A 72,089-nucleotide genomic window follows, 5' to 3' on the forward strand; every position below is an offset into this window, starting at 1 on the left:
GATCCTAGTGCTCTGCATTACTATTAGAAAGATGTTACTGTTAGAAAGTTTTGCTAATATCTGACTTAAATGTCCATTGCTTTCATTTAAGCCTGTGTGTATAAAGTATACATACCTATATATATAAAATGAACATTTTTTTCATATATATGGTGTGTGTGTGCATACACACATGCATATGTGTATATACATATATATGTATTCCTAAATATGAAATAAGATGTAAACCTATTTCAATAGCTCCATGGTTTTTTTTATTCTGCTTTCATTTGAAACCTACATGTTTTACCCAGTTTTATGTGAAGACACATAAACAGAAAATAAACATTCACACTATTCTAGGAGTTACACTCTGCCAAAATCCCAGTGTCTCCAGACATACTTACTAGACTCCTAGTTTATGTTTTGTTTCATATTAAAACTTGTATCTTAAAGCAGTGTTTTACTCTTACAGAAAAGAATCCGTATATTTTATACAGTTAATTGTGATAGTTAAATTATAAATTCCTATTTTTCTAAAATAATTTATCCATGAATAATACTTATTTTCTTTGTTGGTCCCTTGAATCCTGAATAATATAATTGTTTTTCTAATATCAGCAGGACTATTATTATAATATGAACTTTGTATTGTGTACATATACATCTATGCTTCTTCATTGGCCTACCGACCTTTGTTTAGAAGAATATATTGTTTAAGTCTGTCCCCCATTCTTTGGACAAATTCATGTTCTTGACAAAATATGTGCATTTCCTGTTGTTTAGAAAGCTGCATCATCCAGTTATCTGATACAACTGTGTCCAATTAACATCAACCAGACTGGGACACCAGGCAGATTTATTGTGCTGTCTTGTCTGCTTGTTTTGTTTCTTAAAATGTAGTATGAAAGCTGTAAATTGACTCGTCCGCTTATATTAGCTGTTACATTTCAGTACATCAGCACCATTTAGACCGCATTTCAAAATAAGAACGTAATCCATCTTTCTGCACAGAAAGACTTTTTGTCAGGCCATTATTGTTTATGGTGAAGGAAAGACCCTTCTCTAAGGCCAGAGGCAATACTGACAGAGATGTCAACAGCCACCGTTTTAAAATAAGCAGATGAGAGGCCATGATGAACAGTCTGGTCAGTTGCAAATATCAAATGGCCTAGCCAAAAACATAGCCAGTGAAGGATGCTCCAAAGGCTGCAGTTTAAGAAGTAAATCTAGATCTAATACAATATGGACAAACCCTAACAAAAGCAGAGCTGTGTTTTTGTGCAGCCTGTGCCAACATGTGAGGAAACAGAATCATCCTTCCTCTCTCCACTGAGTTTTCATACAAGCACAAAAAAAGCACAGGCTCCCCATTTTATTCCAGTTTGCTTTTTCAATCTGTTCATGCTAATGGTACAATCGGGGATCTCCAATTTTTGTGTCATCACTGCCAGCAGCAGGCTAATGGAGCATCTCAGAGACAGACCACAGAACTGCAGTTCTAGCCACACAGGGCACTTCCCTCTTTTTATTACACTCTATAAAAGATGTCACACACGTTTTCTCTTAGCAATCTTCATGAATCAGCAAAGAGCTGCTGAAGAGTGACCATCAGGGCCCTCGGGAAAGAATCAGGTGCCAGCTGTCAAAGTATTTCTTGGTGATTTACATTCTTTTTATATATATCTGTATCTGGAAGGAGGAACAGGCCAGTGAGGAGCATTTACCCATTTCCATTTTATAGGACAGGCTGCAAAAAGGAGATATTTTCATGCAGCACACAAGGACAATTTCTTTCCTTTTAGCTGATGCAAAAAGATAGCCCAATTCCTGTAATTTCTCCCAAGATCTGCATTTGCAGGTCCAATTAAAATATGTATGTCCTGTTATGGGTGGCAGAACATCAGGGCACTGGGGAGTGCAGCTCTGAAGTACATGCACATTTGTAGCTAGGTTTCATTTTTACCCCTCTCTTCCATTTGATTTGGTGAACACGAGAGGCTCACACATGCTAAAGGAACAAGATTGATTTTGCCAGGAGCCTGTTTGAGGAAGTAAGAAATCAGCCATCTTAAACTCTAGCACTGGAATCTGGGAGTGCAGGTTGCAAAATATGTGGCCATCTCTTGGCAAGGGTACTGCCTCCTGGTTTGTAAATTGGGTTAGAAAGGCAGCCTTTCTTCAGGTATCCCCATCATCTAAGGCCCTAAAGAACTTGTTCTGAGAGAGATCACACCTGCTAAAAAATCTGCTTTGATCCTATATTTTCTTTCCACTTTTTCTGGTTGCAGAGTTAAAGCAATCACTCTGGTCTGGGGATTCTCAAGCTGTGATTCATGCTGTTCATCCCATGATGCCCCACTTTTTCGTGCCAGCCAAGAGAAAGTGGGACTGGGGAAACGAAAAATAAAATGAAGAGCAAAAGCAAGCAGTTTCACTGATTAAAGTAATTGCACTGAAACTGGCTTACAGTTTTCCATGGATGCTTAGGTAACACCCTTTTCTTTATAAGCGAATTGCTGTCCTTGTAATGTATCAGTGAAAGGGGCGATACTGGCAGGTAATCTTCCTACTCTGATATGACCCAACCTGGAAATAAGGAGGACACCTTCTGCTTCGCTTTTCTGTTGACTGTAAACTGGCAAAAGCTACAAGTTGTGAGGTTCCCTCACCAATCAGCAATGGGAGATTAACTTTATCGTTAACCTTGCCTGTGCCCTCACCAATTTAATTGGCATTGGCCCAGGTCCCAGACCTAAGGCCAAGAAAAACAAAGCAGAGCTCAGTTGGGTGGTGCAGTGAGGACTGCTGCTCTGCCCACCCATCTCGGCCTGCCTACATGTCGTTTTGACCCCTGGGCACAAAGCAGAATAGCTTTGCACATCACCAGGCATGCTGAGCCAGACTTTCAGCAGGTGTAAATGAGCATGACCCCAACAAGTTTGGTGAAAAAGGTTTTGCATCACTTAAGAATCTAGCCATAATTAAACTCCTCAGAAATCTTCTTCTTAGTTCCCTTCCCCCCCCCCCCAAAAAAAAGGCTTTGTTACCCATCTCCTCTCTGTGGGTAACCTCATTCTCTCCAGGCTCCAGCTGGAACCTGCATTACACATTGCTCAGTGCTGTGTTGCAGAAATCATTCCCCATTTGCAGCACTAAATCCCATGCACACACTCCTAAAATATCTTCTTTGATTCCTTATGCCTAAAAAAAAAAAAAAAACAGATCCTGATTCTCTGGATGCCTCCCACAGCCATCCCAGCTGCTCCTGCCACCTTGCATTTCCTGTAGGCCCTCTTTACTCAGCTGAAGTTACTCATCAGGAATCCCCTCCTCCATCACTTGTCTAATCTTTTTCTTTCATAGGACCCCTTTTTGGTTGGTTACTCTCTGCTATTGGTCACTACAAGCATCCACATAGGGATGAAAAACATCTGAACAACAAAAAATTCACATCCTCTCATGTTCCTCTGTGGCTGCCATTCAGACCAGCCCTTCAAGCAACTGCAACAACTATAACAGGAGCAGGAGGTTATTTTAACCTTCTCCAATTCTTCCTCTCACATTAGGTTTAAAACTTGCAATGGTAATAAGATTGAGCAGATGCATGGAGATGCATGTTACTGGAGGTTCAAAGCTTACCTCTTGTGCTTGCAAAGAGCGAAAGCCCTCTGACTTGGTCTCTCCTGGGCTTGGCCCACCCCATCCTTTCAGCCCCTAGGAATGAGAGCACGGCCTCATGCTAAGCCACCATACATGTTTGACCTTCTCCCTTCTTGAGAGCTCCTGAGCTTGGGTTGAGGCAACCTCTTTTCACAGGTCTGAGATTTAGGAGCGTTCATAGTGGACAGGTCTGCTCTTGGGAGCAGACTTAGATGCTGTCTTTGAGTCATGTCTTTCCCATCATCCTGTTAAACTCTGTCCCCAAAAGTAGCTGCCCAGAGGTGTTTGCTTTGAAGAGACATAATCATATTGTCCTTCTCCTCATTATCCCTCTTACCAGTATCTGCACCTCATTGTGTGGTCATCTCTTCCATCATTCTCTTCTTAATTTAGTTTGGAAACTCTCTAGAGCAATAAGACATCATTATCTATTTTGTAAAGCGCCATTCAAAGCTGTAGTGGAGTAGCACTCATACGTGATAGAAATCCTACCCATCCTTTTCCTCCAAAGGTCACATGGAGCTGGTTAATGCTCAGCAGGTTAATGCACCACAGCCCAGCAGGTGCCACTGGCAGGAACTCCAGTTACTGGCGCTTTCCCCTAAAACGAATGCGAGAGCTCAGCCATGTTTTGCTTTACTCAGAGTACCATGGGAGGCCTGCAACTGCCACACTCCTGACAACCATACTACCACAGGCCATATTTTGAAGGCAATTTTAAGAGCATCAGAGCAGTGACGGTTGGTAGCAGGGTGATTTCACTGTCTGCACAGCAAGGAATTCACAGGAGGTTTGCCCTCTGTTTTTGTAACATCTACATAACGCTCGTGGCTTTGTAACACTCTTGTTTGGCTTGGTTACAGCACACACGACTGAGCTGTGTTCTTAGCAGCATGTGTCAAACTGCCTCACATCCCACCCCTACACGTCCCCTGTGGGAAACCCCACAGAGGAGGACAGTGCAATTCCCTGGACCAAGAGGAGGCAGAATTCAGCAGGGTGAAAACCCACAACTACCTTCAGAAAGACTTCATTTCCATAGCAGTTAACTGTGCAGTCTGATGCAGGTTACAACAGGCAATAAAAGAGACACTGGTCTGGGAAGAGAGAGGAACATTCAGTAGAACTGCTGATACATTGGTTTTCCTCTCTGTCCCAGCAAACTATATATATTCTATTAATGTGCTGAGAACTGGGCTGGATGTCTGGTCCTTAAAGCCATTTTCCTGAGGTATTTGGGAGAAATGCGAATCAGCCACTGGACAGTTGCTGAAATCGTTAATAATCCCCTTCAATTTTAATAATGATAAAAATATTTCAATGGAGACAAAAAAATATCAGCACAGATGATACTGTCAGTAGCAATGACAAAGCTCTTTACTTGCTGCTAATGACATAAAGTACTACACACATCCTCATGTTTCATCCTAATGCATAATAATGCGAATCAGTCCTATACTATGATCTATCTACAGCTACAAACAAGCAACAAGGAGAGAGCACTGGACTGGGATATGAGAGACCTGAGCTCTAGTTCTTGTTCTGCTACAGAACTTCACACAAAATCGGGCCAAATCATTTCCCTGTCTGTGCTCCTGCATCTATCTCCATCTGTGTGGTTTTATTCAAATTTTACTCAAGTTTTTCTTGAACTGATACAGGACTGGTACAGGTCTGATACAGGAGTTAGTGCACTGAGGACTTGTCTCTGTGGGAAGACTCAGCTGCAAGTGAGTAGGAGCACGATCACGTTACAAATACCAGCATCAGTGGATCCAACAGGTTAGATGATGCTATGCTGGCAGTGCCTTTACCAGACTTGGGCACAAAAAGCCAGAAGAATCAGGGAAAGTGGGGACATTACTAGCCATAACTCAGCTCTGCTCAATCAAGCAGTTTGCTTGCTTGCCACATTAGAAGCAATGAAACATGGAAAGAGTTTAGCATTCAAGCTGCGTGACCTAGCTGTGAGCAAAGAGACGGGAATGATGTCAAGGAGGTTTTGTGCACGAAGCATCCACGGACAAAACATTAGCTTAGGTCAGACACTGCCGAAATGTGAAAGGGAGGATGGCCGTCTGTCTATCAATAACTGAAACAGAGAGCTGCTGCTATTTCATGCAGCAACAGGTGTAACAGTTGTCAAACAGAAACTTCCTTTTCACCGATTTGTAAAACCACTGGCCTGGGTAGTCACAGGAATGCGAATATCGAAAGCTTTGCTCCGAGAAATAAAAGCCAGAGGCGTGTGACAGCGGTGGGAGCCGGCTCGCCTGAACACGCTGCTATCTCTCACCCCTTTCCCATATCTCGCTGCAACAGCGGTTTTCAAGCCCAGGCAGCCTGCTCCCGCCGCGCAGAGGGATGCGGGCGGCGTGCGAGCAGGTAGGCAGGCAGCCGCGCGGCACCGGGGGCTCCCAGCGCGGCAGCGGCGGCGCCCGCGACCCGCAGAGCCGCGCGGGGGGCGACGCCGGGGGGCCGGGGGCGGCGGGCCGCGCCGGGGCGGCCTTTCTAGTGGGCATGTGCGGAGCCGCCCGCACATGCCCACTCGGGCGGCGGCGGGCCGCGCCGCCGGGGTCGCGCCGTCGGGTGCGGGCCGGGCTGCGCCGCGCCGCGCCCCCGCGAGACACGCCCAAAACCCCGCTCCGCGCCGCTGCGCGGGGCTGAGTCCGCCCGCCCGGCCGTCGGGGGGGGGGGGGGCGAGGCCGCCCCCGCGGCGGAGGAGGCCGGCCCGGCGCGGACTGACTAATCATTTGCGGCGCGGCGCGGCGGGGGGATGCGCCGGGCGGCGGCGGCGGGCGGAGCCGCCCCGGCAGCCGGGCGGGGCGGCCCCGGCGGGAGGCGCCGCGCTGCGCCCCGCGCTCGCCGCCGCCGCCCGGCGTGGCCAGGCCTGGCCGGCCGCGGGGGCGCCGCGCCTGCCGGGGCGTTAGTCAGCAGTCTGCGCGCAGCGCAGCTCCCGCGCAAACTCCGCGCCGGGGACCGCGGCGGCGGCGGGGCCGCCCCGCGGCGGTCCGCGCCGCCGCTCCGCGGCGGGCGGGCGGTGCGCGCTGACAGGCGAGGCGATGAGGCGCTGGGAAACTCCTCTCGGGCACGGCGGCGTCGCAGGAGGAAGAGCGCCGTAGCCGCCCCGCGCACAGGCACACACGCGCGCACACACGCACACGCGCGGAGGCAGGCGCACGCACAGCCGCCCCCCGCAGCCGCGGCCCGCGGGGCTGCCCCATGGTCTTGCGGGGGCCGTGGGGCAGGTGCGGCGGCCCCGGCGCGGCGCTGGCCCTCCTGCGCGCCCTCCGCACTAGGATGTTGCGGCAGGTCTTGCACAGGGGGCTGGGGACGTCCTTCTCCCGGCTCGGGCACTTCGTCGCCAGCCACCCGGTGTTCTTCGCCTCGGCGCCCGTGCTCATCTCCATCCTGCTGGGCGCCAGCTTCAGCCGCTACCAGGTGGAGGAGAGCGTGGAGCACCTGCTGGCCCCCGCGCACAGCCTGGCCAAGATCGAGCGGAGCCTCGTCAACAGCCTCTTCCCCGTGAACCGCTCCAAGCACCGGCTCTACTCCGACCTGCAGACCCCGGGCCGCTACGGCCGGGTCATCATCACCTCCTTCCGCAAGGCCAACATGCTCGACCAGCACCACACCGATCTCATCCTCAAGGTAACCGCGTCCCCGCCGCCGCCCCCCCCTCCGCGCCGCCCGGCGCTGCGTCCTAGCCTGCCGCCAGCTCCGTGCCTCGGGGCTCGCCGCGGCCGCGCGGATGCATATAGGCAGAAATACATATATACGTATATGTATATATATATGTGACTGTGTGCGCATATACATTGTATTCTGGCGTGTGCCTGCCCGCTGGAGACGCGGCGCGTGCGGCTACGAAGTCGCATCCCTGCAACAGTTGGGATGACTACCCTCTTTTTTTTTTTTTAAGGCACATCCGAGACCTCTCTCTCCCCCTCGCTATCTCAGATAAAGCCACAGCAAAGGGCTTTTTTTTTTGCTTTTTTTTTTTTGGGGGGGGGGGGAGGGTATGTTTTGCCTTGCTTTTTAATTTGCTTCGGGTGAATGAGAATGGCAGGCTGCTTGTTGAAACAGTTTCTCCGGTCCCTCCACACTCGTCTCGCAGTCGTGCTCCCGAGTTAAGGCGGCTCGGGCTTTGATAAACTCCAACTTCAAAAACAGTTAGGTACCAATCTGCCAAGCTGCCGGCAACGCTTTGGGGGGCTGCTGCGTGTGGACTGCACTTTTGCCTAGTGCGGGCTGGCGTGAAAGCGCCTTTCCACGGCTCTTGAAGGCAAATAACATTCAGTTGATTATTTTTAGCAGGCAGTAATTTTTCCCCTCCCAACCCACTGCAAAAAAATGCTGTTTTCATAGATTAAGAAAAATGCAGTTCAGCTGTAAATTGGAGGTGTGGTGCAGATTGTTAGGTGATGTGCTGCTGTGTCAAGTTGTATATACACCAGGCATCGTCTTTTCATGTCACTTAGATGGCGTGGGGTATGTAAGTAACAATCGCACAGGACATCTCACTGCACAATATGTCATAACATGTCGGAAGTCTGAATTTCTTGGAGCTAGTCTTGTAGTTTACACCGCAGTAGTTTTGAGCATTCCTTGAAGGAAAAACGGGGGGGGCAGATGCAAAAATTGTATGCTAAGAGGGTCAAGTCATGAAAGAAAAGAAGAGAACATTTACTCATATCCAAAGGTGTGGCTATCGGAATTTGCGCACCTTCAGCATTGAGCAGCTGGAGGGCTGCACGTTTACACTGTTCCCTTATGGAAACCCCAGAGACTCAGTGTTGCTTTTTCTTTTTTTTTTCTGAATGTCAAACTGTCAGACCATACAAAAGGCAATGTTAATATCTTTAAGCTGTAGGGAATGTCTCTTCCAAAATGAGAAGGTAGATGCAAATACCTATTCTAAGAGACTCTAGGGAAGATCTCACTCTTTTTACTAAGCAAGGAAATAGCTGTTACAAAGCATTTATTTTTATTCCCACTGTAGCCCTGTACAGAACTATAGTACAGAGCCATTCAGTATTTATGTTTTCCTTTTTTTGCTGTTGACATATTACCCAACGGTAATCAGCAAACAGATTTAATGAGCACAGACTCACTAAGTACAGTAACAGAAATGTTACTGGCGAATGAGAAAACTCCAGAGAGACGATTTTCATTCCTTCATTTTCTTGTACCATGAACTGCATTCGCATCCAGTATGTGCACATTTACTCAGTCACAGGATAATAATGATAATGGATTTTTTTCTCTGTACTGCTTTCTCTGGAGATCAGTAATTTATCAATAGCATAGTGACACACAAATAAATGTTAATCTGAATCTTTCCACAAGCAAACTTATGCAAAAGATTTATCATATCAACAAAAAAGCTATAACTTGGAAAGTTCTGTCAGGATTTAACACTGCCTCATTTTTAATAGATAGAATTTGCCAACAAAATGATTATTTTTCATTTAGGGAGATAATGAAACACCATTGCCATTTGACTGTTTACTTACTGTTAATCTGACATTGTCAGGCATAGTTGATGCATTATTTCCAACTCTTTACTTATCTAATTAATTCCAGTATGTCTTGTGCAAAGTGATTATGTCTCTGTCCTAATTATTTCTCTGTCTGTGGGCAGAGCCAGGCTCAGACAGCTGCCTAAGGAACCCTGTGGATGGCCCAGGGGGTCAAAACACAGCAAAATAGGAAGGGGAGCTCCCAGGGCCCAATATTATTATATGTGTGGTGACACAGGGTTACATCGTTCTGTGTCAACAGCACGAGAGAAGGAGAAAGGGAATGGTCTGTCCGTCTAGGTTTTCATATACATATCCAGTTGCCTGGAGGGGAGAAGGGAGCAAAGACATCTGAAAAGTATCCTGACCCAGCCCAGAGCTAGCCAATTCAAAGTGCTACACTTGTACGTAAGGATCCTGGGAGAAAGTATTCAGGACGTAATCCCAGCTACATTCCTATAAATGCTGCCATGTAGGTACAGTGAGGGCAGCCTCTATATGGCAGCATTTATGTATCTTTCCTTTTCCGAAGAAGGACGACCAAGCCAAGGAAGAGATTTTGCTTTAGAAGAGGCATCAGGTTGGACACTACCTCCTCCCATATGGTTGTTGCTGCATCTCCACCCGCTGGCAGGAGGCACCCAGAGGTTGCCCCGACAGGCACCTCTGGTGGCATCTCTTCTAGGTTTCCTTACCCGCTGTATCTACCTTGCCAGGCAAGGAGGAAAGGGGACGAGCCTTGAACCATGAGTGCTTCCCTAGTCGCATGGCAAGGGAAAGAGAAGGAGCTTTCTCCCTGGCTTCAGCAGTGCAGGAAGTGAGCTGCCATTATCGTAACCTTAGTAATGAGGTACAAAGTTGTGCGATCTGAGCGATCGGAATTGGAACGTAGCTGGTACTGTCAGAAGTTAATAACTCTAATTAATTAGTTAACTAATAAACTAATAACTTCTTTGGTGGCTTCTCTAAAATACTCTGGTTGACTTAAGGCAATTCCTAATGGTCACATTAGCGGCCAGAGAAATTATTTCTTACCGCTACTGCATGATACTTCAGTGGCTGGCTGAGAAGAGATTTAGGAAAGAGAACAGCCTCACGCCTGTCTTGGGCCCAGATTTCAAGCCAGGCTCCCAGAGCAGTATATGCTGTAGGGCTCCCCGCTGACAGCCTACACATGTTAGTGCGATGTTGGCTGCTCACATGACGGTGGTGGTTCTTGCTGAACGTACAAGCTGCTCCGCACAAGTTCTCTCCGGTTAATTAGCGGGGAGGCATGTGGCTGCCTTGTATATAATAGTTTTGACTTGAAGATGATGCTGATTACCCTTTTTTTGTGTAGCAGTCAGTCTCCATCCATAGTTCTTGTACCTCTCCCCCTAAGCACTTAAACCCTTCTGCACCTGCTGTCCGTTGCATTTCCAACTCGCCTAGTCATTTGCAGAAGAAAGGAAAGGGAAAAACCTGAGCCTGTCCTGAGTCTCTGGCCTTGAATGGGTGAGCCAACAAAAAGCTCTGCAGAGCCGCAGGTATGCAAAAGATGCATCCTGAGGCCGGGATGCTCTGGGAGGGCAATACTGGAATTTGCTGTCTGCTGTACCTGCTCCGTGGCTGAGCACAGGGCATTGGCATCCTGCGCTGTCAGTCCAGGACCTTTCTTCCTCAATATTTCACTCTTGAGAGAGAGATGAAATGAAAACACCTAGCTAAAGAGAGTGTGTTTTTTACCCCTGTATTTAAAGAAGCAGTTGGAGTAACAAGAATAATTTGGATATTTGGTGTGGACCATCATGCAAAAGTTCAGATGCTTATGTAAGTCCTGTACAGATCATTTAAGCCTAGAATCAAACCTAAAAATAGTATGAGAGCAGCCCCCTCCCATTTCACTGTGATATTTCCACTTGCAGCTAGAAACTTGAAAGGTTAAAGGCATATAGACTTGCTGGAAATACAGACCTGGACAGATTTTTTTTTTTAAGCCTCAAAAAGAAATTTATTCTGATTTAGCTGAAATTTGAGACACCCATCTTTATGATCCTGCCTGTTCATTCCTCCATAATTACAGTGAGTTAACTGTACCATACTTCAACAGACTTTTTTTTAAAATAAGTTCCTTTTTGCAGAAGAAAATCTTCCCTTCCACTTACATTATTATATTTATAACATTAACACCATATTAATATTTTTTGCCAGAAAACTCTACTTAAGGTGACGACACAAAGATGAAAAGGGAATAAAATGTAGCATGCCTTACTGAAAGGGATTGTATTTACAGTTTGCCAGTATGATAATCTATAGATGTAGGCTTTTTTTTCTTTTTTTTAAAGAAGCCTGTCCTAACTGCAGATTTTCAAAGACAGTGCTTATGCATTGCCTCTCTCATATAAACTGGCCATCACTGGATCTAGATAACTGCTTGAATATCTACTTGCACACACAAGCAAGTTATCAAATTAGATATTCATGTAAAGGACACATTTATTTAAGAACTACACAACTTCTGATTACTGCAAAACAAAATAGTTTAACTTCAGAATTTTGTGGACATCATACTTGTTCAGGTTTTATTTCTTCTCCCTGCTTTTTAATTATTATATCTGTGTTAATGCGTACACCTACATGCTCTGTCTACTGTCTTCCCAGATTTCCTCATTCATTTTCTCTGTGTGAAGAAATTCGTGAAGGAGATAACTGTATTTATGTTCCCATGTTTGTGGTATTTCTAATCGCTTTGCTATACAAGCGTGACACACACAAGCCTTTATTTGCAACATCTGTGGAACCGCTGGTTGTTTAGCACAGCTGAAAACTAGGTCTGTTGTGATTTTGGCTAATGGCGCAGGTACCCGTTATTTTAAAACTTTGGCTACTTCTAAATGCCAGGACACGGATGTAAACAGTGGATCTAGCCATGGATATAGTAGAGTTGCACCTACTCTGTGTAGCTCAAGCACTAAAAACACTTCCAGATAAGTAGTCAACTGAACAAATAGTGAATTCTGTTGAAAAATAAAGGATGAAGTCATGTCTTTAGAGCAAGGCTGTAAGATGAGGGGAAGAGTCCTAATATAAGAAAAACAAGGGTGTGAAAGCAGCAGAAGTGCAAGCCTGTTGTCATAGCAGCACAATGCTGCAGGGCTAAAATGTATCTTATGCGAAAACAGATGAGAATTAAGATACGCAGGTAAGATCCAGGCACAGCCAGGGAAAAAGGAAAATAAATAGCACACTGCAAGGACAACACGGAAACACATGCAGAACCCATCCACCCACCCCCCGAACTAATGGCCATCGTGTCAGCAGGAGCTTGGTGCCGTTTCTGCACGCAAGAGAGTCTGATCTCTGCGGAGCAGCTCAGGCCGGAGCAGAAGTCATGAAGTTCCCGCGTGCTGGGGAGTCGCGCTGCATCCCGTGTGGCTCCCTGCTGCCCTCCCGGGCGCTTTCAGCCAGCTGCACCCCGCTCAGCAATTTGGAGCCACCCCAGGCCATCCGTGCTGGGGTTGCCGACTGCCCTGTGTCATATGGCATTGCCTGTATTTGAAGGTCAGAGCTGACCTCTCGTGTGATGAAGTGTTACGTTGGAGGAGGCCTGGATAAGAGTCTGTACCATGTTCCCAGTCCTCCTGAAAAGTGTTTTAAGAATTGAAAGATATTTATGGAGAGGTCTGGGGAGAGAAGTCCACCAGTAGAAGTGATGCGAGATCAGCAACAGAAATAAAGTTTTTATATTGATTCCATTCATAAAAAACTGACCTTGGATTCACATTCCAAGTTCCCCAACAGGATTTCTGCTGCCTCTGCATCATGTCCTCCTGGAGCAGAAAGACTGAAAACTTGCTGGCCAAACTGGAGTGTATTTAGCTCAGTGAAACAAATTCAGGTGAAATTGCCAGGGTGGTGGTTGCAATGAAGACCATGTTGACTGAAAAAGCTTTTCCACTTTGGAAAAGAAAAACCATATCTAGCAACTTTCTGTCAAGAAGATCGATGGGAATATAAATACACACATATCTGCCAACATACATGTTTGAGCACTAATAGTGGTCCATACATTGAGGATTTGTATTTTACACATTTTTTTAGATTTTATTTACATTAAAAATTGTTTGAAAAAAATATAATTCTGTTAGTCACTGTGTTTTGGACAGCTGACCAAACTAATTGTAAAAATACATAGCTTAAATAATTAGCATCTTCTTTTAGAAACTAGAGCCTATTTAGGAAATCTGTCTGCTAGAGAAAGAGCCCAGCTACCCGTAAGGTTCCTCACTGCATTCTATCCAGCTACAATTTCTCATGTTTTGTTCTGAGCCGTCATGATCTGTTGGCTTCGCCTGTCGCCTGCGCACGCAGTCTCCATCCCTCGGCCAGAATGGCTTGTTCAGGACACCACGGCCGTCAGCCTGGCTTGAACCCTTGTCCTGGATGCGTGGTAGCTGGGCTGGCAGCAGAGCCCGGCCCTGTTGAAAGGTCGCCTTGCCTTCCCTGCCCGCACCCTTTTCTGATTAAAATACATTATGAATCGTTTCATTCTGTCCATGTCTGCAAAGTGCGCAGAGTGTTTTCTTTTGTGAATTAAGTTGGGAGCTGTGTAAGTCTTTTCCCTCATATAACCGTTTTGCTTTTTCACTGAGGCAGTCTCTTGAAGTGAATAAAAAAGCACTCTGCAAAGATAGTGCATGCCAAAGATTACTGAGATCATAGAAAAAGAGAAGTTTATAGCAATCCAATAAAAGCTTTTCCTTCTCTTCGTTTTCTTTGGCACAAGTTACCTGTAAAAATTATCAAAACAGTAAACCAGCTTCATGGAAAAATGAAGCCTGCATTTAATTTGTTGTCTTCTAACTGAAAACTAGAAAGCAGGAGCCCAAAATAATGATGAGTTTTTAAGCATTAATACATAACAAGTTCATTCTTTGCTTTATTTTTGAGCCTTCTCAGGCTTTCCTCCATAACCATGAGATCAGATGTTTCTTTTTCTAATGAAAGCTGAGATTCTCAAAAAAAATATTCTACAATACTTCAGGCTCCAGGGCTCAAAGAAACACCAGACTTAGTGAAAATGACAATAAAATTTTAAGAGTTGTCACCACTGACTAAAATGAAATTCATTTTTAATTCCAACCATAAGACACAGACTGCAAGACTAAATAGAGTCAAATGATAGCAAAAAAAAACAATGTAATGTGGCATTGCAAAGATCTGACTCTCGGGAGTAAAACGTCTCTGTATGTGCCAGATCATTTCCAACACAGGAAGAAATACTTACATTTAGCTAGCTTTATCTAGTTGGCTGTTCATCGACTATATGTCAAGTAACAAAGCATAGTCAAGTCCTTATGATGAGTAATGTCACCTCTGAAACACTGCACATCACTGCTCAACAGCAAAACCAAACACATTTTTGCACTATAATAACCACAAGCTGCCTTTACACATCCTTAATATTAAAAATGTTGGCAGCAGCTCTGTTGTGATCCAGCTCCCAGGGGAGTCGGACCATCTTTCCCTGGCCTGGGAGAGGAGCTGGGTAAAACCTGGGTGCCCCATCGAAGGTTGCTGCTCCCTCGCCGTGGAGTTTCCCTGGGAGCAAACCCCTTCTGCCAGCAAGGAGAGCCTCTGTCAGGCACAAATTACCATTTCTGGTTCTTCACTCCTCATCCTGTTTGACTATAGCTTTGATCCTGGTAGCAGATTATATAACGTGGGCTTAAAGGATTTCTGGGATTGGAGCATTTTGCAAATGAATCAGCAGTTTCTAAGCCCTCCCTGCTGGGCTGGGATCTGTTTGCTTCGCAGAAATGCTGCAGAGTTTTTTTGTTTCCTTATTCAATTGACAAAAAAAAATTCTGACAGTGCGTGCTCACTTTTTAATTAAAGGCAGGACTTTCAAACAAAAGGAAGAAGCTAGAGGTTTTCCTGGCCTCTTCTCATGGCTCCCTGGGTCTTTCGAATGGCTTAAGAATAAAACCAAGATTTCTGCCTTGAGGATACAGCTCTAAGTGCAACCCTTTGCCTTCAGTTTCTGCTTTGCTGTCGGTGCTGAAAGTTGCGCAAAGCTTGCTGGAGGGGTCCTCTTGCAGAGCCTGGTGCAGGACTTTGCAATCGCAGAAAAGCAAAATTGAGCATACTGAGCAGCTCTGGTTCTCAGTGTCTCCCTTCCTGCGTTTATGGCAGGGGCAGGAGTACCGGTGCCCAAAAATAACTTCAAGAAATCTTTGCAGCTGTGGCACTCGGAGGCCCTGGGGCAAGCGGTTTAGCCCAGTATCAGTGAAAGGATTCTACATTTTGCTTCCTGGCATCCCCTCCTGGGCCCGCAGTCAAAAAACTGATAGGGCAGTGAGATTTAGCCGTCTCTCATCTGTCAGCTACGTCACAGACCGAAACAGGGATTGGTGTGGAGATGTGAAATGCGAATAGCCCTCACCTGGAGACTCCTTGCACCAAGGGATTTATCTCCCGGTTGAAGCCACCTTCAGTCTGTCAACAATAAATAAATCAGTGAGCATGGGACTCAGAGTAAACAAAGACCGGGACCAAGATGCTATCAAATGCAAGTGGCAAACAGGCTGAAGGAAGAGAAAATGCTGTCCTTTCTAGAAATCCCCAGCATGGTACGGGATACGGATAAAGACTGTTTTCAGAAGGGAAAGGGGAATTGTAAGTGGTGATCACTGTTTAAACATGGATAAAGAGCGATAGGTGTAAGTTATTATCTCATGACTGAGCGCTCCCAGGGAAAAGGCCAAAAACGGGATGCTATCATGGCAAGTAAGCTGAGGCAATACTGTTCAGTTCTCCTGCTGCAGTGCTCTAGTGCCTCAGCAGTAAACTGCTTTTCGGTTACTTGCACTGTTAGTTAACTGAGAAAGCTGTAAGTGATGAGCAAGCAGTACATGTCTCCCGTCAGGAAAAACCATTTGTGCGGCTTCTATTATTCCATTAATTCTCCCTTTCTACTAATAGGATCAGTAAGGATAAGAAAACAACTGGATAAAGGAGAATCTGGTGGTCAGTCGTTGTCCCAGTGCTAGGTGTCAGATTTATTTGGAATATAGTTACTTGCCATTAAACTGCAGCCCTGGGGAAAAGGTGCTAATGTTGTCCGCATTAGACAACAGTCTTTACCATTTATTAACAAACTAAAGTTTCAGCTTGGTGTAACATATCCAAACCAAACTGCAGATGATGTTGCCCCCTAAATTCATGCCACGCATTCCTATAACCTCTTAAACCATGTGGGTTCTATGGAACCCCGTCGCCTGCAACCAGGAATTTGGATTCTGGATTTAAGTGGAAAAATCTGCACATTTACAGCTGAATCTAGCATGGCAGGGGAGCTGGGAGTGCCATGGTATGTGGCTCTCAGTGGAGAAGAGGCAGCAACCCAGGGGCTAATGCAGACAAGCAGAGGGAAACAGTCTGCAATGATGCTGCAGCACAGCTCTGACCTGTGCAAAATGCACTGAAGCACCAGTGGTTGGTTTTCTAGGATCTGGGCTGAAACAGCAAACTGCAGGGAAAAGAACGTATTTGCCGTGAGGATGAAAGTGTGAGTCAGCCCTCCCGAAGCTGCCGCCTCCGGCATGTCAGGCAGTGTTTGGTGTGCTTTGGTGGGATGGAGGGCACGAAAGGTTTTTGTCCTCTTTGGCTGCTTGTCTCCGATCCTAGGCCAAACGGGGGCTGCAGTGGCCGCTGGCAAAGCTCAGAGTGAGTCTCAGAGCTGCTCTGAAGTGCATCAGCTTGCAGCAGGTGCTCAGGGCTGCAAGGCTGCCTGGCGTTTGCCAGGACACAGCACTCTCTGGCTGCTCCCCTGTCTTTCCTGGTGCCTCCTTGGCAAGCCCCGTTGTGAGGAAGTAGATAGCCAGGTCTCCACCGGGTGCAGTCCGATTGCCTCATCCAACCCCTTCTGCCTGGCCGGGGAGCCTCCGACCCCGCTGCTGTGCCCCAGCGTCATAGCAAACGCTGTGCCGCCACAGCAGAACTTGTTCCTGAATCTGAAATGATAGTTTCCAAGAAGAAATGAGTATTTTAAGTATGACATTTAGCTTCTAGCCTTTCGCTAAAGATAAAATAACAGCTGTGACAGATGAGGTTATTTTATAACCTAAATATTAAAAGAATGTGCTTCAGATGTAGAAGGAAGCGAATGCAGCAGTGAGGCAGAGTAGGTAAATAGCAACACACCTTGTCTGATGAAACTTGTATGACAGTTTCTTTTCTTCTGCATTATGTCATTTGATGGATCCTTTCTGAAGGAGTTGTATTGTTAATCTAATACAGGCAATAAATTCCTTCTATTGCTGCTAGTTGTCCTCAGCCGCACTTCTTTACATGACATTTAATTTTACAACCTTTGTCAATGAAATAGATACGGTAGCTGCCATTGTAATAAATCTAAAATCAGATATCTGCCTTTGATTTCAGTAAATCAGGACATTTTCCTGAAACTATAACAACATCCATTTGAAGTTCAGGCCCCCAGAACAGCTCTTGCAAAGCAGAGCTTTGCAGAGACAAACTGGAAGGATGGGAAAAATTCCCCATACTGGCTCATTTCTCTGGCATGTGCTTGCAAATCTTTTCATTTATTTTGTTTTAGAAGAAAGTTGTGCAAGAACCCCTAAGTTGTTGCACAGACAGCTATTTGTGCTCGCTCCATGATGGAGAATTTTCCTTCTCACCATGGCAAGGTATTGTATTCTTCCAGTATTGTGAAAAGATTTCTGAGTTCAGTTCTTTGCTCAAACTTGTCTTTCTGTTGTTGATATTGAGCTGTTGTTATGTGGAAAATAAAAGCTACTCAAATGTGGAAAAATATACCCCCACGCTCCTAGAGGAACAAGCTAGAAGTATAGGAAGTTTGTATTTTTTGCCTGTATGACATCATATCACCCTGAGAATGGTGGCAATTTAACTGAAGTTATATCTATCAGCAATTATGTAATGTATTACAAGATAATTAGATGCATAGTATCGTATGTATGGGGGGGGGGGGGTCTGCAAATAGGTCTGAAATACCACACAAAAGTCACTATGAGTCATTAACTTCAACAGACCCAGGATTTTAGCCATGATGATTAGGCAATTCATCCATCATCACCAGCTAAGTGTAAGTTCTACTGCTGTAGTCTACACTATCTCCTATTTTTTTAATCCACATTTTTCTTCAGAAGGAACTAGTTCCATTAAATATCACGCAATCCCAGCCTCTTTACTATGTATAAGAATTTCCTGTCCTCTTTTTGAATTTTAGTGGAAAGCCACATATGCATTTACAAAAAAAAGAACGGAATTCTTTCCCTTTAGCCAATTCTCTTTGTCTTGCTCAGAATCTGGAGTCAGAAAATAGTTATTCACCCTCTAAGGAAAGAAGTTAGAGACATTCTTAATTCAGTTCTTCAGCTTCCCAGATGAGTTATAGTTTCCCTGCTTTGCAGGTGAAGGAGGGCTTTTCCTTGTCTTTTTATTAGTCCTGGGTTTATTGCCAGACCTTGGCTATGCTCCTATATCCATTTCTTCTATGTAAAATGGACCTAATGATAAAACTTTGCATTTCTTCAGAATGGACCTAATGATTTGTTCACCTCCAGAGCAGTGGATGTGGCCACACAGCAGATGGGGTTGGTGAGCTGTCTCAAGCTGCATGGGTTTTCCCAGTCCCAGAAGCACTCAGCTGGCCCCTGTTTGCCTGTTTTTCTAGGAGAAGCTGTGAGCCAGTGCTTGAGGATAAATTTGTCTCATACTTCTGTTCCCCGTCCAGCTGCAGGATCCCCACCTGGCACCAGCAAGATTTGCCTGGCCCCTGTGGTGAAGCTGAAAGCCATCACTGAATGCGGACTCTGAAGTTCATAGAGTTGTCGGGACCAGTCAGCAAAAGGGCTGTACACTGGCTGCCCTCTGCACCATCATGCCGACACCTCAAGAGAATTGCATATTTCACTGAGCCGTGCAGAAAGCAGATACTCAGAGGCATGCAGGGGCCCCCATGCCAGCTAGGAAAGAGCAGAGGGAGCCCCTTCCTGAACTCCGTGGCTGCTTGAAGCAGATCTACTCATGTAGAGCCACAGACAAAGTCTACTCAAATTTCTGACAGTGGATAACATAGCCTTGGCCTCAGCAGCATCCTTATGGAAGGTCTTAGTACTCTTTGTGCAACTAGAGCAGCATGGAAGGAATTAAATGATGATGGTAGTGGTCTTGACCTACACATTTAGCAAGAAAAACAGGCAAAAAACAGCTTGCCTTTGTAAGCTTCCTAACATTAGCAAACACATTTTTTTTCTCCCACCAAAAAATATTGCAAGAATCCTACCCTATTTGGGCTATTTCCTTACTATGTTTCAGGTTTCTTGCTTCTTCTGTGTTGACCAAAATTCATTGTGATGGTCACAAATAACTGAATGCACTTTGGGTTGGAGCTCAGGCATGGAAAATTTCAGAAAGATGCAAAATGATGTAAAAAGGAGGCTGCAATAAAAGCTATTACACCAACGTAATAAGAGATAATAACCTGCAGCCCCTAAGATTGGAGCCTTTTCTGATTAACAGAAACTCTGCAAGAGAGAGAGAGAGAAAACTAATGTCAGTCTCTTGTATTACTTCTCGCTCTCAGTTTTCCTAAGGATTGATGGGGGAAAAAAGAGGGCAAATTAATTAATGCCAGCTACCTTATTCCTGCTATGCCGACAATCCCCACATTTAGGCTGTGCAGCTGTAGTCTGTCCTTTATTCTGAGAGGGTGTTAATCTCCTTCCAGTGCCAACTGAGAGACTCCCATTACATCCCATGCTAGTGGTATTTATGGTCACATTGCTTTTCTGCATTCTGTACCTGAAGTTTATCTGCTGAGAAAGTAATTTGGCAATCACAAGTATGACAGCATCCCCAAATATGGTCAGGCCGTAGCTATGCCTTTTATATTCATTAGATCACTTGAAAGTGAAGTTCCAGGCCTTTTGAGTTTGCTTATTTAGAGGGGTTGAACAGCAGGTGCACGTGGCACATATGCAAGTCACAACATACCTGAGTTATCAGTAAAGGACAGAGGAGAATAATACTGCTATTTTAATGCACGCTTCCTTTTTTGCAGCGAGTTTGCTATTAATACTGCAGAACTTTTGTTGTTGCTTAGATCAAATAGGAAAGGGACTGAGGCTACACACCGCTGTTGTTCTGGCTGCTTCTGTGCAAGATGAACTGATGAATAACGTGTGTGATTTCTCTTTCCATTGTAGTTGCACTCTGCTGTGACCAGGATCCAAGTTCAAAGACCTGGTTTCAATTACACGTTTGCCCATATATGTATCCTGAACAATGACAAGACATGCATAGTGGACGACATAGTGCATGTACTGGAGGAATTAAAAGCTGCTCGTTCTTCTAATCGAACTAATTTTGCGATCACATATCCAATTACTCACTTAAAGGATGGCAGGGAAGTGTATAATGGGCATCAGCTTGGTGGGGTTACTGTGCACAGCAAAGACCGGGTGAAGTCTGCAGAAGCCATTCAGCTCACCTACTACTTGCAGGCAATCAACTCCTTGAATGACATGGTGGCAGAAAAGTGGGAATCCATTTTTTGTGACACTGTTGAACTTTTCCAGAAATCCAACAGGAAAGTCAAAATGTATCCTTTCACTTCTTCTTCGCTGAAGGAGGATTTCCAGAAGACTAGCAGGGTGTCAGAACGCTACCTGATCACGAGCTTGGTCCTTGTGGTCACCTTGGCTGTTCTCTGCTGCTCCATGCAGGATTGTGTCCGCAGCAAACCCTGGCTTGGCCTGCTGGGATTGCTGACTGTGACCCTTGCCACTCTGACTGCAGCTGGAATCATCAATCTCACTGGTGGGAAATACAATTCCACCTTCCTGGGAATCCCCTTCATCATGTTAGGTAACTATCTCCTACTACTCTCTCTTTTATGTGTTTGTGCTTCCCTGACGTATTTCCCAGCAAATAGAGAAGCATCACTGCATGAGTCCCAGTATCTAGTCACTGTAACACTGCAGTGTACCAAATCCACATGGCCTCTGCTTATAACCATACCATACCTGGACATTAAAACTATTCCTGGGGGCTCTGGTGTTGTGTAGCACCCTACTGTATGACACGGTTCCCATGGGGTAGCAAGGAGCAAGTACGTGCTAATGCCGTGCATTGTGCAAGAGAGGACCCCAATGGTTGCTTTTCTGTGGAAGTTTGATTACAGTTTTGGTGATCAGTGTGACTTGCGCGCAGGTTCCCTTTGTGGAGCGACAGTATCAGCTTTCTTGGCAAATAACAGGGGCTGCGTGCATTTTTCGTTTAGAGAGCACTCACTCCTTTGGAGAGTAGAGTGGTGTTTTACTCTTGGCTTACGCTTTAACCGAAGGCTGTGCATGGGATAAGTGCAGGAGTCCATTCTTTGTTGCGTTTCTCTTGGAAAGTCTTTGTTTGCTGAGGCAGCTAAGTAGCACTTTACAGCCGGGATGTGCAGAAGTTTGCCTCCTCACAGTCAGAGAAGGGACCCGTGCAGATAGCGCCAACGTGTCTCACAGCTCTGGGCGATACAGGCATCAGTGGGCGGCAGAGCAAGTTGCAGCCAGAGCCCCTCGGCCATGGTATTGACAGAGACATTTTTCTCACTCTGCTTTGCATACTACATTCACTCACTGCAGACTGTGGGGTTGTTTTGTTTGGCTTTTTGAGGACGGGAAGAACGAGGAAGAAATCAGGGGAGTCAGTTTGCTCCTAATCAAATGATTTCGGAGGTCTGTGCGCCAGGGTGCTTGTGGGGAAACTTAGCATCATATCAGAATAGGCAGAAGGACTTCATGGGAGACAAAGAGTGAGCTCTGGAGAGTTGACAATCTCTTGGTTTGTGTTTGGTTCATAAACAGCGTGAAAAGCTTTGTACACTGTAGGTGTTTAATATGTCCTTGTTGTCAACATTATTCATTTGTGAAGAATAATACATGCATTGATTTGATCACAGCTTTCCCAGATGAAAATCAGTGCTCAGTAATACTTCAGATTTCAAGCATAAGTGTGTCTCCACTGACTTAGTCACGTCACATAGTAATACGACACGTTTCAGCACAATTATTTTTGTATCAAGTGCCAGGTTCCTTTGCCATGCCCATACTATATGTGTGGTTTTGTCGCACTTTAATTAAAGACTGTGCCTGAGTGCATCACACTACCAGTTAACATATAAGATATATTCAGTGACAAACAGAAATCAACTATGTTGTATCAATTGCAGTGTGTAATCCTCATTTTCATATGACAGCCACAAAAATCAAACTGTACCATAATCAAGAGGAAATACAGCACAAGAACTCAGAGTCAAAAGAAGGCTGGCTTTGTGACCTAAGTCTACATTTTCATTCATGAGCTTTTTGTCTACGCATGTATTATAAAAATCTGTTCCTCAAACTAAGTAGTTTATGTGAACGCACAGGAAATTTCCAGATGTGTTACAAGAAAATATGCGTACTAGAAATAAAATCAAAAATCCAGCTGCAGGAATGAAAGTACCCAGGGAGAGTGACTCAAAAATATGAAAGATCAGCTCTATTTAGGGATCAAGGCATCTGCTTTCTGGAACAGCCTTTCAAATCTTTAATTCACTGATAGTGACTATGCTGAGACTTGAAATCTGTAAAGACGTAAGGTTAACTTTGAAGTTTCACACATATTTTAGTCCTGCCAAACTTCATAGTCCAACTCTGGTTTTCTTTTCTTTCTTTCTTTTTTCGGGAGGGTGGTATTGCTTAGTTGAAATGTTCCACTTTTTTAAGAGTAAATTTCAAATACACAACTCAGCTCTCACTATGAAAACGTCAGAACATAACAACCAACTTCATATGAATCTCTCTTGCTTCCCTAGCTGCGTAAAATCTCCCAAGGACCAAGAACCTCAACAGGTGAACAGCAGGCACCAAAGACATTTTGGAGTTTTTAATGAGAACTATTTAAACCAGCAGATAGCTAGAAAGGCAGGGTTTTTTTCCTGCAGTACAACAGAAAGATTCTTCATGCATTTTGAAATGTATTTGATTTATATACACTGTTTGGCTTTTAGGGAAGGTTTAACTCAAGGTAACCAAAGGCTAGAGACACAAACCGCCCTCCATTGTGGTCTACTGAAATACTTCCACTTAATTTCAGTGACCATCAGATTAAATCGTAGATTAACTGACCTTTAGAAGGCTAAAAGATTTCTGGCTAACAGTGTAGCTCTGTAGCTATTAATCTCCCATAATTTCATCGGCAAAAGCAAAAATGAGGTAGAAAAACTACTTACACTGGACAGATTTCAGGCAAGGCCCCTCTGCTGGAATAAATCATTAATGAAGTTTCCCCAGTTTATAGCAGCTGAGGATTTTTAGCTTCTCATCAGAATCACAGAACCAGGAGGGCTCTCCAGACATCCGCTGACCTCTGCCACAGGGCAAGGTCACACCCTTCCTAGCAGATACTTGTCCGGCTTGTACTTTAACTCCTCCCTGGGCAACTTCCCCTGGTGCTTCACTATTCACCATGAGAGCTTTCACATAATGTGTGACCTGAATTTCTCCGTTGCAACTCAAGTGCCCTCCTTATTCATGCTCCACTGCATCTGGAAAACAATGTATTTCCTCTTTCTTTGCATATTTGGGACCACTTTCACTCATCCAGCCCTCTTCCATTTCATCCCAGATCTCCTCAGAGATTGTGCTTACTGGGCTTCCAGCTTCCTTGTTGCACTTTGGCTGCTCCACATCTTCACTGGAGTGTGGTGCCTAAAACTGGGCACAGGATTCAGGCTGAGACTCGCAGCACCAGGTAGAGTAGGAGGATTATTTCACACATCTTGCATATGACACTTGTGTTCATGCATCCCCATATGACATTCATTTTTTCTCAGCAGTATGAAATGGTTGACATGTTTGGTTTGTGGCGCATGGTAACTCACAGATCCTTCCTGCCACTTTCTACCCTGTTTGCACAGTTGATTATTCCAGCCAACATGTAGAAGTTTACCCTTGTCCTCGCTGAATTATGCCCTGTTCATATCACACCATTTCTCCTGTTCATTAAGTTCGTCTTGATACCATCGCTGCCCTTCCAAGATGCATTAACTGAGAATAGTCAGCAGTGTTTTGCAAATATCTACTTTTTCATATTTTTAAAATTACTTTCTGAATGAGTTAAGTAGTTTGCCCAGTCACAAACCTATGCCAATGATTTAGGCAGTATGTCTGAAAAATAATTCAGTTCAATGTGGTCTGTAATATTAGATTTTGTTAATCTTGTTTTCCCTGACATCCCTTAGGCATCAGTTATTTCTAAGAACAAACAATCTATAGTGAAGTGTAGCAGCCTCTGTATATATTGAATCCTTATCCTTTATATCAATAGGACAATTATAAACAATTAAATTACCCTGGTTTACCAAGTCACACTCCTAAGCTCATGTAAGTGTAGATAGGAACATCTTTTGCCTACCCCACCTGTTAAATATGACATATTAGTTTAAACACTTTATACTTCAGGTTTAATCACCTTTATGGTAGTTTCTTCTAATGTATTTTACACTTTAATTAAGGCAGGTTCCTGTAACTCAGCTCATGAAAGGCAACTCATTAAGTCACAATAACTCCGTCATTCGTGATTGTCTGTATGCACCCTGAGTATATCACTATAGTGATGATTTTGATGTTGTGGCAGATTTCTTTTTAGCCCCCATCAATTGCTAACTGAATGGCAGAAGTCGAATCCAGCTGTAGCGATACGTGACTGCCGAGAACTGCAATTCAGCAAGCTTCAGCACTAGCCAGAAATAGTGTGAGACCTCCTTCCCCAGCTAATACCAAAAAAGCACAGGTCCACTTCTGCCACAGGAGGACGGGCTTTGAGGGGGAGGCAGGAAGGGAAGTGCTGCCTAGGGAGTTGCTCAGCCCCGGGCAGGGGCTGCATTAGGAAATGAGCCACCTGAGGCAACACTGGCCATAATCTCTCTTTTTCCAAGGAAAATGTTGTGAAGTAGAACTGAGAACTTTTTTCTTGAGCTCTAGGTTGATACCGGTACTTTTAATGTGAAAGTGAAGCTTGAAACCTCTGAAACCTGACAGACTCCCACCGTTCATCTGGGTGTATTTAGAACCAGCATATGCCTCAATGGTTTTCTAAAACTATCATCCACATTTATCAACGTGCTTAAGCATGTGTAAACAAGTATTTTAAGGACAAGGTTATTCAGATGCCTAGTTTGCATGGAATACTTGGTTGAACTGGGCCTATCCACTTTCACCCTAAGCTTTATATACTGAAAAATTAAATTCTTCATAATTCAACTGAATTTAAAATAGCTGAATTATAATGCCAGCTGAAAAGCAGAATTAAAATTCTGATTTCCTCTTGCCTACTCCACTAAAATTTGCAGATGTTTGGTCTGGCACAGATGCTAATAAATTCATCATGAGTTTCCCTTATGCAGTAAATGCTGTGTAATAACTGCCAATCCTTTAAAAGTACAGGTTTCCTCAAAAACATTGTGTTACAAAATAAACTACTGAAAAACAAGCAGTGCTCACCCAAGAAGGTTTTGGTATTACTTTTTTACCTCCTACAGGTGGAGTGCAACATTGAACTTTGAAACTCAAATGCAAATTGCAATATTAGTCTTTGTATTTAAGAGAAAAATAGCAATCTTTCGTATTCCTTTAGAAACTCCTACAGTTTATTCAGAAAGACGTGGCTCTTTTCAGCTGCCAAGTTCATGAAAAGAATCAGCTATGTAAAATAATTATGGAATGTCAGACATTGCCAAATATGGGGAAAGATGCAGGGTTTGTTCCACAAGCTTATATTTAGCTTCTGATTTGAAAGTACACTGCTCATTAAACTGGCATGGAAAAAACAGTTAGCAGTGAAAAGAATGGCCTGAACTTGCAGCTTTCTGTAAATTGAAATGATAGCAAGCATTTTGTGAAATTTGCCAAAATACAAATAAATATAAACCCGATTCTTACTGCCGTCCACATCCCACACTCCTTCATCAAATCACGCTCTGTTTTGTTCAGTAGGGCAGCAGCAGCTTCAAAACACATACATTTCTGAGAAGAGAGAAGGGGAAGATAGTTCACAGGGCAGGTCTAACGAGGGAAAACTTGAGTGCATAAAAGGGAATGAGTGCATAAAAGGTCAATGAGTGCATAAAAGGGGAATGAGCGGCAGACAGAGCCCAAGGAGAAGCCCTTCTGAGCTTCAGTCGTGTGGGGGAAAGTTCTGGGAGAAAGAAATGGGGAAACTGAAGTCCAGAAGATTGCTGGAAGCAGAATCTGGAGGGGGAAGGGCCAGCCCGTTGAGCCGTAGGCGTTGTGCATGCTGGGGACGCGCAGTGCCCATGCAGGGGATCTTTGGTGTGTCCTCGCTGCAGGCTGCCTCACCACTACCCCTGCATTAGCTCTTGCAGCACATTACAGGCTACACACAGCTGCGTTTGGTTTGTGGATTCACAAGAGCAGGAGAAAGAGCGTAATGTTGCAAAATGTGCTGGGAGGTACCCAGAGAGCCCAGAGTTCAGAGGACCACTATTAAGAGTGCCTCTCAGATGCAAACAAGCACTGAGCACTTCTAAGAAACACTAATTTGTTGGGCACGCTTCTCACCACTGGCTTGCCTGATGGGGTCTCATCCTGATGGAGCAAGGAGCCAAGATGTCTGCACAAGGGCTTTATGGATTCAGAAAGCTGGATCAGCAAAGGTGGGGTCTGAGGTCAGACATTTGAGAAAGGTCAGAAGGAAATTTTGAACTTAGAAGATGAGGGAAATTCACTGTCTGAAGATGGGAATGAAAAGATCAGGATGTGCAAGGGAGATGAGAGGACTGCTGAAACTTAGGGATCATGGAAGACAACAAGTATCAAAGCCAAGTAGGGCAGCTAACAAGCAGCATGAAAAACTTGAAAGGCCAATGCTGCTCTGGAGCTGGAGCCAGCACAGTTCGAAACTCCACGTGCAACTTGCTGGAGCTGAGCCTCGGTGCCAAAAGGCAACCAGCTCCTTCAGATTTCTCAAAGAAGTTGCTAGTAGGTAATTGCAACATGTGCCAAATCTGTAAGCCCTAAAAGCATTCGTTATATTTCTTCTCAAGCACCCAAGTATCTACTATATTCATGAAAACTGAAATGTCAACATTGGTTATATAGAGAGAGTTACAGAGAAAAGCAGCTCTTATAACAGCTCCTGCACAGGTCTCCCAGATGCCCTTCAGTCCACACATAATGGTAACAAACACACAAATGTTTGACTTTGTATAGTACTTTTCCACCATTTTTTTTTGTTATCAGTTAATAAAACTGTGAAGCTTACTGAGTCTCTCTTGTTTTTATTCTCTGCGCTAAGCTTTCTCGCTTTCGTTGTCAGTCTGCCCCTTTCCTCTCTGTTCATTCCAGGAAGAAATGTGTCATTCTTCAACTAGCTGCCTCACAATTTACTGCCTTGCTTTCTCTCTCTTCCATCTCATTCATCTTGATTGCAGTCTCCTGCAGCCCTTGCCAGCACATCTCACTGATTTTCCTGTTCCATGCCATGTTATCTCCTTCCTGATCCCAGCACAGCTTTCAATATGCTTTGGTCTCCCTAAACTTCCTTTGTCTCTTTTCCTGTTTTCCCCATTCCTGGTAGGGCATCCACCCTGCACTTTTTTTTTTTTAATTCCTCTTTTCTCTCTCTCCTCCATAGTCCTCCGCCCCCAGCTCAGCTTAAGCAAATTAAGCCTGTACAACACTTCCTTTCACTTAGACTTCCCCAGCGATGGCTGTTCCTTTTGGTCATACCCTTCTCCTTATATTCTTGAATAACTTCCTTGGCTCCCAAACGGTTCCTTACCACATTGCCCATATCGTTCAGTAATATCTCTGCTTCCTCAGATTTCCCAGTGATTTCCACAGTTCGTCCTGTGCTGCTTTTGCTCTGCCAAAGGACTCCTTGAATGGCCTTGGAAGTACTTTTGCTTTTTGTCACTCCATATGCTCAACCTGCCCATTTCAATCCTGTGCAGCTCAGCATTCATGTTTTGTTCCATTCATCACCCTTCTAAGAAATAAACAAAATTATTTATTTTCATCCACTCTGAACAGATTCCCAGGCATGTCATTTTGGCTAGTCATTGCTCTTTCCTCTCCTTTTTCACTCCTCTCTCCTCAATCCCTCAGTCTCTTCCTGACCTCTCTAACCTGCCATGCATTTTCTCTAGTCCCTCAGACATCACTCCCAGCATTTCTGTTCCTGGAGAAGAAAAGCAGAACAAGCCTCCAGGTTGCCCCTTCTCAGTCAGTCTGCCACAGTCCTCTCACCAAAGTCATCACTTTCTTCTCAAAGGCAAGTTGATTAACCACCTCCTGCACCTGCTGTTCTCCCTTTCTCCAGTTCTCCTCCTAATTGATCTGTTGCCCCAAATTTACTGAGGAAACCAATTGCAAAGAGGGCACTAATGTGTGGGAAGCAAAAATACTTAAAATACACATGGTGGCAGAGTACTTTAGATACTGTTGTACCAGTTTTCTTGGGCAGTACAAGACATGCAAGGAGAATGCCCAGCGGGCAAAGTGGGATGACAGCACAGCTAACATGCACCCATATTCCCCTCTCAGCAACACAAACCCCAGTGAAAATCTTGCATGTATATGTGCTTCTTAGCTTCAGGATACTATTAGTGACTCAGTAAATACAGTGCTCTTTGGAAGAGAGGAGCTGTATGTAGGGAAAAAAATGGCCAGGGAACAGTTTAATAAAGCAAGTACTCTACAATCAGAGAGTAGTATCAAGGGTTTCCTCTTGACTGGTGGTACTCTAGTATACATTTGTGTCCTAAGAAAAGGATGTTACAGGCAACACAGTGCATTTTTATTCAGCATTGGTATGTGCAAAGAGTAGTGGAAAGATGTTATATTTTACTCTTACTGTCTGCATGCTTTTAACTATAGAGAAATTAATGTTCATGATTGTTTAATGGAAGGGCTTGTCAGAGAAATCACAAACAGTCAAGGACGCTAAGAATTTGCCTGGCTTTGACATCCTGATTTTCTTCGAGGAGTGATGTCCCTCAAAAGAAAGTTTGACATATATGAAAAAATGTTTGAAGATCGCAGGTTAAAGAAAAGAAACCGTTTCCTAGATAGATAGAGAGATAGACAGGTAGACGGATAGATAGACGGATAAATAGAATCAGTTTTGTGGTATACTTTGCATACTGGACTCAGATGGTCAATGGAGAGCTAGGGAAGGTCAGTAGGAACAGCTGTGACTTTTCATTTCAGGTATTTGTGTGAGAGCGATGGCGTACGTTGTGTGCCTTTAATTAGTGACATTCCCCAAAATAAGTGATAGCTGAAAGCTGTGTGTGGCAGGAGGAGGCCTGCCACTTACAGGTAATGAGACCTCTGCCTTCTGGAAAAGGACAGTGGCGGAGATGAAGGGAGACGGCCACTAAATCTGTCGGGATAAGGCTAACTGGCTTTGGAAGTTCGTTTGGATGCTTGGTACAGTCCAAGCTGAGCTCCAAACTTACAAGGATTTTTCCTTTTTTTGTTTTTTGATCACTAAAAATAATAGGTCATACATGTTTCAATTGAAGTTTTGCGACTTTCAGAGCACTCTTTCATATGTGGTTGATTCTATTCGTTGTGACTAAGAGTAATAGCAAACATTGTTTAAACAGGAGAATATAAGAGTATACCTGAGATGTTTTGGTTTCAGTTTTCTGAGCAAAAAAGAGAAACTTGAGGAGTGGTGAACTAATCCATATACCACTAGCCCATACAGGAAAACACTCCCAGAAACAAATAATATTTTGGCTTGTGAGTTTTAAGATTTAAAACTGACTTTAAACAAGATTTTGTCCCAGATAGACTCACTTTGTCTCTTTCTATCTTCAGAACCTGTCAGGTACTGCATGTCATCTAGCTGTTCTGTAGCACGGTAAATGTTAACCTTTCACAGATGATTGCAGGTAGCTTTCATTTACCTTTAAGTAATTTTTTCGTTTTATACAGTACACACAAAATCTATCAAAAACTCACTTCATGGGGAAAATCAGTTTGCGGTTTTAGCTGCTGATACGAATCTAAGCATGTCGTATACAAGAAGAGCACAGTATTGCTTTACATATAACCCTGTATCTAAGAACCTTCTTGGTTAGTGAGGCTTGAGGTGCATATATCAAAAGGGCAATTTGTCTTGCCAGCCCCATCCGTCATTTCTCTATTCTCGTGGCATCAGGCTTTCGCGTCCTGCGCGGCTCCCCTCATGCAAAGGGTGTCTCAGCTCCCCGCCAACACCCCGCGGTGTGTACCCACTGCCAGCAGCTATCGTGGGCAGCCTCAGCTTTGTGCCCTCCTCCCTTTGTCACCCTTCGTGCAGCAAAACGAAGCATTTCCCCCTGGGACCTTGGATCAGGAGGTAGACACCCGGCGGCTCTCGTCTCTTGGCCACGCTGCCTCCTGGAAGAACCGGAGCCATGTGTGCACAGCGTAGATTTGGTTCAGATACTCTGGGTTCAGAGCTACAAAAGGGCTGGGTAATCAGTACGCATGCACCATGCAGGCATAAATATCCCAACGCCTAAAATCAGCTTTTGCTAGCGCTCAGCTCCTTTCATTGCACTGAAAGAAATACGACTTTCTGCTTTTGCCAGGTCTTTCACGAAAACTGAGGAAAGTCAGTTGCACGTTTAAACAGAATTGACGGCTTGCTATTTAAATGCCAAAACAAACCTTTACCAATTCTTAAGTGGAATTAAATATTCACTTAATATATGTAAGTAGATTTTGAACTATAACTTGCCTTGCTTCTCTGTCTTTCTCAAAATAAAAAAGCCACTTAACGTTTTCTCTCAAATTTATTTCTATTTATAAAATGTGCTTATCTGGCATTCTTGCTATCACTATAACAACAAAAACTCAAATATTATATTGGGTCAATACTGAAAAAAAGGGTGATCCAAGCAAAAAGCAGCATTTCTCAAGACCTAAATCAGTTATTTTTACTTTGTTGAAATCAATGGCACTGTGACAATTAACCACATACTCACTGAATTATCTATATAATCACAGTAATAAGAGGTCATTGATTTGAATTTAATTTGCTGTCATTTAAAATATTTTAATTTGAAAATGCAAAATTTAGTGAGAAGATGGCTTTTTATAATGAATGGTATTAAAATAGATATATTCTAAAACTAAAATATGGCAAACCATGACTGGGAATCATGGTAAGACTAGAATTATGAGTACTGAGGCATAGTTTAATTCTAGGTATTTAAAATATTTCTCCTCTTCTTTGTTTCTCTTCCCATCGTATAGATAGAAAAACAACAGGACTACGTACATCTGTCTTCTGTGTATGTGTATATATTTGTTCACAGTTAAGCACTTTTATCTAGAATAATTTTAGTTTCAATAATAATATATTGGTCACGCTCTTAAAATTAGCTTGTCTTTTGTACCATTTTTAAAATGTCTGCCCGTTAATGCTTGTCTGCCATGATAAAAGATGAGTATTTGGAAGCTTAACTTTATAAAAGGGACACATCATGTATCCCAATCATCACCAGTCCTGGCTATTTTCTCTGAAACAGAGGCGAGGGTGATTTCTTTTTGCCAGTGTATACTTTGTGCAAACATATACTTACTGAAAAAATATACTTCATAAAGGGCAAAGCCTGACTGAGACAAGGTCTTTCATGGAAGAGCAGAGAGCTTATGCTGCCTTTCCAAAAACTGCAATCTTTAGAAACATAGCATAGGTAGGCTACTGTGTGTAAGATATGCGTTGCCAGAAGACTGGGATCAAAATTACTGCTGTGCAGCAGATCTGCACAAATCTTATGAGCAACCTAAACCCCTTTTAAGCTGTGTTTGGAGGCCCCACATGAGACCTAAATGAGGCATAAACCTTGTGCTGGATTTCAAGACGCACTGTTTTCCTGCATATGCATTAAGCAATTTGAACACAGGCTTAATGGCCCAGAGAGTCTTTCTGCACGATCGAAGACTAAAAATAACATTGTGGTCTTGTAACGTAACATGTTGAGCACCAGTTGAAGATTTCTTCTTTGCATGCACCACCCAGCACTGTAGTATACAATCACATTTTCTCTTCACTGGCATGTTCGCTGGTTGTGCCCACAGAGGTCGAATACAGCAGATACTTAGAGCATATTATTAAACATTTCAGTTTCTCCTGTTTTGTTCCCAAGTAGATACAGCACAAAACACAGCAGACAGGCACCCTCTCAGGAGACTGAGGCAGAATTTTACCCAGAGTGAATACGCCAAGACACCCAGATTTTTGATCCAGGCACTAAATTGAGGAGTATATGGACATGCGTGGTGGTTTCTGACTGGGATGGTTGGTACTGTTATAAGCATGGTTTAAGAGATCAGCTCTGACTATTGAGGGTGAACAGCTAGTTTTCAAATGCAAGACTGATCTTGCCTAAATGCCTAACAAACAGACTGACATACCTAATTTCAATAAGTATATTTCTCTTTGGGGGAGGATCCCAAATCAAATGTTAAAATCTGTAGGCATAATGCACCTTCTGGATACATGTATAAAATTTAGTAGTCTTTAAAACAATAACCGCAAATAGTGAACCTACCCCGCAGCATTGCCATTGTAGTTTTGAGGTATGCTGTCACACCTGTAATCCAGTTACGATACAGATGTGTAGGGTCTGCGTGACAGGCGGTAAAGAAGCGGGGTTACACTATGTACAGCCTGTGTTTATACCAATACCTCCCGGAAAAGCCTGATTAACAGTTTTATAGGGAACGTCTCTGCTGTACTGCTCTTCATGCGTTTTTCTTAATCCAGCTACCGAGCCTGCACATAGCTTTTCAGGCTTGCTTGCCCTTTGGAGGTGTGCTGGGAGGTATGAAATAAAATCAGGCTAGGCTTGGCGGCTAGGCATGGTGGCTGCAATTGCACTCACTTGGCAGGTGAGGACGCAGTCACTACTATTCAGCTGCCAGTGCCCTTTCCGCAGTCCTCCTGAGGAAAACACTGCCGACTGGAAGCACATTTGACCAGATGAGCACCTTACAGGCCATTAGTACCCTGTCGGATGTTAGTACACACTGTGAGCTGTGCCCCCCAGAAATACTCAGGCAGGTGTAAGAAAAGCAAGCAGGATTTGCAGTGACTTTTCTTTGCTCACCAGAATTGTTTGGGATAGGCAAGCTTGTGCCCTGTGGGATGTCTGCCTGTATACACGCTCTTTGACAGTCACGCAGCAAACCTGTAGTCTTACAGCTCTGTTTGTGGAAGGCAAAGTAAGACATCGGTTAGAATAACCTATATTTGGTTGCAACATTATACTAATAATGCTTTAACTATGCTCAGCACAACCCATGCCACTAAATTGTGATAAGATCATTGAGAACTGAAGTGTGAGTTACGTTTGGTTCTAATTCTGTTTGCATACTGAACTATCTCAATTTGCTTTAATATTATTTTAGTGGGAACAGTGTGTGAATCCAGATGTTTGCTTGCTAGCTATTTGAACTGGATGCAAATTCTCTTGCTCTGCCTGCATATTCAGCAGCACTTTGAAACTGCTACATGTTCTGAGTTAAAATTGTTCATGCTGGGAGAGGCCACATGAGGCAGGTCACATAGCATTAATATTTAGTCAACAACAGGTTGATTATAACTCCTGTGACAAAGGGAGTCCGGATTAGCAATTTCACTCTGTTTTGCATAAGGTGGGAGCTCACTGATGTGCTCACTGATCTAGCTGGAAAAAATAAGTCAGCAGAGGGAAATTAGCCTCTTTGTTTACATTCTGTGGAAAGCAATCACATAGTTGAGCAGTGTACACTGTTATTTTTAATACAGTCAACTAGGAAAATTCATTCCACTTTCATTATATCATATGTTATTACAGGTATAGTTTTGGAAAGGGCAATTCCTGGGGTATGATTCTGATCTGCCATGTACTAATTTTGCACAAGTGTAGTTTTGTGAAGCTTGCCTACATTGGCAATAAGCTGGGGTATGAATTTATAGCATCCTGGCTGTTTCATGTTAATTCCTCCAGTGTTTGCCTTTGTGGATGATATTTTGCTCCACTTTGAATGTGAGTCAAGCTCCATTTCAGAGGTTCCCACAAAGAAAGCTGGTGCAAAGTAGCTAGTACTCTATAAATTCACACACTGTTTCACTGCACACTAAATTCCTCTTGTAGACAGGTCCTGCTATACAGTAGAATGATTTCAGATTTAAATCAACCTAAGTGAGATGGCATTCATCCAGCTCAACTGACAGTGTTACATGGATGCAGCCATTGCAATACAAGCAAAAACCCTAAATAAAAATTGAGACTTAACCTCAGTAACTTCATTGGAGCATGGGTCCGGTTGAAGTTTTGCCTGTCCAGGTTACAAGGCTTCCACACCCGCTACCGAGGCTCATTCAAACCTTTGGCCACAGGCTTTTGTGCCTTCAGCATCAATTTTGGTGATACCATTATTCTGTACTTTCATAGATGGATAAAACTGTGAGAAAAGGACCCAAAACTTCATTCTCAGTCATTTTCCGTACTTTCTCTTACTGAAAAAGTCTATTTCAATACCCAAACTTCATCTTCTCATGATAAGATCAAAACCCCACTGATTTTAATGTAAAATTGAACATACCGCTTAATCCTTAAACTGCAGAAAAGCTGACAGCAGCCTTCATTTTAGGGAAGCAATTAAGCTAAGTGAATAGAGACCCGGTCTGTGACTCTGGTGCCTGGGAGGTGGCATCACCCTTTTGCCACAGGCTCCTGGACTGCTTTCAATCACTTCTGTGCAGAAGTCTCGCCATTTGCCAAACAGAGACAGAGTCAACTTTAAGCCTAGGCTACCTATGCCCATTCATAAGGGCCTCTTGCTTGAGCAAGCACTTTGCATATAAAAGGATGCATTTCTTGTTTCAGATTTTAGAATGATACCAAAAGGAACTGTTACCACCCCTGCACATAAATGGTGCTTAAAATAAGGTAAAGAAAGAGCTTTATAGTATTAAGCAACAGAAAAAATTTGCCTTAGCCTTCACAACTCCCTACATGTGTTTTTTCTCTCACACATGCTCTACATTGATTTTGCAGAGCACGTGCATTTGCAAAAGCTGATCCTGAAGGAGGCTAATGAAACTTTTTATAGCATTTTTAGGCTATCCATAAAAGCACCATATTTAAGCTAGGTACCATTTATTGGTTTTTTTAATGGTATTATTGGTTTCTAAAACTAAAGATAGGCCCACCTCAGCCCATGAAAAGTTTAAGGTGCCTCCTTAGGTAACAATGACTAATTTCATTTACTGTGGCTACAAAAGCCAGAATTTTTGTCCTCTGTCCCCCAAGACATATGGTAGGCAGATCATCTACAATGCAAAGTTGTAGAAAAAGAGAGTAAAAAAAAAAAAAAAAAAAAAGAATTTGGTCTCTGTTTTCACCAATATCTTTCTCCTATTCATCTAATATTTGCCTTTGCTCATTCAGAATCTCTTTTCCTTACAAAAATCCAGTCCTTCCTTGTACTTCTTGTTCCTAGCTTATAGCAGTACAGCCTGACTGTAGGGCACGGCCAGTGAATCATAATAGCAAATGTCAACAGGAAAAGTTCTCCAACAGCCCATTAGCTCTTTGAGTTTATATTTATTATTTACTGAGTGACTGTGAATAATGAGCAAATTGGTATAAATCATTAGATATTTGTGGCTAATTCTCTAGTAAAAAGGGAAAATCGGTTAAAGTAATTACATGATTTATTTTCAAGGAAAAATTCACCTCCTTCTCATTAGTCTTATATAGGGCAGACAGCACTAGCAAGAGGAATACAAGTGGTGCAAATCAGGGTTGCAAAAAATGGAAACTCTGAAATGACAGGTGAGTGAAAGAAATTCTTACAAAATGCCTCTATGGATCTGTCTGCCCTAATGTCTATGATGTAGACCTATACAAGCATCAGAGAGTTAGACAACGCTGGAGATGATAGTTACCCCAAGTTGTGCTTGTAGTCAGTATTTGGAGGAGTAAATTAGATTAGGTAAATCCCATTCTACCTAAATAGGGCTAATTTTTGGACTGCCCTGCCCAATTCGTGTATGAGTTTAGGCTTAATCTTTTTCTCAGGGGGCACTGGATCCAGTCAGTAGTGCCACTGATGCAACAAGCGTGTAAGTCTGTGAGTCATTTAGGTGCGTCTTCCTAAAGGTAAGTTAGAAGTTTGTAGCTATTACGCAAAATGGACAGAGGAATCCGAAGTTCTACAATCAAAAGAAAATACCCATTCCTCGCATGCAGATTATGTAGCAAACAATAAAAGTAACTTATCCGAAAACAGAGTAACATATAGCTGTTTTCTATTAGTTTTGTAAAGCCCATGCAGTGAAAGCTCTTCATGCATTTACTTAACAGTTCTCTTAATCAAATTCCTTTTTAGATTAGTCTCCAAGATTATGTAAGAACAGATTGTGTCCCAGAGTGTTTTTATGTTTTCTCCTTAGAGAAAATATATGGCATCAGGAGTCAATGTTATCAGAATTGCTATTATCCAAAATCTTATACCTGTTAAAAAGTCATACTCTGTGTCATATTTAATTAGATATAATTTTTGTTTCATTGCAAAGTCAAAGGCCTTCCAAATTAATGCAGCTGTCTGAATGTTTTTAGGCAAGAGCCTATTAATGCTGAACCATTTTTTTACAAAAACATGTTATAACTAAAGCTCATGATGGAAGTAATTTGTAATATTCAATGATCTCATTTTATACTGTTTTGCTCACTAGAAGCTAATGCATATGATGCCATGTGAAATTCTCAGACAAGCCTGTCTGCAGGACTTATGGGAGCCGTAAATGGATTAAACCTCTCACTCCCTGCTTTGGCAAGTGATCAGTTACATTTAAATAAAGGTCAGTCTGTCTTTACAAAGAACATACTGAAAGCAAGCTTAATAGCTTTCCCTACTGAGGCTAGAACATAACTATTTGAAGCATAATTAACAACAGGGTGCCAGTCACTGATTGTGCTTTTTGCTTTATTTTATGTCTGGGGAGTTCCAGTATTTCCCATTAGTTTTAAGAGGGGCCACGGTGCTAGTTATCAAATTGACAGTCTTGACCTGGCCTCTGAAAGCAACTGTAAAATGTTGTTTGGGAAAATTAAGATAAATGCTAAATGCCATAATGAAAATGGGACCGTAATATTGCTACAAATTGGACATTCATGTTCCATGCCGTCACTCCAAATAACAATGTAGGCATGATATCTGATATACATGAAAGCATGGACTTTGTTATTCCAAATACCAGGTGATGGTGATAAGGAAATACACCAGTTGCTCTATTATCTCATCTTATGAGCACTGTATTTTGAATTCTGTATAAAATACCCATTCTTTTCAGTATTAACAAAGTGAACAGCTCTTCCACCTGTTCAACATGTAGATAGGATAATCCTTGCAAGGTTGGTGTGAACCAGGTGTAGCTGTCTATTCTGTGAAAGGTACTGACTACAAAAAAGTTAATTTGTCAAGTGGATTAAATATCTAGCCCACATGGGGCATTTAAGAATAAACCATGATATGTTCTGGTTCTTCAAAACACTTATTTTGTTCGGGGTTTGCTTGACCAATTTTGTAGCCCATGTGGCAGAAGTGATAGTCATCTGTATGTGAACAGAACGTAACCAATACAGCAATTTTGGTACTCTGCAGACAGCCTGAAATTCTAACAGAGATATGTGAATTACCTTGACCCCACCTGACTGGAGTATCAACTTCAAAAGTCCAGTGATTGCACTTCATTGTCATCAGCAGCTAATTCAGCCATGATCATTTTATCTAATGTTATCAGGGAGTGAGGTAAGAGCAAAGCACAGTGGATTAGCTTTGGGGAGTATCTAGAGATAATGCAATACAGAGAAAAGAGCAGACCAGAGAGAGAAGCAGGAGATAGGAAAAACAGCAAAAGAATAAGGAAGAACAGAAATTAGAAGGCAACAAAGAGGGTGGGATTGGGTGGAAAAGATCTGTTATTTACTGATGAAGATGATATGAAGTATGAGAAAGTATCAAAGTCTTACATTTTAGCTGTGATGATAGACTACTTTTTTCCTTTGATCTCCATGTAAAAAATCTCAACCTACTTTTATCCCAGCCGTTCCCATCTGATATTTGGTTGATGACTGTTTCCCATTCAGCTCTACTACGAGCAAGCAGAGTTCTCTATCCCCCAAATGTACCTTTGTTATTTGTCACAGAATAGAAACCAGAAGAGGAAGACAACCAACCAGAGATTAAGATAAAAACCATGCATTTTCCCCATTCTGCCTGTACTTTGTGGTTAAACAGAGGGTTTTAAGTCTGCAGGTCTTTATCTCCTTTCATGAAAGCTGCATCCATTTTAAGAGTTAATTAAATTAATTACAACATTTAGGAACTGGCAAGAAAAATGGAGCTCCACTTGGTTTTACAAGCCCTTAGACCTATTAAAGTAAGAAAACTAATGCCTTAAGCAGTGGCACATCAGTTCTATCATTCTACTTCTCTAAAATTCACTTGTGTTATTTTGTTTTTTTCCATTTCTAGGATTTCTTTTTCCTGACAGAAAATTTGGATAGGAAGTGGAGAAGTCAGTGACTGATTTACTTGACAATACTCAGCTTACATGCACGTTTCATTTCTTACAGTTGTTCTACAAAGCAACCGACTAATGCTCTGCTTCGAGCATAGGCACTTCAAGGTCCTATTTCTTTGTTTTCACCACAGGTCAGATCCCATTGTCAGGAAAAACTAATTTCAAAGCATCTTGTGTCACAGGCACTCTGAAATAATGAAATGAAACAGCCTACCAGAAAAAATACCTTTTCTTTAACTTGTCAACCCTGCGTCAATGATACAGAACTCCCGACAAGTTCAGATAGTAAGGTTTGCTAGTCAGTAGTGAATGTGGGTCTGTGGCTTATAAATCCATAACAATTTCTCTCTTCTGCAGGTCTTTTACCTCAAGGATTGATAAGAGTCAAATGTGTCTCCTTTGAGCCTTTAGCATGCCCACATTACGTTTTTCCTCATGTTGATCTGAGTACTTTAAACACTTGCTTTGTTCTCTATTGTAGGTCATGGGTTATATGGGACTTTTGAAATGTTGTCCTCCTGGAGAAAAACTAGAGAAGACCAACATGTTAAGGAGAGAACTGCAGCTGTATTTGCAGACTCCATGCTCTCGTTTTCTCTCACCACTGCCATGTACCTGGTCACTTTTGGAATAGGGGCCAGTCCCTTCACTAACATTGAAGCAGCCAGGATTTTCTGCTGCAATTCCTGTATTGCAATTTTCTTCAACTACCTCTATGTACTCTCCTTTTATGGTTCCAGCCTGGTGTTTACTGGCTACATAGAAAATAACTACCAGCATAGTATCTTCTGTAGAAAGGTACCAAAGCCAGAGGTATTGCAAGAGAAGCCTGCATGGTATAGGTTTCTTCTGACAGCCAAATTCAGCGAGGACACAACGGATTCGGAGGAAGCAAACACTTACGAAAGTCATCTTTTGGTGTGGTTCCTTAAACGCTATTATTGTGACTGGATAACAAACACTTATGTCAAGCCTTTTGTAGTTCTCTTTTACCTGGTTTATATTTCCTTTGCCTTAATGGGCTACCTGCAGGTCAGTGAAGGGTCAGACCTTAGTAACATCGTAGCAACTGCAACACGAACCATTGAGTATACTACTGCCCAGCAAAAGTATTTCAGTAACTACAGCCCGGTCATTGGGTTTTATATCTATGAGTCAATAGAGTACTGGAACACCAGTGTTCAAGAAGATGTGCTAGAGTATACCAAGGGGTTTGTGAGGATATCTTGGTTTGAAAGCTACTTAAATTATCTTAGGAAACTCAACATATCTACTGGATTGCCCAAGAAAAATTTCACTGATATGTTGAGGAACTCTTTCCTGAAAGCCCCTCAGTTTGCCCATTTTACAGAGGATATCATCTTTTCCAAGAAATACAACAATGAAGTCGATGTAGTGGCCTCCAGGATGTTCTTGGTGGCCAAGACAATGGAAACCAAGAGGGAAGAACTTTATGACCTCCTGGAAACCCTGAGGAAGCTATCTCTCACCTCCAAGGTGAAATTCATCGTTTTCAATCCATCGTTTGTGTACATGGATCGTTACGCCTCCTCGGTGGGAGCCCCCTTACAAAACTCCTGCATCAGTGCTTTATTTCTGCTCTTCTTCTCTGCATTCCTGGTGGCAGACTCTCTGATCAATGTCTGGCTCACTCTAACTGTTGCCTCAGTTGAGTTTGGAGTTATAGGTTTTATGACCTTGTGGAAAGTGGAACTAGATTGTATTTCTGTGTTGTGCTTAATTTACGGAATTAATTATACAATTGACAACTGTGCTCCACTGTTATCAACCTTTGTCCTGGGCAAAGAGTTCACAAGAACTAAATGGGTGAAAAATGCCCTGGAAGTGCATGGGGTAGCTATTTTGCAGAGCTACCTCTGCTATATAGTTGGTCTGATTCCTCTTGCAGCTGTGCCTTCAAATCTGACCCGTACACTGTTCAGGTGCTTGTTTTTAATAGCATTAGTCACCTTCTTTCACTGCTTTGCCATTTTACCTGTGATACTGACTTTCCTGCCACCATCCAAGAAGAAGAGGAAAGAGAAGAAGAATCCTGAAAACCGTGAGGAAATAGAGTGTGTTGAAATGGTGGATATGGATAGCACCCGAGTGGTTGACCAAATTACAACAGTCTAACTTGTTTGTTTGTTGTTTTTTACACTAGGTCTTACTGAGAGAATAAGAAACCAGTATTGGCTAAACGTTTGGGGAGGGGAAGAGGTTTGGGGGTGTTTCATCCCCTAAGCTAAATCCAGGAATACTCAAAATGATGGGAGGAATGAAGAAAAAATCGGGGGGGGGGGATTGTTCTTTGATTGACTCCCTTAACAGGTATTATGAGAAAATTTGCACACGTATGCAAAGAGAGGGTGAATTTGAGACACGTGAAGTAAGATCTAATGAGCAAAGTTGGGTTACTAAGCAGCATTCTGCATTGTCTGTACTGCAGGTACTGCAATTATTGTTGCTAAACCCAATCAGATTGAAAGGTCAACTGTCAAGGCTGGAGTAGCAGTAAGTGTTTGCTGGATGTAAAGGCTTTACAAACTTTCTGCACAGCAATAACTCAAGTCAGTGAGTCAGCTCTTATAGGTCTTAGCCATCACATTTAATTTTTCTTTTCTCCCCCTAATCTAAACATTTATGCAAGACTGTATAACAGATAGCAAACTGTACTGGGAAGGAAGGCAGTATGCAGCAACCAAACACTTTCAAAACACATTTATGTTATAAGTCACCTTATTTTTCCTAAAAATATCATTATTTTAAAATGTAAATCATCCCCTGGAACATTTTTAATCATGGTTTTATAGCTGTTTCTTTTTCTTATAAAAACAAAAAGAACAAAAAAAAATCGCAGTGACTCTGTCACTCTAGAAAATATATAATTCTATTTTATAAATGTCTCGCTACTAGTTAAACAAGTATTCTGCTTTACCAACTGTAATTTTGTTAGCACTCTACTAGCACATGCCAGTGGATCTAGGAGCAGACAGAAGATGGCGTACTGAATATTTCAGCACCAAAATCCATGACACAAACCTCAAATACTTAAATGTCATCAAGGGAGTGAATGTTAGGGCTCTTTTAATAAGCGTCTATTTCAGGCCATTCACTGGTAATGCACACTAAGAGGATTAGTGGGTAGTTTTACATAATGTATAACTAATCCCTCAATCTTCCTAGAGTACCTGTAAAGCAATAGACCTTACAGCTATGGGCTCTTCCAAGAGATAGTAGACCGTGAGTGTCATATGTAACAAACTGAAGGTAGGGACTGCAATTTAACAAGTTTAACTATGTCCCCAAAGAGCCTATATCAATGGGATCTATTGAAAACATCACATTAGAGGGGAAAAAAAATTTTAAAGATTATGTTACTGAATCCTTCTGGAGCTGTGAGTTCTAAATCAATAATTCTGCCAGCATCTGTGATGTGGAGTAATGCAGACAAAGAAGCATCTCTTTTCTCCTCCACCCCCTCCATCCTTTAGAACTACAGACTTGTTCTGGGAAGGTTTTATTATAAGGCAGAGCCCCAGTGGGGATACATAAGCCAATTGTACCGGTTTTGCTGAGAGTATTCCAACTATAAGTGGCCCGCTAAAACCCAGTCGCGGGAAGCTAGCTGGTGTGTCAGGTGTTCTAATGAATATATGGATATTTCAGCCAGACTCTTTCAACTCTTACAGTTTGCCCAGAAAGTAGGAGTTCTTGAAAAGTTTTCAGCGCTTGGCACAGTGTTTGCCTCAGTCACAGTATATGAGGGTCTAATGGATATTGCAGGAGCCATGTGGCTCGGCCCAATGAGAGTGCTTTGGCTCAGGAGGCTGCCTGGTTTACGCGGACATTGGCGTGATTAACGCATCTATGATAGCAAACCCAGACTATGCTGCATCCCATGAATTCTGAGTGACTCCTGGATGCACTGTGCAAAATCCTCAATTGCCACCTTGTGAATGTTAATTTTCAAGCAAAGGATACTACCAAAGCTTCTTCCCTAGCAGAAAATAAGGTAGTCAGATATTTTGCCCTGAAGCAAAATGTTACATACCGACTAGCAAAACAAGTTTGCAGTGCAGCTGCCAACATTTGCTTCCCCAAGATAGCGCTCTTCCCTGACCAGAGGACAAAGGATTTTGTGTCCAGGAATGCACAGGCTCTTTGTTTGAACAGCATCAGATGCAGTAGCAGCTGGGGAGCTGTAACAACAACTTCAGCCTTGGCGGAAATCAGGTGGACACCCTCAAGACAGCCAAATGAATGTGAGCTGCGGGGAAAGATCTGTTTCCCCTATTTTCTTTAGACTCAGGCTTGGAGCTACATTTTCCAGCCAGAAATAATTCCTCAAATATATATTCCATTGCAGATTTTCTGTGACAGTCATTATGTCCTCTACGTAACAATCACCCTATGTCCCAGCTGTTCAACAGGAAGCTGCAGTGGCTTTTAAACTTCTGAGGGCATTAACAAATCAGCTGAGTGTTTCAAGAAATAGCAAACCACTTTTTACAGCAGCAGTCTACTGAGTCGTGGGACACCTGGAAATGGGAGATGTGTGAAAGAGGTTGTTTGTACACTGCAGAGAGGAATGCATGTCAAACACTGATTTTGCACCTCTGCTATCCCTGATGCCATCATCTGCAACCACCAGACGCAGGGATAGCTATGATAAACCTCTTCACTTCTAATTGAAATGCATAAATAGGAGTGTCTTTAAAAAGATGCCCAAAGATGAGCTTGTAGTTTCACAGATCTCTTATTAAATCTCAGCGTGTGAGGCCTTCTGAGCTCTCCAAGAAAGGTGATAAAACTAGTGATAAAATTTCTCTGCTATCTCTATCTTTATTCCAGGAATTTATTCCTTACCAGTAGTTGCTGTTGCTTCCCAGGACTGGCAGAGGGACAGGGACCATGCCCATGTCCAGGCAGGGAAGGCAAGGCCATGGAAGCACCACTTTCTAAGGCCTCTCAGCTCCCACAGAAAACCCCAAAACAGAACCAGAAACACCTTATGTACCTTTCTCATGACATTTCACCTCAAGCTGTTACTCCATTCCCCACTTTCAGGCTTGGTGAGGTAAAACCATGAAAATGCCTACAGTGTACTTAACCAAGCTCCATCAGATTTCTGCCTGAATCCCAATGTATCTGAGATACACCAAATAGTCCTTCTGTACAGGTAGCTTGAATACTTCAACATGTACCAGAAACTGCACGTTCTCCAGACTGTGCTAACCCACTTTGGCCTTCCTCCCCTTTGGCTGTTTTCTCTGGAGCAATTATCTTCACCAAAGTCAATTGCATTGATAGATTAATGGGTGCAAATATCATGCTCTGTTCTTGGTCCAAAGCACTCCAAACACCTAACTGTGCATAAGAATCTATCCTTACTGGTAAACCTCTTTAGAAGGCTATCTATGTTTAAGCACTTTTTGTCACTCTCTTAAGTGGTTTTTTAGCCCAGGTTTAACTGCGCATTTGTCTGCAATATAAATGACCCAATTTTTGTATAAACTCAGCGAGTAATGCCACATTATACACTGTCAGGCACTGACTAAAATTTAACAGCAAATATTTTAAATAAGTCTAACAAGAATGAGCAGGACTGTGGCTCTCTGAGCACATAGATCAGCTACAAACATGAAAATTTCCATACAGTAAGATATGGTGTACAGTATATATTTTTACTATGGAGTAAGCATAGGGAAAAGGAACCAACCTAAATGCATACAACTGTCAAGATCAGTCCAGTTTTTCTTGTAACATAATTCCTTATTTTGGCTTAGCACAAGTTCATTTTCAATTCATAAGTACTCTAACTGGAGGAAAAAATGAAAAGAGAAAAGCTGGTGTAGCTGGAATAATTTCACTGTAAAAATTAATTGATGAAGCCCGAATTTTCTGCCTAAAGCTTTAAGTGAGAATGTTCTAGTTAGATTAAAATTAGAGCTGTGAAGGCTGAGACAAACCTGTCTGGCAAAGAAAAGGAACTGCTTTTCCAAAGACAAGCAAACATACTCATCATGGTCAACTGCATGAACCTGGAGAGAAAACAATACCAAAGCGGCTTGAGGTTACTTTGAAACATGTGAGGATTCACATCTGCTCTCAGCAGCTTTCTGAGCCAGTGCTGATTTCAAGTAAAATGTACACTGTAAATTGAAAGATGTGTTTTTAAAAGCTTCTCTAGGCTAAGTGTCCTCCTGTGAGCCACCAAATCCCACTTCAACCAACAGCTTGCTTAGTTTCATTAACAGAAGAAACAAAATTGAGTGGTGGCACTGCTGGACAAAATTCAGGAGAGTCAGAACTAGAGAACATGACTTCCCCTTTACACAGTGAGGAAGTAGGAAAAGGCTTCTCTTTAGCATGTGTCTTTGTAAGAGAAAAAGCTGGTTATTTCAAAACTTAGCAAATTAATAATTTTCCTGTTCCTTAAGTTGGGAAATAGACACAGAATTTTTGGAGGACTAGGGAGAGGAAGCAGAGAATGAGTTAGGCCTTGGGTTTGCTACGGACCTCGAAATGCTCTAATTACCCTAGCGTGGACGGGATGCCGGAGGCAGCAGTGGAGCACAAGAAGTAAAGGGGCCGATCTGCCATGTGGGTAACTTACTGCTGCAAGCCAGAGCAAAGTGCATGGCTATCGCATGCTACCACCAGGCTGGTGCCCTGGGGCTCGCCTGGGGTAAAGCCTCCATCCTGTGGCCCAGGCCAGCAGGTCACTCAGCATGGTGCAACCTGAAGCATGTAAGAAATCCTGTTCACATACAGCTACTCATCTGTGCAAAATTATTAAAACGCTTATGTGTTTCGCTGAAGCAGAGCTCATGTGGTAAGACACAAGCCCAATGGGAAGCTGCTTTTTTAAAGACCCTCAGCAGAAAGGACTACCCACAACTTTCTTCTGCCTTACGTTAACGCCTATCAAGACCCATTTCTATACAAACCGAATTGTACAATTAGCTATATATGGGCAAAGTATTTCTTCTTTGCTTGTATAGTTACATTTATCACTCAAGCTATTTGTCATTTATTGGCTTTTAAACATTTTGAAAGAAGTAAGCATCCCCGGGTACCTGCAGCTCTGATGAGAATGAGGAGAGCAGCACCAACCCCAGCCCATTGCAGGCCCGGGGACAAACTCAGCTCACCCTCTCCCCTATCTGATTCATCCAGCGAATGGAGAGCTTTAGGTCCAAATTCTGAGCTGTGCATCCGGGGAACCCATTGTGGAAACCACCCCCTGCCAGGCAAGTGCAAGGGAAAACTTTTTTTTGAGATGGGCATGGGCTCAGGAGGTGATTCAAAGAGGTATTCCCACCTCGCTTGAGTGCGCTTGAGGTTGGGCAGAGCAACATTTCTGTGGACGCGCCCTGCACCCTGTAGTGGTCCCAAGACACCCACATCTGACACAGCCTCCCACCTGAAGAGAGGGGCACCTCAGCATTTACATGCAGCTACCTGGGGTAGTTACTGCTTAGACAAAAATTAGTCCAATATGGTTGGCATTCTAAAAGGCATCACCTTTTTTAGTTTGGGGGGAAAAAAAATCAGTCTAAATAACTCTAGATTATTTAAGCTCCAAGAAATCTTAATCTGTGCATCAAATAAATGGCTTGCAAGATTTCAGGGGGGTTCGTTTTGGCTTTTTTTAACCTATTTTTACTATTTTTGTATTAATTTAGGGAAGAAAATTGTATAATGAATCTCAATGTATAGCATAAGCCTAAAATAAAATGGCTATCTCTCTCTTTGCTTCCTGTGCTCCCAACCTGCTACAGAATTCCCATTCCATCGCCTAGTCAGCAAACTGACGAATTATCTGGCCTAACCCGACTAATTAGGCTGTGCATCCTCTCCAGCTTCCATCAGAGAGCAATGGTTGAACAGTTCAAGGGCACCTGCAGCAGCTCGAGGCCAGCGATGTCCCAAAGATGGAGTTTGCGCTGCTTCCCCGGTAGCTCCTCTTGCCCCGTGCTGCACCCTGCTCAGCAGCAAGCACAGGGAAAAGCCATTCACTTTGTATGTATTTGTTCCCATGCTCATGACATCCAAGTGCTTTTCTTTGTTTTTCCTAGCAAACCCAGCAGCAGAACCACAGTCCAAGCAGACTAACCAATGGTTAAGATAAAAATCTGCAGCTGAGCGATGGTTTGGGCAGCTCCAAAATCTAGGGTTGTCAGATTACATAAGAACTGGACCTCTACGAGGACCACCAGAAATATTGCTGTTAAACATTTCCTTATGAACACCTTAGCGTCCAAAAAGTTATTAAACACCCACCAAGACGCACCTCTCCCTCTGCATGGTAAAGTTGAGGTCACCACCCAGGGTCCACCTATAGGTCCTTCGTCCTTTCCCCACACCCACACAAGCCACCCATTTGCACCTTCTCCCAGGGGTTTGGGGGAGCTGAGGCTTCCTGGAGAAGCAAACCACCACACTGAGTGACAAGGGGGTTAGTTACAGTTGCTCTGTCACACCTGGTTGTGGCAATGAGATAAAAATGAGTTTACTCAAAAAAGCAAGTGAAGGACCCAAGCCCAAGTCAGGGTAAACAGCAGCAGGCCTGAGAGCTAGAGAGCTCTCGGCTGCCAGCAGCACTTGCCAAGGCTTTCAGCCACTTTGATTTCATGGAAAGCTGGACTCTGGGGTTCAGAGGTAACTTCTGCTGCCTGTTATGGTTTCTGACCTGGCCCCTTCCAGTCATGCTTTCTCACATTGCCCTGTATTCAGGATTCACAAGCACTGATGGCAGAAACCCTGGCTGAAACGGACAATCAAATTCTATTCAATTTCTAACTGCTAATCTAATGTGAGAGAGGCTACATCTCAACATCATTCAGGAACTCAAAGAGCAACAGTCCCGTGCATGGCCAGCGTGCCTCACTGGCCTACATTAGCAGAAGCTGTTCATGTAATTGTCCATAGGCGTGACTTACAAAAATTAGGCTATCTAAATGTGCAATCAATACATACTATTCTGAAAAAAAACTCTCATCTGCATGTATACCTTCAGAACGCAGGCTTATTAAGTCTCTTTTTTAGATTACCAAGGAATTCAAGTGAGCCCAAGAAATGTTCACAAACAGCAAGTTTAACTTGTATATGCTGCATACTAATTAGAATATTTTAATTCCAAAGTGCCACATTTAGTTATTTGTACAACTAGTTTGCACAGGTGAACTAGGCAGGACTCTGATTCTACACACCTGAGTGTGCTCACATTTATATTCATCCTTTAAACATTGCTTACACATGTGTAGGTTAATGGCAGCACAGAATTTGTTGAGGAGAACTGGATTTGTTTTGCTGATTTAAGTTTCCTGGCACAGAATAACTGAAACATATGCCAACCACATAGCTATAAAGAAGAGGGGAATAAGACATCTAACAATCCAACAGCAGAAATAAAAGTCCACTTTAAAGTTTACAGATACAGAATATAAAAGAAACATGCTTTAAAGAGCCTAATAGCTGGAAAATCCAGAGTATACACAATAGAATGTGCTTTAAATGAATGCAAAATATTCTATTCTGATTCTCTTTCGCCACATTAAATCCCTTTAAATATGCTCCATTCTGTGAACGTCCATACTTTTGAGCAGGATTGCCACTAATGTTCCTAGAAATTACCAAATTGCACAGGTGAAGTTTTCTGGAAACAAAATTTTAAATGGATACAAACAAATCGATGCCAGAAAACACATAGTGCAAAAAAGTATGCCTTCACATACTGATTATATTTCATAATAAGCAATCTGTTCACTGATACTACAAGTAAAAGTTATCTTATATTTGGCAGCTATATTCAGGAAAATGATATGCCCCACTAATATATATATATATATATATATGTATATATATATATATATAGTGCATACACCCCCATACCAATTATGTATGGTGCAGATACCCAATTCAAGTTGGCTCCATATAAAGAGGAGGAAAAGTCAACCCAGAAGTGTAGTCAAAAGTTGGTAGGAAGACTGTTTTAGCTGTCCTGATAGTAATGAATCAGCAGGAGTGGAGCAACAGAGAAGTTATCAAGTTTAAGAACAAAGAAGCTAGCTGCAGAAATTCAGCACTGCTAAGAAAGGAAAATAAACAGGTTTTACTGTGTCAGGTGAATGGGAGAGAAAATATAAAAACTGCTGAGTTGCAAAGGCAAAGAAGGTCTAAGTGAAAATGAGGAGTGAGCAAAATTATTTGAGTGTATGTAAGATTTGCAGCTATAACATATATTAAGGTTGTCTAAATAGGACCGGGGCTCTCCACATATGGAAAATGAAAATTCACAGCTGCCTCCTTATATGAATTCAAATTAGATTCAGTACATCATTGCTTTGGAATAAAAGGTGGATATCGTTCACAATTGACTCTGGACCCCAGTGCTGAAGACTTTTGCATGAAATATATACAACATCATACAGAATCAGAGAGCAATCAGGTGCATGCTGACTTATAACTTACTGAAAATAACAAATGCACCCTCACTCTCTTTGGCTAGTATTCTTACTTAGAGAAAAACAGCTGCCTGGTAATGTTTTTGAAACAGCCACACCTTCCTGATAAAATACTCATGTGTTGGAGGGATTTTTTTTCTTTTAAGCTGTGTTCAATTTTCTTTCCGGACAAAGCGAGCCCTGAGGCACACTTCCTATGGCGGGAAGTGGGAAATACCAGCTCCCTTAAGGTGATTCTTGAGTCAAGAACATCTGCAGTTGAATTTCTCTCTTTTCTTTCCTCTCAGCATGCCGTTGTGAGCTGTTCCAGACTTGCCTATTCACAGCATTATATAAATGAGGATACTGTACCTCTGGTGGCAAGAGAGGTGGGATTCTGCTGAATCTCACCTGGTGCTGGCTCCAGAGGCAGTGGTCCCAGTATAATTTCAGGATGATTCCTGTTGGGGAGCCCCTTTGATGGGAGCTATTTCAGCCAACAGCTCAGATCTTACTGGGACAGTCCCTACAGCAGCTGTCACAGGAAAGCCAAAGACATTTTGCTGCCCTGCCATACATCTGATATATATGAGTGAGATGAGATATATTGTTATGTCTAGAAAGGAGAAATATTCAAAACTTAATGTCAGAACACCATATTATAGTTTATATCCCCATCTGTGTGCATATTAGACAGCAGATTTATAATATGGAATGTGCAGAAACAGGGAGAGCAAAAAAAAGAGACAGAGATAGAGAGAGGGAGAATATCACTGAAACTACCCATTTGATGCTCTGCAAATCTCTCCAGCAAAGGAGCAATTACTGCCTTGCAGCCAGTGAGGATACCAACCCTGAAAAAAACAGCTTACAAGAAAAGGTTAAAAGAATCAGGCTTAGAAAGGGGAAATTTGGAGTTGAGATGCAAGACTTCAAAATTATGAAAAAGATTGATAACATTGATAGAGTTCCTTTTTTTCCCAGCTTGTGTTTCAAAAGCCAGGATCTCAGAATATAAAGTCTGAAGTGAGCAGTAAATAATAAATTTAGGGAGAATATTTCACAGGTAGAAATAACAAATACATATTGGAAATGGGAAAATCAAGGGAGACAAAAAGTCAACTCAGATCAGAAATATCTAGATTTACTGTAGAGAATGCCATAAAAGCCTGCACAGAAAAACTTTCAAATGTACTCACAGCCCTGAAGAACTCTTCAGGTGGTCTCTTCCAGCATCAGGCTGAAAATAAGGTAAGAGGTTTAAATTATTGACACCTACAACCAATAGAGCTTTAAATTGTGGTGCCTGGGTAAGGGAGAAGTGGAAAAAATGATGGGAAAAATACTTTAATAAATAACTCTTCTGTACATCAGCGTCTCTCCACAGACCTCACAGGGGTTATAGCTATTAAGCTTTGCTGAAAATGCAGCCCATCATGTTCCAAATGACCCTTTTCCTCTGCGCCTCGAAGCCAAGGGCTGAGTTTAGTTCTGTGAGACGGTTTCCCGCAGCAGAGGGGAGCTCTGACGGTGCTTGGGTGACCGGGACTGCAGGACACGGAGCCAGCTGTGACTGAGCACTGACCATCACAGGTTCAATGAGAAACAACCTAGAGCCTAGCCACTGCAGAGGTGAAGCGTTTAATTACTCTTTCATCAGAGAGAAGCATAAAAGAGGGCATTTATATTTTTAATGTTCTTTAAAAGCTTACAAAAAAAATTGGCCTCTACTTAGGCCTACAGGAAAAATTGGTACTCCATAGATGTGCTAGCATGTAGACATGCTATGGATACCATTCAAGTATACTTAGGCTTGCACTTTTGCAGTACTTGGTAACCCTCAGCCTTTGGCTTCACACCATGCAACCCGTCTGAGATTCGTGCTGCAGCCTTTATTGAGATAACTGGTTGGTGAAAGAGATTTTTTTCAGATCAAATATTTTTATATATAAATTGTTTTATTCACCCCAGAAGGTTTCTCCTACCTACCATCTCTATCCTCTGTTAGTACGTTTGGAAATGAAGGTGGCGACAGCAGGAAGAGGATAAGAATGGTAAAACAAGCAAAAATCCCTTTATTTCTACTAGGTGGCAGCTGATTTTGCAAGGCTCAATCACCAGTGATTTTGTGAGGCTCAGTTTCCTCTACCAACTTTTCTAAAAGTGCTTAATATTCCAATTCTAAGCCAGGAAGAACTATGGGTTTTCAATATTCCTATACAGCATGGCGAACAGAATACAACAGTTGGCTCAAAAACACATCGCCTTGTGGAAAAAACTATTGGAAAGGGGAGTAAAGGAAGAGGGAGTTGCTTTTTTTGAGATTTGCTTCAGAAAATATTGGCTTTTCATTAAAAATAATTGGTAGATTTTTCCTTTGTTCAGATGGGAATGAAAATGAGTCAAAGAGACAGAAAAAGAATGCACTTTGAACATGAGATTTTCTGTCAAAAGAGGACTTAGGAAGATATTTTATCTTTTAGCAAGTCTCACTGAGTATCCCAAATTTGAAGCATATAAAATCAGTTATAAAAATTCTGGCCAGATTAACCTATGTTATTGACAAGTCTGCATGAGCTGCAAGGAAGACAAGAGACTTCTGTGCAGGAGGAGAGAGGCAGAAGGTGAGCTGAGAAAAGACGTATCTATCTTTTTTGACTTATTTCTGTAATGCCTCAGCCTTGTCATGGACCCAGGTAACATTGGTATGCCCAGTATCAAAGCAGGGGTGTGTCTGGGTTTGGATTTAATTATTTCATGGAAGAGTAAAGTGGCACTTTACCCACCAAGCTTATTTCAAATTGCTGCTGAATGGAAGGAAGGTATCGAGCTCTAACTCCATCAATAGGGGAAAATGGGAAAGGTGAGCAGCAAGCAAGCAGCACTTATGAGGAAGGCAATAGCAAATGCAAACAATAGGAAACCTGGTGTGTGATGGAAACACAGACCTGAATGCAGAGTCTGCTAAATGTTACCAAAAACTCTCTCATTTAAGAAAAAAAAAAATGTGTAGGGAAAGATTTTCAAAGCTCTAAACCTCTTTACAGTTCTTCACTTCTTGTCACCTCCTGCTCTGCAATGCCCTGGTGCTCACACACCATTCAAATACATAATCCATAAAAATCCATACAGAATTCAAGTCTACCTGCAAAAAACAATTTGCTTCAAATAGGCCAAATAGAATGCAAAAATGATTTCCAGCAAATAGTTTTATCAACTCTAACAGTGAAGGTAAGGTATCTACATTCAAGCATTCTGAAGAGAATTAGAGAGAATGAATGTGAAAAAGTGCATAGAGTGCAATTTAAAGAAGCAAGCAAGCAAATCGTGACCAGAGTATGTCTATAAAACCTTGGCAGTTGACCTTCACTGGGGGAGGATGGTAAGTGGTTTAGAGAACCAGCACTTCATCAAGTGATTGATTGAGTATATTTTGACCCCTATCAAAATATGAACCAGCTCTTCAGGTAAAAACTGATCATTCAAGATTTGTCCGTTTGCCTGCTCTCAGCAAGCATGAAAAAAAAAAAACATATTCCCAAATGAACCTGTGATCTCCACTGACTTGATTACTTCAGATATATTTCTGTAAAGGCTAAGGGGAAAAAAATCAGAAATAAAAAATGCTCCGAAGCTTTAATACTTTTTCTTTTCTGGAGAATCTATCCCACCCCTCCCATTAGCTTCTTCTTTTGCTATGTCAGACCTCTCTTAACGAAATTCCCTGATTTCAGCCAATTGGCTCCAGAGCTCCCGTAACACTCTCTTGCAATTGTAAGCACTCAGGGGTTCCACTAAAAGGGTGGCTGGATGCAGCTTCAGGACTAATTGTCTCCTATGAGTTATAGAATTATGCACCAACAGCTAAAAGGACACAATTACAAGGTGAACTCTTGTGACACACACTGTGTAATGTCATACAATCAAATGCAATGTTTAGTAAACATGAACCTCTTTGTCATTTTGTATTTATTTATACAGGTTTCAAAAATAAAGCACACATTTAAAAATATTGCTTTTCTCCACCATGTCTCTGCAGCATTATGCAACTTCCCAAAAGGCCGATAGGTAGGCAACGACTCGGTCAGTGCCTAGGGGAGCAGACAATGTCTAGCGAGGAATATGCAATGACTATTTGATTGAATTACACCTGTCGAAAGAGAGCTACAGCCTTTCAGAGGAAGTGGGGAGGAAAGGAGCAACTTACCAAGGGTTAGTTAGGAACTGCCTAGCTGAGAAAACCAAATTTCTGCAGAAGTAGGAACTTTAACTAGGTCACGCCATAAAAGCCTGCATTTCTCCAGCAACATGTTTACAGCCCATTGTATCTGTAATGAAACGCTGAGGCATTTCTAATGCCTGGATTCTCTCCTTGGCCTCCAAGCTCACATGGAAATGAGAGGAAAAGCGAAGAAAAACTGTGTTGCCAACAAACACAGAGCACCCTCCCTTCCATCGGCGTGAACGGGAGGAAGCCGCACAAAGGACAAGGAAGCAGCGGTTCCTGCAAGGAGCCTGGTTTGCACGGGCCAGCCGGGCAGACGCCCTACAGCACCCGCCCGTCCGGCTGCAACCCCGGAGGTTCCCACGGTGTTAATGCTCTCCTCCGTGGGAAAAGTTTCAGTGCTGGGGCTGGAGACCACGTAATTCTCCAGTGCACCATAAAAACAGGGGGTGGTGTGTAGCTCGGCAGGACGCTCTCCAGGCTCTTGCCAGTTTGCCTGGAGAGCCGTGGATGTTGCTACGAAATCTCCATCTCCATGGAATGTGAAGGCAGTGCCTCTCAGCCCCCCAGCAGCGCTGCGCTCCTCTCCTCAAGGAGTGACGATGCCCATTTCCAGACAGGCCCGTGTCTTTTTAGAAGAAGATTTTTCTGGCACTTTGCCCTCCCACACTGCCATCCCCCATCTCTCTCCCATTCTTATTTATTCTCCTTCTCATTTATCACATGGACATAGGACATTCCAGTGCAAAAGGGTGATCTCACCCAGTCCTTTCTCCTCCAGCATAAGCCAGCACAACTTCCGCTGGCAAAGGAAAGCCACCTGTAATCCTCCTTTCCTCACTAAACCACAGAAACAGAGGAAGGTGAGCTAAAGACTGATATCCCAAATACTGCAGAGGCAGCGAGGGGCAAGCATACTATTAGCGTTTGCAGACAATGATGTACTCTGTGTCTAGTGGAGTTTTTCAAACTTAAATGTTAAGCACAAATGCAAGAGTATGGGAAACTGAATCAGAAGAAAACTGGCCACAAAAAAAATCACTCTGAAATTCCTCTACAGTAAGTACTGGAATTAATCATCTATGGCGAGGTCGTATCATTTTTTTAATGGTTGCTGAATCAGGGTAGTTTTTCAGGTAGCAGTTTTGATCTGTGTTTAGAATACAAAGCAATTACATTGTCAAGTGCTACTATTTAGCAAAAAAGTGACTATGAAATTTAATTGTGTTCAAATCCCAGAGTTAGTGTGGCACAACAGGAATTATCAAATTGTATTTCTACCCCACCTCTGTACTTTACTACTACACATTTACACTGTTGTGTACACTACACGTTTTGTGTACTCAGTGGCACACTTAGCAGACATGTGAAATGGGGATTGCACAAAGGGTTGTCCTGAGACAGTTATACTCAACGTTTCCACTACTAACATGGATGGTGGAAGGGAAAGCATATTTATAAAAAGTTGTCTGTGGTACTAAGTTAGGAAGGACTGCAGCATTTCAAAGGCTGAGAATAGAAGTCAAAATGTTCTTGGCACGTTGGAGGAATGATGTGCAATCAGCAAGAAATTCAGGTAAGGCAAGTGCACAGGGGAAAGAGAAATCAACACTATAAACACAAGAGGGAGAACAACTGGTTAAACAGACGTTCTGCAGAAAAGGGTCTGAGGTTACACTCTATCACTACTTCATCATGAGTAAAAACTACAGTGCTGCTACAAGAACATCAGATCTAATCCTTACCCAATTTATTAAGATTTATTAAAAAGATGACATACAGAAGGCATGGGACACATTTTTCTTCTGTTGTCCTGGGAGTCCATGAGTCTTCAACTGAACACTCTGAGCACAACCTCTGGAGAGAGTAGAGAACTGAACAAAAATGAGGAGTCGGGAAAACATGCCATCTGAGGGAAAGCCTGGTTAGCCTAGTAAAGACAAATCCGAGAAGAACCACAGCAACACCATGCTGTATGTAAAGAATTTACAAGAAGGACAGGTATCAAATGTTTTCCACATCCTCTGAAGGTGGGACAAGAAGAAATCAGCTTAATTTGCAGCAAATATGATTTAATTTGCATATCCTCAATCTAAGAATAGGCACGCACTGGGAATATGCTGCCTGGGCTGGTTGCAGAGCCTCCTGGAGCAGGGTTTTAAAGAACAGGTTAGACAAACAACTGCTTGAAACATCCTAGGTACTTGATTCTGCCCCTTTTCTAGAGGCATGGATGTATAAACCAATATTTTCAAGCCTGAGTACAGTATACTGATTTTGGGTGCCCCAAGTTATGTCCCTTTAAATTGGCTCAGATTGGCTATTCAGAAACAGAGACACCAAGCATTATTTGTCTTATTACCTAATGTAAAAGCTGAATCCTTGGCATGTAGAGGCTGACATGGATTTAAAAAAATGGGAGATTTATGTATCTGTAGCTAATACTTTTAAGCATGGCAATTTAAAAATTTGTAGCAATTCAGCCACAAGTAAATGGAGGAAATGTGATGTCTTGCACTGTTTTCTAATGCACTTCAATACGTAGCTATGAAATTCCAGCTCTTTGGCTCAAAGAAAAACTCTGCCATAAAACATTCAATAAACATAGTCCAAGAAGTACAGAATAGCAGCAGAAGAAAGAGGCAAATTCCTTCACTGGAGAGACAATTATTAGAAGTTTAGAAGAGAAATACCAGTTCCCCTCTTGCAAATCAATCTTTGGGTGTTTAATGAGTTCCTATCAGCCTATGCAAATAATTCACAATGAATAATTTATCTGATGATTTTTTTCTGTTTGTGGGATATCTAAAAGCAAATTGGTTTCCTCTCACATATTCATTATTCAAAATTATGTTAACACAGTTTTAGGTGAGTGCACTTTCACCGCAGTTGCTTTGCAATCATATATTCATACCACTTCTTTCAGACGAGTGTCCCGCTAGATTCCTTTTATTCTCCAGGGAAAGGCTCCTTCCAGCTAAATTAAGGGCGGGCTTTCAGTAGGCCTCTGGTGGATCTCTCCCTACGCTGCTTGCCCTGGGGCAGGCTAACCTCCCAACCGGAGCATCTGAATTCGGTGTGGGTGTCTGGATTAAGTTGGGCAGTGGGAATTGCTCTGTGGTGTCAAGCTAGTGAGCCTCTTCTTGAGCTCCCCCTTCCCTAATTATCTGCCTGGGGAGAAGCAGCATTTTGGGAAGCAGAACCAGCGCTCCTCCAGGCATCCCCACTCTGCCCTGCGGGACAGCAGCTATGGACCTGCAGGTGAGCTTGCTCCTGGCAGTGCGGGAATTTCGTGATGCACCACCCTAGATAGCACCTGCCAGTGCAAGGAGAGGAGGGACTCCAGGCCAGGACCTATGATGGGGCAGGTGCCACGGCACGGGCAGGAGTGGAGGAGGCAAATGAAGAGGGATAAGAGTGAACAGGGAGAAGAAATGGCAGATACAGGCATGGGTAACCTTCACAGGGCATCACAGACCCACTGTGGATCTGAGGGCTCTGCTCTTCTTCCTCCCACATTGTAAAATGGATAGGTCATAGCTCAACAGTAATTTTCTCCCATATTTTCAGTCAAGCTATACTAATTCACCATTATGTATACATTTACACTTGGTTTGCATATAAATGATAGAAAAAGGATTATGACCTTAATCTCAGATCTCATTTAATATTCCTTGCCTGAGGGAAGCAATCACTACCCTGGGAGTCTCCCCCTGTTTTGGGGTCAAAAAGGGTATGGGGAGGCAGGGTACGGGGAGGCAGGGTACGCTGACCAATGGAGGGAACTTGCCTTCTACTCCTCTGGAACAAAAATAAATTCTTGCGCCAAGGATTTTCAGTTCACCTCTGCCATGAAATTTAGGGATGACAGACAGATCAGGCACCAGACCAGGCATTTTTTCTGTCACGTAACACACCGATGATGGGAGGATGGTGAACAATGGCAGAGAATTGGCAAAGCCTCTCAGCAAGTGAATTTTGGAAAAAGAGGAAGGAAAGCTTAAGGAGGACAACAACTGCTTCTCCACATGTGCTCAGGTCACTCTATTGATCACATTACATGGAGACAGTTATATGAATTTCCCTGTGTCTTCAGCAGAGACAGTTAAGAACTGCGGTAACTGAACACTGAAATATTTGGGTTGCAATGAGCACTTACAAGCAACACTCACTGTATTAGATGCTTAATGCATCCAGCTCCATTAAATACATTCTTCAGCCATATCTTCTTTAACATTTCAGTGGAGAATATTATATACACCACACCATCTGTCTTTGCAGAATTGTCTTCTGCACAAGCACACCTAGGACTTCCTCTTTCACTATTTCAAACTGCCAAAAAAGTCATTCAAATTATCAAGAATATTTTTATCCACAAATGGAAAGGCTCATTTTCTTTACAGTGAAAGATAAGCCATCTAAAACTGCTATTTGTTGCTGACCTATTAATGTAAAAGTGAGAAAGCTTGCATGGTGGAGATAAAAAGTGGGAGGGAGGAGAGGATAGAGCAAATGGAAGAAAAGAAGGCATGCAAGGAGAGAAAAGAGATTAAAAGAACAGAGGAAAAAGAGAGGCAAGGAAATAAGGGGGATGAAAAAAAGGCAGAAAAAAGAAGGAAAAATATACCTCAGTGACACCCTCGGTAGAAAGGAAAAAAAGAGTAAAGAAAAAAAGATATGGGGAAAATGCAGGTATGATACCAGCTCTTAGAATAATTCTGAGAAAATAGAAAATGATGTCAAAATCCCAGTAATTGAATTTTTGCCTTGAAAAGCCAAATACAGCTTTGCTTAAATGTTTAGTCACATGAAATCAAAACTCCAGGTCTTTGACTGCATGTATTTCTCAGTGAAGTCAAAGAAAATAACAATGGCAGCATTCAAATCTATGGTTTTTCATCACCAAAAATGTAAACAGAATACTCTTTCTATACCTGCACCATTCCTCTGTCTATTTGTACCCTCTAACACACTCCTCATATATGTCTATCCCAAAACCACTGTTGCTAGACTTCCTCTATTGATGGCGTCTAGCAGAAAAGAGGTCAGAAAGGGAGAGGGAGAGTGCACATACTGTCTGTATTTAATAAATAATCATTAAAAGATACGTTGGCAGTACCGCAGCATTCTCCAACACCTAGTCTATTTGCCTTGAGTCAGCTGCTCTGTGCTTGCTCCCTATTCTTGCATAATTGAATAGTATATCTTACCTTTTTATTTCTGCTCAAGTACTGTGCTCATCTGAAAAGTATTGTAAACTCATTCAAATTTCATGAATCCATACTGGGCCTAATGCAAACTAGCCAGGAAGTTGTGCAGAAAAAAAACAAAATAATTGAACAGCCCAACACATCTCCACTACTCATCAAAAATTCTTTTTTTGTTATTTCTTTTATCTGCTACACATGCCTGTCTTACTCCTCCCCCCCTTTGCAAAGGACATCGAACAATTTATAAGTAACCAAAACTTACTCAACCATTTAATCCTCTTCAGATTTACAACTTGCCATCTAAAGTGTTTGTTCAAATGACCGAATCACCACATGGTGACCATGTTTCTTGGACATTTGAAGTTTCCAGTCCATTCCCCTGATGTCTCCAATATGATGACTTACAAACAAGAGCCAGACAAGGTAGCCGTAGTGTAACATTAGAGTTGTTCGAAAAATATTTCACTGATGGCACCAGTTGAAAGATTTCTTGGCAATTTAGGCAAATGCTGCTATCTTAAGAACAAAGGATATAGTAACTCATCTTACCCTCCCTTTAGACAGCAGTAAAACTCAATTTTTGGTGGTGGAGGGATATGGAAAAGCAAAGAGTCATCAGAATCACAGGGGCTATGAGTAAGGAAGCTATAAGAGATTATGATATCTGGAGGGGCAGGCAGATATTAAGAGGGTTTCTGGAGTTTGCTGGGGGGGGGGCATTTTTCAGCCTGCTGTTAACCTCACCCAGACATTTGTACATACGCACAATCCCTCTGCTCATTTTACCTCACTGGTAGGGGAAACCTATTTGGAAAGGGCTTCAGTCAGCAGTAGGGGCACAGTGTGGTCCTCCTGGTCCTGGGAAGCAGCACAGCAAGCTACCCAACAAGCCCAGCTTGGCTCTCTTTCTAAAATCAAGGTCTCCAAACACACAACAGTGAAGGAAAGAAAACTTAATATTTCCCTGTAGAAGTCTTTTAACAAAAGAATGTGTCACAATGAGGTGCAGTGTGGGGGGCAAGAAAAGAAATTTTATAGAAGAAAAATACTGAATAAAGATTATTGTTAAGGACACTGTACCATAATATTTTTGGTTTTGATTCAAAATCATATACTTGATTTGCACTGTGTCAGCCTTTCCAGAAATACTGCATGACTTGTAAGATACTTGGTAGTAAATAAGAATCATCCATCAAAAAGCAGAACAAGCAGGTTTCTTATTTAAAAAGAGAAACAGTTCACCAAAACTAGAAGGTCGGGTAAAATGAATAAGAATAATTCTCTGGATTTCTACAACAGGGTTGCAAGAAAAAACATTTCTGAATTCTTCCCATTCATGTGTGCATCAAAACTGTGCAGCTCACAGGTGCTCCTTTTTCTCATAAACAAAAAGCAGAATGCATTAATTGACGATGGGCCTGGGGCTGCAGTATGGCACTCCACACGAGAAACCTCTAAAATACACTAGTGCCAGATTTGGTCAGGCTGAAAATTATGCACTATTCACCCAAAAAGTGTAAGATTAGTTGTATGTTCTGTCGCTTGACAGAACTCTTAGAAAAATTGCTGCATGTCTACTCTAAATTGCTTTCCATTTCTGCCTTACTAAACCATTGAAATGTTGATCTCTGTTTTAATCTTGCTTCTCCAGTACCTTTCACCAGATTCACATGTATCCTGCCAGCCTTTCTCGTGCAGGTTCACCTCAGTGAAATTACTGAGGTGAATAAAGCAAGCAAGCAAGCAAGATTTTCCCACTATCTTATGGGGAATTTATCTGCTGTGTTTTTATTCTCTGAAATGTGCAGCTTCTGTTCCTGGCCTTCTCTGTGAGATTACACACACAGGCATGATTATGATATGACTTTCTGTTGCACTGTTTTCTTTTCATGTACACCTGGCAGATGGTGGTGCCTATTAGCTCTGAAGATGAGCACTAAGCAATAATGCCTGCTCATTGTCACACTGGATCAGGAATAGCATCGGCTGCATTCCCAAGTATTTACTCTTTGTCTGGAGTTCCTCAGATATTTCAATGCCAACCATACATCAGAACTATAAGAGCTGAGGTGACAATTCAAAATATGAAAATCATTGCAGAGTAAATGAAGCAAATGATCGTTTTTGACAAATACACATGAGTGTTGCACTCAGAAATCTGGCTTGAATGTTTCTAAATAATTAAATTTATCTACCTCAGTGACTACATTTGAATTGCAAATTACTTCTCAAACTCAGTCCTGTCGCATACGTGTATACCTGTCAATATTCACTGTTCTCACTGCCTGCTATCTCTAAGGTGCCCAAGCACCTTTGGGCAAGTATATTCAAGTAGAGCACCCAAGGGTGAAAACACTGGGCACAGCTCCTCAGAGCCACATTAGCAGTGCTACTCAGGATTATGTTGCTCTCCTTCCTGGCGCTTTGTTTGAGCGCCTTTAACTCAGTGCTGCATTGTGCAATCTGCTCATCACCTATGAAGCAGCCGGTAGTGCCAAGGACAGGGCTCCAGAGGTATGGATGCCTATGCAAACTTAACTTAGCTCCATTATGTATGTATTATGTTACCCTTTAGTTACCTGGTCATACACTATCATCTCCTCAGCACTCCTGTCCTACTTCTCTGTACACAGAAGAGAGGGTGCATAACTGCCCAGCTGATATTCTTCTCTGAAAGAATGGTGAAAGACTATCCAACGCTTTTACAGTTAATTCACCATATTGTTTTCATCTTTGTTCTATGCTTCACTTGATGCTTCACTTATTATACATTATTCAAATCCTGCTGTAGAGACAGCATTATTCATTTTCCTGTGTATGTATATGAACATTTTCCCAAATCAGCGACTTTGTTCTCCCAAACGTCCGGTGAGATGAGACGGCTTCCTTATGTCCAGTTTACAAATAGGGGTTTGAGACACAGAGGTATTAATCATCAAAGGACTAACTAATTTGAAATGTCTACAGCATGGCTATTTTTAAAGAACCTGGCATTTTATTGCACTGTATTTCTTCAGAGCCAAGCACAGCTCCCTGGGACTCCGTTGGAAACTCCAAGTGTTCTTCTTTTCATTTCAAGAAGTCAGACCTACAGGTTCAGATAAGAAATCCAGAAATCGAGGAATGCACAGGCATCACCTGTGAAAAATGTCACTGAAGTGACAAGTTAAATCTCCATGGAATTCCTCGCCAGCCTCAGGAAGAAAATTATCCATGGCAGTATTTAACAGCCCATCCCCAGAGACTCTCCTTTCTCCATCTTATTCACCACAGACTTTCCCAATTCCTGCAGCAAATGATATAGACGTCCAAGAGGCAATGGCCTCTTCTCGCTCCCCTGCCCAGGCACCTTGGCGAGTCCATGGAAAAAGCTGTGCATGGGCAGGTAGCTAAAGACTGCACTTGCCACGCACCATTCGAGAGGGTGAAGTCAGGGTTGCACAGTGACAGAAGCTCTGATGCAATCAAATCTGCAGCAAAAGCAGCCGGTATTGGCCCCCTGGAAATCTGCTTTTCCTTCTGCTCCATGTCGCACCCTAACCCCATGCAGACAGAGTGAAATAAGTAAGCAGAAACCGTCTTTCAGGGACTAGTGACCTCCTCAGCCTGGGGTCCATTTTCACAGGGAGAGTGAGAGACAAGCCCTAACACCAGCTAGCTAAACTCTTCACCCAGCGTTCAAGCCCTGCTCTAAAGATCTCCCGTGATAAAATGCTGGGAGCTTTTGCTTTTTTTAAGCAAGGCAATCGTCTCCTTCTTGCAAACAGTCAAATTATTTTAGGTTGAACTACTGAGAATAAAAATTGTGCGTGCATTTTTACAGTGAAAGCTTTAAATCAAAACTATTAAATCTTGGCAAAGTTATAAAAAATAGGATTTTATGCAATTTTATGCATATTACTCCATCCCGGAGTGAGGCTTGATTAACAGACTGCATTATTTAAGCAGAGCTTTTGCAAACAAAACAATGTGCATGTGGGACCTGGAGAACCAGCTAACCCCAGCTGATAAAATAGTGCCTGCAGGATTACACTATTATTTGTGTAATTTCCTCAGTCAGGCAGCCAATCCTCTGCTAATCAGAGATTGCAGGGGTAAACTCTTTGTATAGCGTCCTTTTTCCACATCCAAAGGTAAAATCCAAAGCCTTTTAGCAACAATTTCTATTTACCCTTTCCACTAACAGGTAACACATAAGCCAGGACACACTCTTCAAAGTGTTTTCAGCACTCTCTGTAATGCTAAACTACACTGACCTAATCCCAACTGAATGAGATAATTGCATCCACCTGTACTATAAAGGGACTTTACAGACAGCTTCAGTCAACATAACCAGCATCTGCTCTGCAAACATCATACCTGCTCCTCACACCTACAAGTTGTTATGGCTGAACAACAGAAGTAATTTTTACTAAGATCCTATTAGCCCAGCTACCAATTTAGGCACATATAATAGAAAACTATCCAGCAACTATAGCAGAGCTAGCACCATCTGTCACAGTTATTGGTATTCTGGGAGCTACTAAGATCACCGATAGCCTTGGGGAGAGGGGGAGGTTTGTGTGTATGCATTCTGTGTATTTTAAGAAGTTTCGACAAAATTGTCCTATCTGTCAAACAAAGAAAGGAATTTATACTGATTCCAGGTGACTTTATTACTGCAGCTGGGGACATATGCTGAGTAACCACACTGCCTGACTCACAGCGTATAGTCCTAACCTTTCAGGATTGCTATATACCCTTTTAAACACAGAAAGACACATCTTTTTGTGGCACATCTAAATTGCTATTTAGGCCCAAGTCTGAGGCTGGGACCGGTACCCAGCCTAGCAAGACTCCTGAGCTAACCCAGCATTGTGAAGGCCAAATTAATGCTTGGCCATCACTGCCTGAATGCCCCCATACAGCCTGAGACACGCTTGTGCTCAGGCTGGACCTCGTGCAACTGGACCTTCAAGGTACACCAGCAGCAGAAGGGAGGCGTTGCAAAAAAAATTATAGCTAGGCAGGGTGCTGCCAGATACTCACTTGCAAAACAGTAGTAGTGGTTTAAGGAGTTATTCTCTCAGCAGTGAAGTCCCTCTCACTCAACTGAGGTGGATTCGTCATCACTGAAATTAGAAGTGCGATAGGGGGAGGTAGAAAACACTCAGGTGGCAAAAACTTCTTAAATAGCTTCAAGCTCTTTCATGTGCCAGTAGGATCTGTGTCCCAAGTTCATTTGTGGCTGGCTGTTAGTGCCCCAGTGCTGCTGGCACAGCCCTTAAGGAGAGATTTCAAACTCCCTATGTGCCACAGGGGCATCTGGTCCTGCAGGAGCTTGAGGCCATCGTGACCATGGGCTTGGGCTGACAGCTGTAATGCAAAAATAGATGTGAGGTCCAGTGGCTTCTTCTGAATTGAGGCTGAGGGTGGCCCTTAATGAGAAATGCAGCGGCCATAGACCTAGTTAATAACAGAAATGAAGATGCCCCATTCACAGAAGTAAAGGATCTGGCCCAAAAGGGTGTCCACACCAGAGGTTTGTACCACCTACCCTGGCCTTGCTCGTAGCGTTTTCGTACAGGTGGCCTTTCTCAGTCCCGTCAGCTGGCCATGGCTCAAGACTGGGCGCCTGGGGCTGTCCATGCCCCCCGGCGCTTGTGACAGCCTGCATGGCTTACGGAAATCACCCAAGCAGCCCTGGGCTCTCAGAAACCATGCATCAGGCCACATAAGGTTGTTTTTAAGAATTATAGGATTTTTTTTTAATTTAAAACTTATCCCCTTTTACACTGTGATTTCTGAGTCATTGGAGTCCCCCTTCCCAAGCTGTTCTCCTTGACTATGAAAGCCTGAAGCATACTTTCCTAATAATGACATATCATAACATGACTTCAGATATGGAAGCTTGAAGGAAAACACCAAATGTTGTGACTTGTGTAAAAAAACTCCCAGAGTTGCCAACACCAGCTGTCTCATGTAGATGCTCAGCACGTTTAACTCCTACTCACTGGGGGCAGCCACATCTCTGGCAATCAGGCCTTTCACTTTTCTTCCATTTCTCTGCTCTGAAATGGTGATCTTTCATTAAAATGACAGGTGGGAGTCTACAGATCTCAATTAATATTTGTTAACTACTTGGAGGAAAATTGATAAAATATGTATGGAATGTTATTATACACACACCAAAATAATTAAAAGGAGGTTCAAGAACATATACATACATATATATTTATATATATATATATGCATATATATGTTTTTCTCAAGAAGCTAATGAAAAATTATTTGGTTTCATCCCCTTCTGATATAGTTACTTTCTGATTAGGAAAAGCATCATCAATTATTTCACTGCTTGTTATAAGAAACACTAGAGGAAATATAAGGGATGCCTTTGCTGAAATAATTATCTTTTTGACATAGCATTATATATGTGTTTCTTTGTTTAGGTATCCTGCAGGCTAATAAAATCAAGAGCCAGATGCCTAGAGACAAACTGGCTATTTCCTGTCAATAAAATGTAATGCTGCACAGTTAATTTGTAGGAAACACTGACACCATTAAACGCTTTGAGCTGCCTGTGCTACTCATCTCTGCAATTGTTATCTTACACTGGCAGCATTGCTGTCATTACAGCCCTACTACCACAGAGTATTTCTCCATAAGGAAAGAAGAGGAGTTTATCTAAATGAGAGCCATGAGCAATATAAGATGGTTCTGCACCAAAAAAAGATCCATGTGGCTTTGAATTTGCTTAGTCATTCGCCAAGTCATTTTGCTTTTAGAGGCTTCACTATGTTCACGCATAAAACCAGGATATTTTTATAAATGTCTGAATAATGCCAGTGCTCTGCAGCTGTTTGGTGCTGCTTGCAAACTGGCATTAGTGCTGGTAAAGATCCCTCTGATCGGACTAAATGCTCATCTAAGCAGCTACACATTTGTTAGCAGACAACTTGAGAGAAGACAAATAGTGAAAAAATAATCTAAAAAAAATCACTCCCATCATCCTATATTTCTCCTGCATCTCTATAATTCTTATAAAGGTCCTTCTGTTCTCTGGGTTTTGGTTAAGAAACGTCTATGCTCCAGCCTACTTTGAAATATAACCATGAGATGCTTATTGTTACTAGCAGAGTTACTAATTACAGAAGAACTGTTGCCCTACCATACATAAGCTGCATTATGTTTTATCATGTTCTTTAACATGAGAAACATGTGGTATTGCCCTGAAATGTTTACGACCTACTCTGTTTTTAAAACTTGACATTTATGAGGTTCTTCAAAAAAAAACAGTAATTTTGGCTCTAAGGGCTAAGTAATTAAAAATTAGTCTAAAAGATGCCCACGTTTTGAGCTTTTGAGGCCCTTCTATTAGCAACAACAAAGCAGAGAAAAAGGAAACATAAAAATACTGAAAGTTTGGTGGGTTCTCAGTGGCTCTGTATTTATTTCACTCACTAACAGCAACCTTCAAAATTCTGACTTTTGACAGGCAATCAAGAGAAAACAAAATTTCTGACAGTTTCTCACATTCTTCAACACAACATGGAAGCTATCTGAAACAACTCAAGATATCACCAGCTCACACAAACCCCTCACAAAGGATCCCTGCCTCCAAAGCCAAGGAGGTGAAAATAACATTTACTGGGCTTTTTTATGTTAAATATCTTTTAGATAGTCACTGCCAGTTTGCTGAAGACCAGGACCTTCTATCAAGTTGGAAGTCCTGAACTGGCTAACAACAACTGGTTTAATGGAAATGAAGCTCTTCTGTTCATTTATCAAAGCTGGTGACGCCCATGGACTGTCCAGCCCACTCCCAAGTAGCTCTTTGGTTAGTAGCATTTTGAATCTCACCTTGACAAAAGCTGGGTTCTTTGCACTCCCATCCTGAAAAAAAAAAACAATAAAAGTAGCCATTAAAAAACAAAACAAATTCTTTTAAATGGTGACTTTTTTCAAGGAAATACCATTTCTGATAAGAGTATTGTTTTTCCCAGACTTTTGATGGGTGGGAAAGAACAGATCGTTTTTCCATGAATGCATTCTTCATTTGAGAAATCTCAGGAAGATTTAGGGCTCAGTGTGCTAAGGACGAAGCCCCAGAGGATGACTGTGAGCTTGTGGCTGGCCCCCTCCCTCTGCGCAGCCGACATCTGGGATGAAGTTACCGAGACGAGAGACCTCCCTTTGCTGACAGCCAGGAGCTTTTAGATCAACTCAGGGGTAAAATGTAACCTCACCCTTGTAAGGCAGCTGATAAGTTCCATGAGCAGGAGAGAGTCCAACAAAGCAAAAGATGCTTTTTACAGAAAACAGAGAGGTTTGCTCCTAGCGATGTGGCTCCATGAGGAAAATTCTGCTTTGGGTGAAAAGGGCCAAGGCTTTGCCCTGCCTCCTATTTCTGAAAAAGACCTGGGAAATTAATACCTAGATGCTATGTTGCTCCTCAGTTATAACCTTACTGAAGTCCATGGCTCTCCAGCTTGGACAGAGAAGCAGCACGGAGGCTGGCATCCCCTGCCACATGCCCCACGGGCGGCCTGCTGCCCTCTGGCTCAGTGCCCATCTTGGGGGATGCTCCTGGCCTTGCAGGGACCAGCTTCTCGGGCACGGTCTCCAAGCGGGAGCCAAGCTGCTCCTGATCACTACGGTGATTTTAAGAACTAAATCTTTTCTATCTATCTGAATAAGTGCCAGTTACATGCAAACTCACTCGGGAACTTATGGCATGTGGCAAGGACATAGCATCATTATTCTTGCAAAAATACTGGAAGTCCCAGCAGAGACCACCTTGGTGGCCCCAGGAAGATTCCCTTCCTCCCAATTCCACTTTGTCCTCTTCACTTTCCCATGTATTCAGACCCCTCTGTCTGCCTCCCCACTGACCCTGAGCTCCCCTAGCCTCTCATAAGGAATGACAGCAGCAGAAGGTTTTCACAACTTACTGACTTGAGCCTTATATTCGAAAAAACAAGAGAGAATAGCAGGGGTGAAGAATCTAGAAACTCTGATGCAGCAGGAGAATGTTTATATTTTGTTTATATTAAATTGCAGAAAAATACAGTTTCTGCATCCTATCTACTTTTAAAACCAATTGAAACCTGGTTTGACATAGCAACCATAGCTTTTACCTTTGCAAAGTTATATTTGGCCATTTTGTTTGTAGCTTTCAGTAAAGTTTATTTTTAGGCCATCATTTCATTTTTTATGCATAATTATAAAGTGCTAAGGGCTAAATTAGTTGTAGCAAATGAAATTCAAATTGAAAGGAAAAATGCCTCCTAATATCCCGTGGAAAATGACTTCCTGGTGTTCTATAGCAGGAATCATCTATTCAGCACCGCTGTATTATTCATGAGTTGCAGACTGATAGGTTTTGTCTGATAAGGGAACACTTTCTACCATTATATCTCTATCTTTTAGCGTTATTAGGGGAAGGACAAAGCTTAACATTGCATTTTTCAAAAAGAATGAAATTTATTCATGTAAATGTCCTCATTACAGAATCTACTTGCACCAGTCAAATCTCGATATAAAGAATACCAACAGATTTCCAAAGCCAAAAAATGAAAAAAATGTATATTTCCTGCAAGTTGTCAGAGTGTTCAACTTGTTTATAATTAAATTTTCCATTTTAAGGAAAATTAGAATAGGGTTTTAATTCAACATCATCTCCGGAAAATGGTTTATACTTCATAATTTCATAGTTGTCATGTCAAGGGGTAAAAACAAATCAGCACTGTTAAATTCTATCACTGAAGAAAATGTCATACAAGCCAAATGATATTTGCAGAATTTGCAAGTGGTTGGTTTTTTTACAAAGAGAGAGAGAGAAACTGTTGAATACAATAAGAAAAAAAAATAAAGAAATCAAAATGATGAAATAGAGGGTATTTTGGCTTTACTACCACCAGAATTCCTACCTCTGTCATTTGCAAGTCAGGGAAACAAAGACCTTTCATTCAGCATCTTCACGAATTACAGTCTGATCTGTAAATATGAACTGAGCATTTGATATGATGTTGAGATGTTTCTATTTTCCATTTAATATTGCTTCATGTATTCATGTGCTAATAGAGGTTAAACTAGGTGATCCTTCAAGCTATCCTCTACATTTTAACCTCTCAGAGCTATAAAAGCCAGTGAAAAATTGGTGCCTTTATATTGTGAAAAGAGAAAGATTCCAAACATTGTAATGAAGTGGGGTATTTCTTTTCATGTATCATTTCAGCAGCAGTTGTTTACAATGAAAATATTTAGTCAGAACTGAATTTTTATGAGAAATCCTCATGTGTTACTAATCTTCTGCTGACATCAGACTGATTCCCCTGGATTTTTCATTTGCTTCTGGTGAATCACCCTGCTCATAAAGCAAATTGCCTTCTCCTGACTTTGATTTCCACGTTGATTTTTTAGTGTGGCTTCAGGTAGAGCGTATGCAGCAGCTTACCCTTGAGATAATTCAGCACAGTCATGCTAGCACAACCTTCATCCTAACTAACACACACAAAACCATCTCCATACAATGAAGAAATAAAATCAAAAATTGGAGGAATATGTTCTAATAACTTCCCATTCCAGAACAGCTTTTTTATCTCAGAGTCCAAAAATAGACCCAGATGTGAAATTAAGTAAAAGATAGGAAGCATAATCACAGGCAAAAAGCAGATGTTAAGTTTCTCCAAACCACTTGCTTATTCCCTTCAGCTGTCCAGCTTTTCCTTCAGCCTCCCTAAAAGATCAATGAGTGCTCCTTCTTACCGCAAACACAACAGCCCCCTCTTAACCCTCTCACTAGTCCCAAATGCATGCTGGACTAGCCAGAAAAGGAAAAAGCTCTGTAGAAGCTCACAAAAAAGAACCTGTAGGCAGAAAAATAGCTGCCTAAAGTCACCTTCTCAGTTCCTACAACAGATAAGAGCAAGGTCGTGAACGTAAATGGTTGGTTTGGCTGAAAAGTGGGATTTGGATTTGGATTAGAAGTGCCATAGGAAAAGATTTAATGAAAACCTATATAATACCTAGCAAAATCTCAGATTGCCCTAGGGAGAGATAGCCAATGAACATTGCGGACAGAAAAGCTGGATTTAGCAAAAGTGCCTCTACTATTTCACCAAATAATCTTCAACTGAGATAAACTTTAGCTAGCAAATCTTGATAATCCACTGATCAGGCTAGAGAAGGAGATACCATTACAGAAAAAATGGTCTATTGCTTTAGACAGAGTTGGTAAACAGAAGTCTACCAGGAAGGAAAAAAGGCAAAAGCATGCATTGCAAAGGAATTACAATAAAAAACCATGTGTTACTATAATGCTTCATAATCCGACAGGGTGAGCCAACACCAATTAAAGGCAAAATTCTGCTTTGAAAGTACAAGTTTGCCTCCCACTTAGAGCTGCAGTGATGGAAGAGGCAAACTTTGGCAGTGACCTTGTCTTTTTTTTAAGGTTGTAGGGGCCAGAAGCCAGATTTACAAAAGTATTTTATGAGATAAAAATGCATATGGGCCCGTTGACACAAACACAGGGATTTGCAGAAAATCCTCACAGGGTGCCTAAAGTGGCTTTTTAAAGCTACCTTCATTTTAAATCACCTAATCACTTTTGTAATTTTCCCTCCAAGACACAAATGTAGTGACTGAGTCATCTCAGAAAGGGTACACAGAAAGAGAACTACTACCATTGCCACGGCATTGATATTTTTAGGGAATCTAAATTAACCTTGCCAATTCTAAGCACTGAAAGTTCATTTGTATGCATATGCTTTGTCCAATAAAGCAGCCCCAATATTAAAATAATAAAAGACTTTAAAAAACATGCAATGCTAATTTTTTTTTAAATCTACCATAGTACAGTAAAACAATTTCATTATTTTCTCATCTTTTCATTTTAATCTGAAAAATGAACAAGTTAAGTCCTTCTCTCAGTAAGTGTTCTATGTTACTGTAACTTTCCACCTTACAGTAGGAGCTACTATTTTTTAGACAATTTAAGATCTATAATCAAACCTAATCTGATGTTCTCCAGTATAATTATTCTGAGCTACTGCCTTCCTTTTTCATATGCATATATTGACTTAACTTGCTTTTTACCTTTGAATTGGAGCAGTCGAACTTGGAATTGGGCAAAACATCTAATTTTCTTAAATCAGCAGTTCTTTAAACTTTCCAGATATGCTCCTATTGCTTTTAGGGAACAGTGTGAGCTATCCTTACTAACTCAGACTGGGTCCAGTAATTTCTCAGTATGGCAAGCTAACTGGTGTCCATTTAGTCTAGAAAACAACTCATCTTTTAAAATACTGAGTTATGTTCATTGAATGATGTATTTTTTCTAATCACACTGATTTATTTTTTTTTGCTGAAATGTCTTCCTTGAATGCTGTTTGACCTAAGCTGGTAAAATGTAGATTATCTAAATGTCTAAACGTTGTCTGCATCATCCTTCTCTTTATTTACTGTGACCTGCAGACCTTGGGATCTGACATTCGACAGCAGTGCCATTAGTCAAGTCACCTACAGAGCCACTGAGCACTGTGGCTAGAACAAGATCTTGAACTAATCCACCAGAGGATTTTTTGCATTTTGTAATTATTGCTCTTTGTTTTGAGGTGGTGCCTACAGTTTCCAACCACAGACTGACCCCTCCTATGTATCAGGTGATGTGTAAATGAAAACTGAAAAGGAAGCTGAGAATAATAACTTGTTGACCAGCTTTTTTTTCTGCAGCAGTCAACACACCCATTCTTTCTTGTCTCTTTCCAATTTAAATGTTTTAATTTTGGCCAAACTTGTACTCCAATTTAACACAAAGCTATTAAAAATATTCAGGGGACAATCTAGCTCCTATTCAGGAATGTGGAAGAAAAGATTAATTTCATTTCTTTAAGAACTGGATTCAGAATAGAAATGTCTTGTGTTTCTGCTAAGGAAAAGGCCAGACCAATATGTCAGACTGCTGCATTCATGGTCCTGTCAGAAGCATTCCCCATATATGTCTTATTCATGTGGCATCCTAATGAATCCAAAGCCCTTTTCCCAAAAAACAGCACCATGCTAATCACTTTCCAAACCTCTCCTTGCTCCTTCCTAAGCTGAGTCAGGTGCTCAAAGAGTTGTCCAGATTTTTTCTATTTACTTTCCTTATTTACTGGCCAGTCTGTACTGGCCTTGCAATGAAGCCAAGCAAGTCTTTACCTTTTGTCTGGAGAAGAGCAAGGTAGAATTTTTCAATCATTTTTGCATGCACAATGTTTACAGCCCTAAAGAGGAAATGAACAATCTCCTGTAAGGACTGACAACTGCAATTAGTAGCAGCTCTTTACTGAACAACCACACAGACTTGCTTGGTTTCATTGCTGGCGTTTTCTTTTTCCTTCCTCTCTGATCT

The 72,089-nt window shown here is 42.2% G+C and overlaps 1 protein-coding gene across 1 annotated transcript; it reads left to right on the top strand.

Moving 5' to 3' along the window:
• Nucleotides 1-6,864: 6,864 nt before the first annotated feature.
• PTCHD1 (patched domain containing 1) lies at nucleotides 6,865-41,009 on the top strand. Its single transcript, XM_013951908.2, has 3 exons — nucleotides 6,865-7,293; nucleotides 20,399-21,059; nucleotides 39,307-41,009. The coding sequence occupies exons 1-3, from the start codon at nucleotides 6,865-6,867 to the stop codon at nucleotides 40,959-40,961; spliced, it is 2,745 nt and encodes a 914-aa protein (XP_013807362.2). The 3' UTR covers nucleotides 40,962-41,009.
• The last annotated feature ends 31,080 nt before the right edge of the window (nucleotides 41,010-72,089 follow it).

This window comes from Apteryx mantelli, chromosome 1, assembly GCF_036417845.1.
Source record: "Apteryx mantelli isolate bAptMan1 chromosome 1, bAptMan1.hap1, whole genome shotgun sequence".
Lineage (NCBI taxonomy): Eukaryota > Metazoa > Chordata > Aves > Apterygiformes > Apterygidae > Apteryx > Apteryx mantelli.

Bases quoted from the DNA above. Each gene is read 5' to 3' on its own strand.
- PTCHD1 (XM_013951908.2), top strand. From the start codon at position 6,865: ATGGTCTTGCGGGGGCCGTGGGGCAGGTGCGGCGGCCCCGGCGCGGCG. The intron at 7,294-20,398 runs GTAACCGCGTCC...TTTCCATTGTAG, and splicing joins ACACCGATCTCATCCTCAAG to TTGCACTCTGCTGTGACCAG. The intron at 21,060-39,306 runs GTAACTATCTCC...TCTCTATTGTAG, and splicing joins AATCCCCTTCATCATGTTAG to GTCATGGGTTATATGGGACT.